The sequence below is a fragment of the Medicago truncatula genome, chromosome 3, assembly GCF_003473485.1.
Source record: "Medicago truncatula cultivar Jemalong A17 chromosome 3, MtrunA17r5.0-ANR, whole genome shotgun sequence".
NCBI classification, from domain to species: Eukaryota; Viridiplantae; Streptophyta; class Magnoliopsida; order Fabales; family Fabaceae; genus Medicago; species Medicago truncatula.
In genome coordinates, this window is record NC_053044.1 from 17,055,140 (window position 1) to 17,127,228 (window position 72,089).

At 38.7% G+C, this 72,089-nt stretch overlaps 2 protein-coding genes and 1 non-coding gene across 3 annotated transcripts; all 3 read right to left on the reverse strand.

Annotated features, from left to right (window-relative positions):
- Positions 1-10,295: 10,295 nt before the first annotated feature.
- On the reverse strand, positions 10,296-38,317 carry LOC120579526 (uncharacterized). Its single transcript, XM_039831943.1, has 6 exons — positions 38,010-38,317; positions 37,767-37,925; positions 35,601-37,476; positions 34,628-35,513; positions 34,094-34,456; positions 10,296-10,393 (listed from the first exon to the last, which is right to left on the reverse strand). The coding sequence occupies exons 1-6, from the start codon at positions 38,315-38,317 to the stop codon at positions 10,296-10,298; spliced, it is 3,690 nt and encodes a 1,229-aa protein (XP_039687877.1).
- A 3-nt stretch (positions 38,318-38,320) lies between these two features.
- On the reverse strand, positions 38,321-41,371 carry LOC120579527 (uncharacterized). Its single transcript, XM_039831944.1, has 2 exons — positions 41,279-41,371; positions 38,321-41,194 (listed from the first exon to the last, which is right to left on the reverse strand). Exons 1-2 carry the CDS (start codon positions 41,369-41,371, stop codon positions 38,321-38,323), a joined length of 2,967 nt encoding a protein of 988 aa, XP_039687878.1.
- Positions 41,372-55,677: 14,306 nt separating this feature from the next.
- LOC120579780 (small nucleolar RNA R71) lies at positions 55,678-55,784 on the reverse strand. The gene has a single exon (XR_005645525.1). It is a non-coding gene; the product is annotated as a small nucleolar RNA R71 (small nucleolar RNA).
- Between the last annotated feature and the right edge of the window lie 16,305 nt (positions 55,785-72,089).

The window sequence follows — 72,089 nt, forward strand, 5'->3', positions numbered from 1 at the left end:
ACACACAATCATACACTATCTCAACACTCCCCCTCAAGGTGGTGCATATACATCATAGGCATCCATCTTGTCACATATGTAAGTTATCTGAGGACTTCGTAGAGATTCAGTAAAGATATCAGCAAGTTGATCCTTGGAATTGACAAAGGAGGTTCTAATGATTCCGGTGATAATCTTCTCTATAAGAACGTGACAATCAACTTCTATATGCTTTGTCCTCTCATGAAAGACTGGATTGGATAAAAGGTGTAAAACTGACTGGTTATCACACACAAGTTCCATTGGACCAATTTCACAAAAATGAAGTTCTTGAAGTAAATGCTTCAACCACAACAGCTCACATGTGGCATGAGCCATGGCTCGATACTCAACCTCCGTACTTGAACGACCAACAACAGTTTGCTTTTTGCTATTCCATGTGATCAAATTTCCACCAATGAAAACACAATAACCTGATGTAGATCATCTATCACTAGTATCTCCTGCTCAATCAGAGTCTGAATATCCAATGATATTACTGTTGCCTCTATTAGTAAAAACAAGCCCCTTTCCAGGTGATCCTTTGATGTACTTAATAATTCGAATCACTACATTCGAATCCTTTGAGATTTTTAAGAAGTGTGATATCCCGTTTCATGATGTTTTACTCTGATTATTGTTGAAATTTTTATGTTGGGAAAACGGGGTGTTACAACTGGTACCAGAGCAGGTCGGTCCGTCTGTCCGGCCAATTAGAAGAGTCGTGTCGAGTTTTAGTAATAGTTATATTACTATCTTATGTTGTTGTTACTTGATGTGTAGAAACTAAGAGATGGCCAGAAGAGATGATGCTGCGTTAGCTGCTGCACTACAAGTCGTAGCTTAAGCTGTGGGACAACAGCCTAATGCAAATGCTGGTGCGAATGCTGAGACGAGGATGCTAGAGACTTTTCTGAGGAATCATCCTCTTACTTTTAAGGGAAGATATGACCCCGATGGAGCCCAGACGTGGCTCAAGGAGATTGAGAGAGTGTTCCTCGTGATGCAGTGTTCAGAGGTTCAGAAGGTGCATTTTGGTATGCATATGCTAGCTGAGGAAGCTGATGATTGGTGGCTGAGTCTTCTACCTACCTTAGAGCAAGATGGTGATGTGGTTGCTTGGACTGTGTTTAGGAGGGAGTTCCTAAGCAAATACTTTCTGGAAGATGTTCGCGGGAAGAAAGAGATTGAATTCCTTTAGCTGAAGCAAGGAAACATGTCTGTGACTAAGTATGCTGCCAAGTTTGTGGAATTGGAAAAGTTTTATCCGCACTACACTCCAGAGACTCCTGAGTTTTCAAAGTGCATCAAATTTGAGAACGGGTTACGTGCTGAGATTAAGAGGGCAATTGGTTACCAAAAGATCCGAGTTTTCTCCGAGCTGGTGAGTAGTTGCAGGATCTATGAGAAGGATACCAAGACTCATTACAAGATTGTGAATGAGCGGAAAGCTAAGGGTCAACAGAGTCGCCCTAAGCCTTACAGTGCCCCTGCTGATAAGGGAAAACAGAGGATGGTCGAAGATAGACGACCTAAGAAGAAGGATACTCCTACTGAGATTGTTTGTTTTTCTTGTGGTGAGAAGGGCCACAAGAGTAATGCTTGTCCTAGGGATACCAAGAGATGTTTTCGCTGTGGAAAGAAGGGTCATGCTCTAGCTGAGTGCAAACATGATGATATTGTATGCTTTAACTGCAATGAAGAGGGTCACATTGGTTCACAGTGCAAGAAAGCCTAAGAAGGCGCCGACTACTGGTAGAGTGTTTGCTTTGACTGGTACACAGACAGAGAACGAGGATTGCTTGATCAGAGGTACTTGCTATATTAATAATACACCTTTAGTTGCTATTATTGATACTGGTGCTACGCATTGTTTTATTGCTTATGATTGTGCTACTAAGTTGGGTCTTGTCATGTCTGATATGAATGGAGAAATGGTTGTCGAAACTCCAGTTAAGGGTTCGGTGACTACTTCTCTTGTGTGTTTGAGATGTCCTTTGTCTATGTTTGATCGTGATTTTGAGATGGATTTGGTTTGTTTACCTTTGAGTGGTATGGATGTGATTCTTGGTATGAACTGGTTGGAATACAACCATGTTCACATTAATTGTTATAGTAAGTCGGTGTATTTCTCTTCTGCTGAAGAGGAAAGTGGCGCAGAGTTTTTGTCTACTAAGCAGTTGAAGCAGTTGGAACGTGATGGCATTTTGATGTTTTCTTTGATGGCTTCCTTATCTATTGAGAATCAAGCGGTGATTGATAAACTACAGGTGGTATGTGATTTTCCAGAAGTTTTTCCTGATGAAATTCCTGATGTGCCTCCAGAGAGGGAAGTTGAGTTTTCGATTGATCTTGTTCCTGGAACGAAGCCTGTATCTATGACACCTTATCGTATGTCAGCTTCTGAGTTGACCGAGTTGAAGAAACAATTAGAGGATTTGCTCGAGAAAAAGTTTGTTAGACCAAGTGTTTCACCTTGTGGAGCGCCGGTTTTGCTAGTGAATAAGAAAGATGGTAGTATGAGATTGTGTATTGACTATCGACAGTTGAACAAGGTGACAATAAAGAATAGGTATCCACTTCCGAGGATTGATGATTTGATGGATCAGTTAGTGGGTGCAAAAGTTTTTAGCAAGATAGATTTGAGATCAGGTTATCACCAGATTAAAGTAAAACATGAAGATATGCAGAAGACAGCTTTTAGAACGCGGTATGGTCACTATGAGTACAAAGTTATGCCTTTCGGTGTTACAAATGCACCTGGAGTATTTATGGAGTACATGAATCGCATCTTTCATGCATTTTTGGATCGGTTCGTGGTTGTTTTTATCGATGATATTTTGATTTACTCCAAGTCTGAAGAAGAACATGAAGGTGAGAAAAACACAAGAAGGGGGGGTTGAATTGTGTTTTCTTTTTCTCTAAAAATACTTCTTCTGATGATACTTCAGAAGCAGTTTGGGAATGCTTCTGATGTAATAACCAGAATCAGATATGCGGCGGAAAAGATCAAAGCAGAGAAAAGAAAAGCGAGACACAAGCAATTATCCTGGTTCCTTCCACAAATCGGAAGTAGTCCAGTCCCCCTTGCACTTCCAAGGATATTTCACTATAATCACAAAGATTACAAATGCTCAATACTCTCTAAGTATGAGACTTCTCAAAAATGCTCAAGCACGCAGGAAAGAGTCTTCCAATGCTCAAGCACTAAGCAAGAGGCTTCTATTCAAACAACAATACAGAGAAAAATGTTTGACTTTGAACACTTGATATACAATCAGTGGTGTTCACAAATACAATGTAATAAAGACTCTAGACTTGTGAATTTCTAAGATATATCAAATCAGTACAGAAATTCAATGTGCTTTTTAGAATCAAATTGACAGAGTTTTCGCGTTTTTTAACTTGTATATCTCTATCTACAATCTTCAAGTCTTTACTCCTTTATATAGAGGTGTGAAAGAGACGTTGAGATGATTAGCACGTCTAAAGAGTCGTTGAGTTCCTTTGATCATCCACTAGTAATTCTTTGCTTGATATGGGTGTAGTCCTTTGAAGAATTAGCTTTAAATTCATTCCCATCTTGAAGGAACATTTCTGCAGGCATGGCTGTTTTCTTGTCTTGTAGCGTAGACAAAAACAGAGTAATGGAGGTAGTGGTTGTACACCTGTACTTTTGTCAACTCTGTTAAAGAAGGACAAGTACTCAGTGCTCTTCAAATGATCGTTGATACCTCCCTTTCAAATCTTCGTTCTTGTTAGACGAGGTTAAAACGAGAAACAGCTACTTTGAATCTCCAGTTTAAATTCACTGATTAATTGTAGCTTCTGGTGATGATTTCGCTTCTGATGAAACCTTGCTTCGGATGGGCTTCTAATGAGCTTCTTGCTTCTGATGACGTCATTTACTTCAGAAGCACTCCAGCTTCAGAAGCACTTTAGCTTCAGACGTAATTTTCTTCAGATGCTTCGGATTCCTTTGCTTTCCATTGTTCTTCCAAGACCTATTGAAATTGATTGACTTGCCTATGGTCCTGTACACTTGAACAATTATTAGCAAAAACCAATTGACAATTTTTAATACCTTGTTATCATCAAAACTCATTAAGGTTTATTATGAAACACATTTTGTTCCAACAATCTCCCCCTTTTTGATGATGACAAACAATAGTATTTAAAATGTTCAATTGTTGTTGATCTAATTAACAAGTTGACTTCTGGGATAGAGGTTTGTAAGCTCCCCCTGAGTCTAATAGATCTTTAAGGTGAGGTTTGTAAGCTCCCCCTGAGTTCTATACTCGTTAATTAAATTTCAATAAATGCGCACAAGATAATGAAATTTCAGAAGTATTAAAAAAAATACAAAGTGTAGAGAAATGGTTCAGAGCAAAAAGTTAACTTAATCAAGTTAATTTAGTGGGGCTCAGAGCCTAAAAATACTATACAACTACTCCCCCTTTTGTCATCAACAAAAAGTAAATAAAACAAAAGAAAGAGTTTGTGTAAACCAATGAGAAAAACTGTAATTAACATACGTATCAGAGCAAAATTAAAATACAGTAATTATAATCAGATTCAAAAAAAACTTGTAATTAGCATAAGTAATTATCAGCAATTGTTTCAGAAGCAATGAAAGATACATGATAAGCAAGTTAAAATACATAGTCAGAGCAATTTAATACTTAAAATAAAATCTAAACAAGCAAAATTTGGTGTGCAACTATGGTTTGGCTAGTTTAGATACTTGTTCCATCAAGTACTTGATCTGCTCAGACTGATTCTTGAGTTCTTCTGCTTGCTTGTTTACCACTTCTTCCAAAGTATTCACCTTTTGATCCTTAGCTCTCAGTCTTCTTTTTAACCCTTGACGAATTCTGTCAGCTCTTGAAATATAATCACTTTCTGGAAAGAAAGGAGTATTGGCTAATAATAGCACAAATTCTTGCTCTTTCTCCTCTTCAGCAGAGTGAAGTTCTTCCAACTTCTTCTTCAGCATATCATCATGAGTTGTGATGCATTTTGCACAAAGTAGTTCCAGCAACTCATTAAATTCACTCTTCAACCCAGCTTTTAGATTCATCCATTGATCAATGTAGTGAATTGAAGGTGAAGGAACTTTTCTGAGAAGAACAAGTTCTTGAATTTCCTCACTCATCCTTTGAAGCTCTTCATCAATATATTCAGATTCAAGGATGGTATCTGGGATGGGTATATGTTCTGGAATGGTTGTATGAGATGAAGAAGGTTGGTCAGAAGCAGTTTGTTGCTCAAGAATAGGTTGATGGTGAGTTGGTGAAAGGTTAAGATTTTCTGGTTGTTGTTCTAAGTTAGGTTGGGGTAGGTCAGAGGCAGTTTGTTGGTGGTCAGAAACAATGTTTTCAGGAACAGGTTGTTCAGGAACACTTTGCTCTTGGTCAGAAGCAACTTGTTCAGGAACAGTAGGTTCAGGAACAATTTGCTCAGGGACGGTTTGAGTTTCAGTTTGAGAATTTGTTTCTTGGTTTTCCAAAACAGTCTTTTCAGGGACTGTTTTAGAGGCCTTTGTGGGGGTTGGTTGCATTTCTCCTCCTAAATGTTTTTCTAAGTTTTGGAGTGTTGAGGTTTCATGTTGTAGGGGGTCTTCTGAAGTAGTTGCTTCTGGAGCTACTTCAGAGGATTTTTGTGGAGTTTGGTTATTTTGTGGGTTGGTTTCTGGATATTGTACACTAACAGGTTCGATTATGGGTGGTTGAAAGAAATGATCAGCAGGAAAATTCAACTTTTCACAGATTTTTATCCTCTGTTCAGAGAAATTGATTTGTGTCTGCTCATAATCTATGGTATCAAAAACTGTTGATTTAGTGGGTTTGAAACCTGTAAGGAATTTGTTGAGGTGCTGACTCAGAGGAACATTATCTGAGTCAGTAGAGGATGATGAGGGTGAAGATGGAAGCTCAGGAATCTGAATATTGACTTTAGCCTTTGGATTTGAAGGAATACCTGAAGGCTGAGCATCTGATCCATCAGCTTCTGAAGTTGGTTCTGAAGGTGCTGCTTCTGAAGCATTCTTACCTTTCAGTGCTTGTCTTAACAGAGCTGCTCCTTCCTTAACAGTATCCTCTGCAATCTCAGCAGCCAAAGAAGCAATTACTGCAGCTTGTTTAGCATCTAGCTCATACCCTGCTGCTTTAAGCTGTTCATCTCTGTTCTTCTTGTAGATTTCAGCCATTTGCCTTCTTTTGGCTAACTCATTTGCAGTAATTTCTCTGGTCCTTTCTTCTTGCTCAGGAGTGAGTCTGAAGCAAGGTGATTCCAAGGAAACAGGCTTCTGAGCCTTCTTCAAACTAGGATCAGCTTCTTCTTTTCTTAGCTGTTCAGCAGCTTCCTTGATACGCTCCTGAATGCTTCTCTCTCCCTTTGCTCTTTTGATTCTGATTGCATCAAGAGCAGCTTCCCTTCTGGTAGCATCTTCACGAGGAGCAGCTTCCTCAGCAGCAACTTGAACATCTGGCTCTCTGTTTCTCTTCTTCTGAATAACTTTCTCAGAAGCAGAAACTGTTGAACCTTCTGTCTTGACATTTTTAGCCTTTTTGGGTTTTGGTGCTGCAACCTCAATCTGAACAGATTTCTTAGACCTCTTGGAAGGTTTTCTTTGAGTTTCTTCTACCAAGTATTCTTCTTTTGACAGGGCTTTGCTTTTTGTCTTCCTGCTCTTGGCAACAGGAAGAACTCCTCCACACATCTCCTCAGGCACTTCCTTTAAGCTGATTTTGACCTTAGTCCTCTCAAAGTGCTCTCTGATGAAGTTCATCTGAACCTCTAGAAGGTCTTGCTTGCAGATAGGAGGAAAATCAGTCATCAGGGCTGATTTAACATCAGATTCTGTCAAATCTATGCTCAGCTTCTTAAGATCCTTTACATCAATCAGACGCATGGACCTCAGAGTTTCTCCATTGATGATTTTCCCTCTAACAGTTCCCAACTGTTCATCAGTGAAGAAGTCCACCTCCTTTAGAAGTTTGAGAATACCTCCTTGGTGAAAGATTTCAAAGAGAAGCCTCCCATAGGGCACCCAACACCTATTCTTCTGCTGGCTCTCTCTGAGCTGTTGAACCATGTGCCTGAAAATGTATCTGGGCACATTTGCTTCTACACCAGTGATGAAGTAATGAAGGAGGATCTTGTGCTCCAGTGAAGGCTGATCACTACCACCTCCTTTTGGTAGCAGATTTTCGTTCTGAATCTTCAGCATCACTTTGGTGTGAGGTGACATAGCAAAATAAGTAAAGTTTTTAACTTTGTTGTAGAGAGTTTGATTTACAACATCATTGCAAGGGCTATCCTTGACTTTTGTAATGCCAGCTTTATATTCCCCTCCAACTGGCCTTCTGAGAACGAAAGCAATAACATCCTCAGTAATGCATACTGGAACCCCCATAATACTTGACCTAATCTCTATCTGAGAGAATGGTTCCAATCCCATTTCCTTTATGGATTTTCCTTCCAGTTCAGGATTGAGAAGTATTTTCTCAGCTTCTTCAACTTTTGAAGCTTCTCTATCATGAATGCTGGCCCTGACCCAAAAGTGTCGTACTAGTGCCTCATAAGTTGGACCATTTAGAAGGTTGAAGTAGCTTCCCAAGCCTTGAGCGTCGTAGTATTTTCCAATGTCACAGTTGTGAGCAGCCAAAGAGATGAAATCTACTGGACATTCAGACTGAATTTTTAAGTCCCATTCCTCCAAGGACATGGTTCTTCCCTTAATTTCATAAGCAGGAGCTTCTTGTTGTTGCTTGTTCGATGATGATCCAGGAGCAGAACTAGATGAAGCCATTTGATTGATTGAAGAAGAAATGGGTTTCTAGGGTTTTAGGATTTCTTTGCAGAGAAGGTTGAAGACGAAAAAGAAAGTGTGAGTTGTGAAGTGAGTAGTGTGTGTTTGTTTAAGTGTTTTTAGTAAAAACGTTTGCAATTCAAAAGAGACAAACAAACATAGCATTAAAGACAAATTGGGGGCGCGTGTTAGTATGTTTAAAAGCATATAAAACATCATTGCCCTTTTTTGTTATACTCCAATACAAATAGACCACGTCAGAAACTTTTTAGACTAATAAACTTGGTTAATGGGACAGGTGTTACTAAAAAGTAACTGCCAACGATCCCACTAACCCTACTATTCAGAAGTAAAGAATACAACTTCTGAAGTTTTAGTGCTGACGTCATCTTCAGAAGGACATTTTCCTCAGAACATCAGTTAAGAGCTTCTGATGGATCAATGCTTCTGAATAGTCTTTAGAACTAAACTTCTTACTCAGAGACAAGCAAATCTTAATCAGACACAAAGTGCATGTTCAAATTTTTCTTTATAAAATCAAATCTTTCAACAGATAAAGGCTTTGTAAATATATCAGCCCATTGATGCTCAGTATCAATGAATTGTATATCTAAAATTCCTTTTTGAACATAGTCTCTGATAAAGTGATGTTTGATCTCAATATGTTTGGCTCTAGAGTGTAGAATTGGATTCTTTGACAAACAAATAGCAGCAGTATTATCACAAAAGATGGGAATACTGTTAGCATTAATCTGATAATCCTCCAACTAATGTTTCATCCAAAGTAGTTGCGTACAACAACTTCCAGCTGAAATGTATTCTGCTTCTGCTGTAGACATAGCAATAGTTGCTTGTCTTTTGCTTGCCCAGGATATCAGATTCTCTCCCAGGAATTGACAATTTCCACTGGTTGATTTTCTTTCAATCCTGTCACCAGCATAATCAGCATCACAGAAACCAACCAACTTATAATCTAGGGATTTCCTATACAGGAGTCCAAGATTAGTTGATCCTTTCACATACCTGAAGATTCTCTTAACAGCAATTAAATGAGATTCTCTAGGATCTGATTGAAATCTTGCACACAAGCATACACTGAATAAAGGCTGAAAAATGAAGGTTACTCGCCCCCAACTCGCCATGGCCAGTAGAAGGCGAGCAATTCCAGTAGCCAACAGAGATTACACGCCACCAACTCGCAATGGCGAGTAGAAGGCGAGCCCACTCGCCATGGCGAATGATTTTACTCGCGAGGCGAGTTAGGTCGGTTTAGCCTCTCACAGCTGACGTGGCACAAACCCAATGGCGAAGGAACCTCAAATCGCCATGGCGAATGAAGGAGCTCGCGAGGCGAGTAGATGCAGAATCAGAATTCTATAAATAGCCCACTCAACCATCTCATTGATATACTTAGTTTTTCTTAGTTTTTCATAGTTTTCATTTTACAATATTTCTAGAGAGAGAGATAGGGCTTGTTCTTCATAGAGTGAGAGTGATAGAGAGTGGATTCTTCATCCTTTGTTGAGAAATCACAAGTTGTAAATGAATCTTTCTCCTTCAATTCATTCTTGCAAGGCTTCCATGACAATGAGTAGCTAAATCTCCTTTGTTGGGATTAGAGGTACTTGATCTTAGCTTAACATGTAATCTTTTGATCTATAAATATATGGTTCTAGCATTTGATTTGATATTGATGTTATTCTTGCACTTTAATGCTTATGTTTGATTTAATTGTGATTGAGAAATACTTTTGAATCTAGGTTTAGAATAATCATATCTCAAAACATAGGTTCTAGACATGGAATCGATGTTTTGATAATCACCTTTTGTATCCAAACTTAAAGCTTTCTTATCATTCAATAGATTGAGAAATCATTGATTGAACGATAAGATCGACTCTTGAATCATTCAATAGTTTGAGACATCGACGATTGAATGATACAATTGATTTCACAATATTGTTTGGACACGAATAGTATTGTTGAGGGATACGTGATAATATCAAAGAAAAGCTAGAATCCATGTATGATCATTAAGTTACGTGTGACGCTTGATCAAGGAACTCTAATCCTAACAAGTTTCACGCCCTATTAATCTCAATTTTATCGTTTGCAATTGAGTTACTAAAACAAACAACCAATTATCTTTTTAACTTAGAATGGTATTTGGTGTCGAACGGTCCGCGATATCGCACTAGTCCCTGAGGAGACGATATAAATACTTACAATTGTTTGATGCAAAAATACTACAACAAAATTGCGCCGCTTCCAGGGACTGGCGTTAAGATATTGTAGACATTGCAACTATTTTTTCATTTTAAGCATCAGTATATACTCTGTAAATATATTTTCTTTTGTATAGTTATTGGTACTAACCCCTCTTTGCATACAAAGAAAAATTTCTTCTTAGTTATATCCGTTTCAGATTCTCTACATAAATGAAATCATGGTTGATCATGATGGTTTCAACCTCTACAATCAAGTTGAGTATGAATCATATCAACAGTATCAACAATATCCTCCTGAAGACGAACGAATATCAAAGATGGAAAATATTCTGAATCTGTTCATGTAGCAATCCATGATAAACATGCAAGATACTAACCAAAGATTGAACAATTTATCATGCCAAATGTGCTCGTGATTTTCGGATATCAAACCATTAATTGATTTGAATCGTCAATCTTTGAACTCTCAATTTTTATTCGTGGGAGGGAAAAAATGAGTAAAAACCCTTAAGACTTTGGATTCGGGGGTTGGTTACGCGAAGGGAAGGTGTTAGCACCCTAAGCGTCTACGGTACTCCGTAGGAACCTTTTACCTAATTCATCTTGTGCTAAATTGCTTTGCTTATTTGAAGAGATGAAAATAAAATTGGATGATGAGTTAAAACGAAAAAGAAAATTGATTTTAGTTGAAAAGAAAAAAAAAGAAAATTGTTTTTAGTTGATAAGAAAAAAGAAATTTGTTTTTAGTTGAAAAGAAAAAAAAGAAAATTGTTTTTTAATTGATTTGGAAGGACAAGGTCCTCTGCCTACGTACCCGTGAGGGATCAAAACCTCGTAGTTCGGGGTAGAAATTGACGTTTGATTTGTTGAGTGTTTTTTATTAGTTTTGAAAAAGGTTTTGAAATAAAAAAGCCAAGTGGCAAATGAGAATTGATTTGTGTTTTTTATATTGAAAGAAATAGACTTGAAGTAAAATTAGAATTGATTTGAAATTTGATTAAGAAAGAAAATAAAAATAACGATCACTTGATTTGAGAATCAAGGTTTGTTATGAAAATATTTTTTTGTAATTTTTTTGATATTTGAATGCTTTTTGCTGTTTTTTAATAATGAAATTAAACTAAAAAAGCAATAAAATAAAAGTGCGTTAGTTCAATAATATAAATAGCATTTAATATATATATGTATATAGGACCAGAACACTCTGGAGAACAAAAATATAATATTAAAAATTAATTTAGGACCAGAGCACTCTGGATTAATTTAATTAACAAGGACCAGAGCACTCTGGATTAATTTAATTAAGAAGGACCAGAGCACTCTGGATTAATTTAAATTAAAAGAAATAATATTAACAATTAATATAGGACCAGAGCACTCTGGATTAATAGAGAGAAAATTAAAATGCATGAAAAAGAAATTAAAAATGCGGGGGACCAGAGCACTCTGGATGAATAGAGAGAAAATTAAAATGCATGAAAAAGAAATTAAAAAAAAAAAAGGAGATGCTGGGGGGTAAGCAAGAAATAAAAGGGGGTGCAGGAATTAGAAAAGAGAATTGGGCTTAAGAAAACTGAACCGGGTCGGTTTCTATGGGTCGGTCCATGGGTTGAACCAGTGAACACGTATATAAGGGTTGTGGGTCACAAAAATTGTCATTTTTCATTGTTTTTCTCTCTCTTCTCTTATTTCTAGAGAGAGAAGCTCTGCCTTCTCTCTAGAATTTCTTCATCTTCTCCGGTGGAGAGATGGTGGTCGGAGGTGATTCCGGCGCGGTGGCCGGCGAGTTTTCGCGGCGGCGCCACCGCGCCGGAGTTAAAAACTTCTCCCTTTTTTATTTTTTTTCGTCCTCTCTCCTTCTTTTCACTCACTCTTTCTGATTTTAAACTCAAAAATTATTTTTACTAAGCGGTTTGACCTAGATCTAAAGAGAAAAAATATACTACCTTTTGGTAGATCTGGTTTGGATTTGATGATCTGTTGCGCTAGGGTTATGATTTATGATGGTTTGTGTGATGATATTGTTTGGATTGGGATCGGTTTTGATGGGAACCGATTTGGGGTTATTGTGACTGGAAAATACTGGAAAGATGAGTTATGTTGTTAATGTTTTGATTTATGTTCTTTTGGTGTATTTTCGGCCTGCTTGTGTTGGCTGGAAAACTGTTTTCTTTTTGTGTTTTTGCAAGTTGGAAAATTGTTTTTTCTTCTCGTGTGTGTGGGGCCAAGTCGTTCTTTTTGGCTGGTTTGGTGTGTTGTATATATATAGCTGGATTGAGATGTGGAGTTTCTTAAAGCAGCAACAAAAATTACCTTGGTTTGGATATAGGGAACACGACAGGCTGTGAATGAGCTGTGTGTGAGCTGTGTGTTTGGATATTATCAGACAAAATTTTGGCATTAAAAATAAAATAAAAGGACTAAAAATAAATAAGATAAAATAAAGGTTAAAAATGAATTTAAGGTTAATAAAAGATGGAAACTAAATAAAAATGAGAATTGAGAGAAAATGGCCCGATTCGGAACCAAATATGAGGTATTTTAAAATACCTTTCTGTCGAAATTTCGTCTAAAATAACGAAAATTCTGGTTTTAAAAATACGAATAAAATTTGATAAAAATAGAAAAAGTGGTCAAAATTTGGGGTATGACAGATGCCCCTATTTAAGTTTCTTCGTCACGGAGATTTAAAAAGAAACTTTTAAATCAACAGGTCGAAGAGACTTAAATATTAAGTACACCAATTTTGACCGGTTGGAATGCTAAGAATGCAACGCTCATGAGCATAATGATATGAATGCATGCGATGCAATTATGAATGCAACACCGACAAAAATAGAATGACTGAGGACCAAAATGACCAGTATCACTGGGGAGAAAGAAAAAACTGCATATTACCTTTAAATTGGTAAAGACGACATTACAAGAAAGTAAACACATGTCCATTACCTCTAGAATTGATAAAGATGACATCACAAGAAAGATAAACATATGTCTATTACCTTTAGAATTGGTAAAGATGACATCACAAGAAAGATAAACATATGTCTATTACCTTTAGAATTGGTAAAGACGACCCTGGAGGAAATAATCATGCCTATTACCGTGAATTAGGTAAAGACGAATACACAAAAGAAATCATGCCTATTACCGTGAATTAGGTAAAGACGAATATGCAAAAGAAATCATGCTTAATACCGTGAATTAGGTAAAGACGAATATGCAAAAGAAATCATGCCTAATACCGTGAATTAGGTAAAGACGAATATGCAAGAAAGTAAATCATGCCTATTACCGTGAATTAGGTAAAGACGAATATGCAACAAAGTAAATCAAGCCTATTACCGTGAATTAGGTAAAGACGAATATACAAGGAAAGAAGTCATGCCTATTACCGTGAATTAGGTAAAGACGAATATGCAACAAAGTAAATCATGCCTATTACCGTGAATTAGGTAAAGACGAATATGCAAGAAAGTAAATCATGCCTATTACCGTGAATTAGGTAAAGACGAATATGCAAGGAAAAGATCATGCCTAATACCGTGAATTAGGTAAAGACGAATATGCAACAAAGTAAATCATGCCTATTACCGTGAATTAGGTAAAGACGAATATACAAGGAAAGAAGTCATGCCTATTACCGTGAATTAGGTAAAGACGAATGTTATCGCGATTTTCGGGTGTCAAGTCATTAATTAGGCTTGAACCTTTCAATCTTTGATATTCTCTATTTTTTCTTGGGAAGGGCAAAATTGAGAAAAAACCCTTAGAGTCTAAGTTCGGGGGTCGTTTTCGCTACGGGAAAGTGTTAGGCACCCGGAACGATTATGGTATTCCATAAGAACCGTTCTCCTAAGTTTATTTCTACGCTTTATTTTTTTTATTGCCTACTTATAAAAAAAGGTTTTATTTGAGTGAAGAATGGGGAAAGAAGATGATTGAGATTTTATTTTACTTGGCTTGGAGGAGTTTTAACTCATTGCCTACGTACCCTTTTAAGGGATCAAAACCAAACGTAGTTCATTCTCGAAAATTATTTTTGTTTTTTGTTGGTTGATTTTAAGTTTGAAAAAGGAATTTTGATGAATGGAAATGAGAGGCCTCAAGGGCATGAGATTTGGAAAATGTGAGGTGGAAGTAGTTATTTTGCAAAATAAAGTCTAAGTATGATTAAAATTTATGGCTTAATTGCACTTTTCCCCCCTATCTTTTGTTAATTGTGCGATTTTGCACCCCCTCTTTTTTTTTGAGCGATTTTGCACCCTATCTTTTGCCAACTGTGTTTTGTTCAAAATCATCATTAAAAGAGGGGAAAAGGGGCAAAAGATAGGGTGCAAAATCGCTCAAAAAATATAAGTGAGGGTGCAAAATCGCACAATTAACAAAAAGATAAGGGGCAAAAGTGCAATTGAACACAAAGATGGGGTGAAAAATCAGAAAGGGGGCAAAAAGATGGGGTGCAAAATCGCTCAAAAAAAAAGAGGGGGTGCAAAATCGCACAATTGGCAAAAGATAGGGGGGAAAAGTGCAATTAAGCCAAAATTTATTAGGTTTTTTACTTAAGAAAACAAAAGGAAAATGAGGAGTTTTGACTCCTATTTTAGAAAAAAGGTTTTCAAGTGAGGTTATTCACATTTTTTTTGGAAAAGGATTTTTGTCTAAGCGTTGTAAAACCTAAGCATACATCTAAACATACATTCCCTAATCATGCATCTAGAATATCCATGTGGGGTGTGTGCATGTGTCGGTGCTCGTGTCGGCGTACATGACTTATAGTGTCCATAGTCCTTTACATTGAGTCCTAAATACATGCTATGGTCTTGCAAGGAATTAAAAGGAAACTAATCTACCTAAAATTATTACAAACCCATTTGATATAGAAATGAATAGAAAAAATAATGCCTAAACTATGAGATGGATGAAATGTGAAATGAAATGGTTAGTATCATCAGGCATAAAAACGGTAAAAAGGTAAACAAAATTGAATAGAATAGCAAGAAAAAAAAAAAGAGCAATGAAATGAAATAAAATGGCAAAACATACCTAAAATTGGTTATAACACTTAGACATGCACATGACCTATAATCCTCCCATCATAGCAATGTTAAAGGGGTTTGATTTTGAACTATAATGTGAGAACAAATAGGACACATTCAAGCCAAGAATTATGACACATTTTTAAAGATACTTTGTACTTTATTTCTTGATAAAAACACACATTACTTGCAAAACAAGAAAGAAATGAAAATCTACATCCACAATCAGCAAAACACACATATGATCAGTAACACATTCACCATGAAATTGCACACCAATCATCCACATCACATGCCAACATTTTATGAGAAATATACCACAAAAAATGCACAAACTTATATCCAAAACACAAATTGATCAAGAAAAATATCACACACATTTTTATCATTTTTAAACCCTTAAAAAAAAAAAAATCACAAATGTATCAAGAAACATATAACAATTTTTTAGGAATTTTTAGAAAAAAAAATTGAGCACACCGAGGTTCAATTAGCAAAAAAGCAGGGTGCAGATAGCAAGAAAATAGCAAAAACGAAAAAAGAAAGGCCCGAACCAAAACCAAGGGATCCGGATTCACAGGGAGCGTTGGATTGATCCAGGGAGGGAAACCCTAGATCCAACGGCCAGGAATGAAGGGGATTGGACCGGTCTTGGACCGGTCCGGTTCACTGGCTTATATATACATGCTTACACCGGTTTTTTTTATTTTTCTTTGTTCTCTCTCTCTCTAACCTAAACCTAGTGAGAGAAGCTCTCATCTCTCTCCTCTCTTCCTCGCCGGATTCCTGGAAATGAAGATGATCTTCATCTTCTCCGGGGAAACTTGTTCCTCCGGCGTGGTGGCCGGCCGCCCCAAGGGTGGCGGCGCCGCCGCCGGAAGTTGAACAACCTTCTCCGTTTTCAAATTTTTTTACACTTTTGGAAATCCTTTTTCGTTCTAAACACGAATCCGGCACTGATTTTTTCGTACAAGGCTTAAATCTTTGTAGATCTACACTTTTATTCACGGTTTTGAAAAAGATTTTTCTTGATTCTTTTTAGTTTTTTTTGTTGAATGAAAGCTTTGGAACTTTGCAGATCTATATTTGATTCGTGTTTGTTGATATTTTCAAGCAAGAAAGGTTCGGTTTTAGTGTTACCTGAGATTTTGCTTGGAGATTTTGTTGAATTTCTTCGGAAACACTTGATTCTTCGTTTTCTGTGTTGTTGATTTGGTTGCTGGACCGGAAATAAACCGGTGCTGTTCCTTCTTCTTCTTCACCGGTTCAGATTCTGCTTCTTTTTCTCTTCTTCTCAAGCTTTCGAATCCTTCGTGATCGTGCTTGAATTCGTCGCCAATGGTGATGAATTCGCACTGGAATTGCGAAGGATTTGATTCGATGATGATGATTCGTATAGAATCTCTGAGAATCACAGGAAAAAAAGATGAATTTGATGAATTTGGAAATCTAGGGTTTATGTGATTGTTCTTGTGATTTTTTCTGTTTTGATCTGTAACTGCCAAGAGAGAGAAAGTGTTCTCTGTTTGTTGAGGTGGCGTGTGATTAATGGAACCCTTCTGGAAATTCTGACACTGTGTTGTATTTATAGCTGACATGTGTACTTGAGACCCAATGGGGTGATGACACCTGGACTTGCACTGTGTTTGATTCAAGGACCTTCCTGCAAAATATAAAACTTGCGGACCGGACTGCAATTAAAAAAGATCTAAATGCAATTAAAAAAAAGTTTTGGACTAAAATGCAAATTAAAATAAAATTGGATTAAAATTGGTAATTTGAGAAAAACGTAAAGTGAAACAAAAAATAAAATCAACAAAAGGACTAAAACGAACCAATTACTGACATGAGGTATTTTACAATACCTCCCTGCCGAAATTTTGACAGGAAAAGACCAAAATGCCCCTAGGGACTAAACTGACCCAAACTGACTCAAATGCAATTTTTGAAATGATTTTTAAACAAAGACTCAACAATGATTTGTACAGACCAGTTGGAAAGACTCAGAGGCAAACACAGGGACTAAAATGGGTTCCACTGCAGGAAATGACCAAAATACACTTTCGTATGATTTTTTTGAAATAAAGCGCAAGAAAAGTAATGCGATGTTTCTGAGACTTCTTAAATGACTTGTAATGCAAGAAAAGACATTTTGAATAATTTTATGGAAGAAAATCGAGCTTGAACGTACTTTGAGACAGAGATAGTAAAATATGCAGATGAAAAGAGAGCAAAGATTCAGAGTAAAACAACAGCGAATTGACAAGTATCAGTGTTAGAAAAGAAATTTGAACGAGTATTTTTAGGTCCAAAATCAGGGTACAACAGCTGCCCCTATTTAAGTTTCTTTGTCCGGAGGGTCAAGAGACGGAGTCTTTGGCTTGACGGGACGAAGATACTTAAATATTAACATTTGCACTGTGTTTGGACGTAAAAATACGCTCGTTCATTTTCAAATATCATGAATGCCATGCAACATTTGGATTATGAATGCGAGACAAACGAGAGCTGGAACTAACAAAAGATGTCATATCCATTGCGGGACTGATAGACATTGACAAGATAACAGATAACAGGGTAGACAGGAAACTAGAAGCAAATTGACGGGTACAAGCTGCTCTTGGATTGAGCTGGGCACTTGACCGGGAATAAAAGCGGACAAACAGGTGCGAGTTGTTCTTGGATTCGAACTGGTCACTCGACCGGGGACATAGAGAAGGTAGACAGGTACGAGTTGTTCTTGATTCGAACTGGTCACTCGACTGAAAGCAAAGGCAAATAGACAGGTGCGAGCTTGTTCTTGGATGCGAACTGGTTACTCCACCGGAGACAAAGACAAATAGACAGGCGCAAGCTGCTCTTGGATTGAGCTAGCCACTTGACCGAACAGAAACAGATAGACGGGTACAAGCTGTTCTTGGACTTGAACTAGCCACTTGACCAAAATCATAGAAACATAGACAGGTACGAGCTGTTCTTGGATTCGAACTGGTAACTCGACCGATAACATTGAAAAGTAAACGGGTGCAAGTCATTCTTGGAGGCGAACTGGTTACTTGACCAAACAGAAACATATTCACTGGGGATTTCTTTTCTTATTTTGACAAGATATAGATTGAGATTGACTTGACGTCGATTTGATTTGAAAGGTAGAAATTGACCAATATTATTGGCTCACAAGGTTTTGACAGAGAACCTGACATGAGTATTGAATTGAGACTGATGTTGACATTGGAAATGCAACATGCATGAATGATATGACAGTTTCATTAAATGCATGGGCACGTAATATGCATGATTATGCATGTATGAATGTTTGTAATGCATGACTATTGGCGATTTGTAGGCACAATTCAGCAGAGACAAACAAGACACTAGAGTATTGGGCACGCAGTGGCTCGTGCTATATTACACATTCCTGGAAATCCTCTTTGGAGATGACGTCGTTGGGAGACGTATCGGAACCATGGCTGAGGGCAGGTAGTTATGCAACTTGCTGGGGATAGAATCTCGGAAGACTCTACTGGGGATAGTGCCGTCATTGCTGGGCATTTCAGTGCCGGATGTATCGTGGATGTCGCATCTGTGGTCAATGCTTCTTGCATGTTATTTTTTCAATTTTCATTCACTTTTTTTTTTTTTTTTGCATCCCATTTTTTCCTGGATCGCCCTTTTGGGTTTTCGATCCACCGGGGAAATAAATTCTTTTCATTGCCCCATTTTTTCCTGAACTGCCCTTTCGGGTTGTCAATCCAGCGGGGTGCTTATTTTTGCCTAAGCCGCCCTTCCGGGTTTTCAACTTAGCGAGCCTATTCATTTGCATGCGTTTTCATTCTGTTTTTTCATTCTTGCCATTGACCACAGACTATCCTGGAGGAGAACCTGTTTGTAACATATATTGAAATAGACACCAACACACACTCGCTCATGCATGTTTCGTTTGAATGTACCCTGTTGCTCAGGTTTGCTTTCAAAAAAACTTTTCAATTTTCAAGATGTTTGTTTCAAGCATTTGTCATTATTAAAAAATAGAAGGAAAATGTTTTTGAACATAACTTTGAAAGTAAAAAGAAAGTAGAGTTTCAAACAAAAGCACAGGCTCAAATTGACGTATAAGAGTGGTGGTCAGCCGAAGGCGTGACTCCACGGATTTACAAAGCTTGGAAAATGGTAATTTTATTGGTTGGTGGTACATTGAACACAGCAATCATTACATTTCCTAGAAACTTTGAATTCGCAAGCATAGGAGCTTTTGATGAAGATGGTCATTAACAGCTGCAGATGCCCCAAGGGGGACGGTGGTTGGCCAGATATAGTTACTTGCCTTTTGTTTCAATCTCATTTTTGCATGAACCGCCCTTCCGGGTTTTCGGCTCATCGAGACGCTCATTCTTGCCTGAGTTGCGTTCAATCTCAGCGAGCTTTTATATATATACTTTTTGTCCCTTATTTTTGCCTGGACCGCCCTTTCGGGTTTTCGATCCACCGGGAAGCGCATTTTTGCCTAGGCCGCCCTTTCGGGTTTTCGACCTACCACGCTGTTCTTTTCATATTTCTAGGCAAAGTATTTCTTGACTATATCGGCATTCACTGGATTTGGAAGTTCTACACCATCCATGTGTGTAAGGATTAAAGCACCACCGGAGAAGGCCTTCTTGACAACATAAGGACCTTCATAGTTAGGCGTCCACTTGCCCTTTGGATCGGGTTGCTGGCTTATCCTCCTTTTCAATACAAGTTCCCCTATCTTGAATTCTCGAGGATGGACTTTCTTGTCAAAGGCAGTCTTCATTCTTGCTTGATATGACTGTCCACGAGCCATGGCATCCATACGCTTTTCCTCCACCAGATTCAACTGATCATACCGGCTTTGGCACCATTCAGCCTCGGATAACTCTGCTTCCATGATCACACGGAGAGATGGGATCTCCACTTCCAAAGGAAGAACTGCTTCCATACCATATACAAGAGAGAAAGGGGTTGCCCCGGTTGAACTGCGCACGGTAGTACGGTAGCCATGCAAAGCATAGGGTAACATCTCATGCCAGTCCTTGTAAGTGGTTACCATCTTCTGGACAATCCTCTTGATATTCTTGTTGGCGGCCTCAACAGCACCATTCATCTAAGGTCTATAGGGAGAAGAGTTATGATGCTCAATTTTGAATTCTTCACAAAGAGCTTGCACCACATTGTTATTCAGGTTGGTACCATTGTTGGTAATAATCTTGCTGGGAACACCATATCGACAGATGATGTTGTTCCTGATGAACTTAGCTACCACTTGCTTGGTCACATTGGTATAAGATGCTGCTTCAACCCACTTGGTGAAGTAGTCAATTGCCACTAAGATGAAACGATGACCATTTGAAGCCTTCGGTTCAATTCTTCCAATCATGTCGATGCCCCACATTGAAAATGGCCATGGGGAGGAGATAGCATTGAGAGCGTGCGGAGGCACATGAATCTTATCAGCATAGATTTGACATTTGTGGCACTTTCTGGCGTGCTGGTAGCAATCATGCTCCATGGTCATCCAGTAGTAACCTGCTCGTAACAACTTTCTTGACATAGTATGCCCTGTAGCATGGGTCCCGAAGGTACCGTCATGTACATCATGCATTAACTGCTCCGCTTCGTGTTCATCAACACATCTTAACAATACCATGTCATAATTTCTCTTGTACAGAATATCTCCATCTAACAGGAATCTACTGGCCAATCTTCTCAAGGTCTTCTTATCTTGGTTGGAAGCACCTGGCGGATACTCACGGCTCAGCAAGAACTGTTTGATGTCGTAGTACCAGGGTTTATTGTCAACCACATTTTCACCAGCCTGATCGATCACATCCCCAATAGCGAACACATGTGAAGGTCTTTCAAGGCGTTGCACTTTGATTATTGGCACATCATTCCAATGGTTTACTCGAAACATGGAGGATAGAGTAGCAAGAGCATCAGCCATTTGGTTCTCATCACGAGGAATATGGTGCAGCTCAACCTTTGTAAAATATGTCAGCAAACGTCTCGCATAATCACGATAAGGAATCAACTTAGCATGGTGGGTCTCCCATTCACCCTTTATCTGGTTGATGACGAGTGCAGAATCTCCATAGATGTCGAGGTGTTTGATTCTCATGTCAATTGCTTCCTCGATCCCAAAGATACATGCTTCATACTCAGCCATATTGTTTGTACATTCGAACAGAATCCGGGCGGTAAAAGGAATGTGATGCCCCTGCGGGGATACAATGATTGCCCCAATTCCTTTACCATAAGCATTGACAGCACCATCAAAGACTAAACCCCACTTGCTATTGGGATCTGGACCTTCATCAATCAACGGTTCTTCGCAGTCTTTTGATTTCAAATACATGATCTCTTCATCGGGGAAATCGAACTCAATTGGTTGATAATCATCAAGAGGTTGGTAAGCAAGATGATCGGCAAGAATGCTACCTTTGATTGCCTTTTGAGTTTTGAACACAATATCATATTCAGACAAAAGCATCTGCCAGCGTGCAATCTTCCCGGTAACAGCAGCTTTCTCAAAGATATACTTTATCGGATCCATTCTGGATATCAACCAAGTTGTATGATTCACCAAATAATGACGCAGGCGCTTAGCGGCCCAGGCCAGAGCACAACAAGTCTTCTCAAGCATTGTATACCGAGTTTCACAATCGGTGAACTTCTTGCTTAGATAGTAGATAGCATGTTCTTTCTTTCCAGTCTCATCTTGTTGACCAAGTACGCATCCCATGGATTCATCAAATACTGTCAAATACATAATCAGAGGCCTTCCTTCCACGGGTGGGAAAAGGATAGGTGGTTCCAGTAGGTAATTTTTGATGCTATCAAAAGCTTCTTGGCATTCATCATTCCATACAATAGGCTGATTCTTTCTGAGTAGCTTGAAGATCGGCCCGCAGGTTGCGGTCATATGAGATATGAATCGGGAGATGTAATTCAAACGTCCGAGGAAACCTCTGACTTGCTTCTCGGTCTGTGGAGCTGGCATTTCTCGGATGGCCCGGACTTTATCAGGATCGACTTCAATGCCCTTTTGGCTGACAATGAAGCCTAATAACTTTCCGGATCTGACGCCGAATGTACATTTATTAGGATTCAATCGAAGCTTGTACTTTCTCAACCTTTCGAACATCTTTGTCAGATATTCAACATGTTGCTCCTCATCTGTTGACTTTACAATCATGTCGTCCACATACACCTCGACTTCTTTGTGAATCATGTCATGAAACAGAGTAGTCATCCCTCTTTGGTAGGTAGCACCAGCGTTCACTAAGCCGAATGGCATCACTTTGTAGCAGAAAGTACCCCACGGAGTGATAAAAGACGTCTTTTCTCTATCTTCAGGGGACATTTTGATCTGATTGTAACCGGAGAAACCATCCATGAAGGAGAACACCTTGGACTGAGCAGTATTGTCAACAAGCACATCAATATGAGGTAATGGGAAGTTGTCTTTTGGACTGGCTTTGTTCAGGTCTCTGAAGTAAACACACATCCGGACTTTACCATCCTTCTTTGGCACAGGTACAATATTGGCAACCCATTCAGGGTACTCAACTGTCATGAGGAAACCCGCATCAATCTGTTTTTGAACCTCGCTCTTAATCTTGAGAGCCATATCTGGATGAGTCCTTCTCAATTTCTGCCTAACGGGAGGACATTCAAGCTTTGTGGGGATCCGATGCTCTACAATCTTAGGATCTAGACCTGGCATATCTTCATACGACCATGCAAAAATATCCGGATATTCCCGGAGGAGCTGGATGATCTTCTTTTTAACCCCTTCCTCTAGAGCAGCACCGATCTTGATTTCTCGCTTGTTCTCCTCGGTACCTATGTTGATAAGCTCAATCTCTTCCTGGTGAGGCTGAATGGCTTTCTTTTCTTGCTCAAGTAGCCGAGTGATATCATATGGTATGTCATCACCTTCCTCATCTTCGGCCTTATACACTGGGAATTCAAAATTCAGAGGGAATGCAGGGTTACTGTGCCCAACGGGTTCATTATAGTTCAATCTGCGTAAAATGGTTGGATGATTTTAGAAAGAGGTTTTTTTATGCAGATTTTTGAAATTAATAAGAAAATACAGATGTTTTGGTTTTTTCTGGCATTACCATTATTTCCAAGGAAAAAAAGCACTAAAAATAGCAGTCGTGAAAGAAACGACAATTTTTTTTATTAATCAACGGCAATGCCGAAACAAACATGCCCTTACAGAAAATATCACTCTCGCTTTGGGCAGAGCGAGAGGATTGTTATTTTGAAAAAACAAGATACTTAAGCAACAAGGTATATTACTCGGAAACATGCATGATTAAGGGAATGTCAATGGCATCCCAATCTCTCGCAATGCCTCCTGGTGTAACAAATACAGGCCTCGGGCCAAATCCAGTTGCTTCTTCTGTGATTGCGTTGACAAACCCAGCACTATAGAATGCCCCGGTGGAAACTCCTGAAGTTGGGGAAAAGCCAAGACCTTCCTTATGCTTGTTCTCACGGAGTTGTATTAACCTGCCCCAGCCGGCAGCTTGACCCTCTTGGACGGCTCTCTGTGCATCCTTCAAAGAAGCCATGGCAGTTCCATCCCTTTTAGGCTCCGTACCTTCGACAGTTAATCCTTGAAAAGCGGTCCCCTCTGCAGACCCTGCTTCTATGCAAGAGAAAGATGATAGCTGGCTAACCAGGTATGCTTCCTCTCCAGGAATTGTAACAAGCTTTCCGCTTTTTGCAAATTTCAACTTCTGGTGCAAAGTAGAGGTCACCGCCCCAGCGTCATGTATCCACGGTCTTCCCAAGAGACAGCTGTAAGAGGCATTAATATCCATGACCTGGAACGTGATTATAAAGGTTTCGGGGCCAATAGTTATTGGCAAGTCTATCTCCCCGAGAACGCTCTTGCGGGTTCCATCAAAGGCTTTGACCAGAAAAGTGCTCCTCCTCAAAGGAGTTCCCCGGTAACTCAGCTGATCCAGCGTTGACTTGGGCATCACGTTCAAAGATGAGCCAGTGTCTACTAACACATTTGATAGCATGTCGGACTTGCAATTCACAGAGATATGCAAGGCCAGATTATGATGCTTTCCTGCTTCGGGCAATTCATCTTCACTGAACCACAGGTTGCTGCAGGCGGTAATGTTCCCCACTATGCTACCAAAGTGATCCACAGTGACTTCATGATCCACATAAGCCTGCTCCAATACTTTCAAAAGGGTATCTCTGTGAGCAGCGGATCTCAGGAGTAGAGACAAAATGGATATCTTCGACGGAGTTTGCAGCAGCTGATCCACAATCTTATAATCACTTCTTTTGATCAACTTCACAATCTCGTCCAGATTAGAATCCTCTATAGACCGGCCTGGTTGGCTCGCGTCTCTGTTAACGGGAGAAACATCAGTCGGGGTTGTCTTGTCAATGGGTGGCACGATAGGCGTAGCTGCCTTCTTTTGAAACAACGGTGGACGGACTCTTCCGCTTCTTAGGGCTGCTGAAGTTCCTTCGGCGGTGTTGTTCATCACAGCCAAGGACACCAGAGGCACTTCTACTCCGTTTTCGATTATGGTAGCATTGTATTTGTACGGGATAGCCCTATCTGAAGTATAAGGTACCGGTCCGGGCAACCTTATCACCAGAGGCTCAGCATTCTCCTTCAAAGGCATACTCTTGACAGGCGGATCGTGAAAAACTGGCACAATCACGCAGACATCACTAACAGTCAAAAAATTATCATTCATCAAGCTTTGGATGTCATTTTGAACAATAAAGCAACCCAAAGGATTACGAAGGCATCCTAGGCACTTGGCATGATCATGGCCGAACAGAGAAGCTTTGCACAGCTTGATGTGTAGAGGCACCAGAGGAGTTGCGACGTTACGGACATCAAGTCTAGGAGCTTCCTCACATACTTCGATCATATTTACAGCGGCATGATTTGGAAGAGGATTGTCGAGGACATGCGGGACCAAAGTCAGCTTTCCTTGATCAATGAGCTTCTTCACGATATACTTCAAAGCATAGCACCCCTCGACATCATGACCCAGGGCGCCTTGATGGAAATCACATTTGAGATCGGACCTGAACCTTGGAGGCAACGGATCAGGTGGGGGCTTGCCCTGTCTGGTTGTACAATGCCCTCTATGGAGTAAAGTCGGAAGCAACTCAGCATACAACATCGGTATCGGAGGGAAAGTAGGTCTAGCTTGTTGATGTTGTTGTTGTTGTTGAACCGGCAACTGCTGTTTCATCTGTTGAGCAATTGCATTAACGGGTACCTGAGGTTGACCTGGTGGCAAAGGGTACTGATGATAGAATGGCGGAAAGAAAGGATGCTGACAGTACGGCGCATATGGGTACGACGGAGGCATTTGGGCAGCATTAATAGGAGCAACAGTAGCCATGGATTGACCGGCTCTGGCAGACACCATCCCTACCTCTGTTTCTTTCTTCTTGTGGTGTCCGTCTTCTTGAACAGCTTTCTCGAATACAATGATTCCTTCTCTGACGGCTTCTTCCAGACGAGTTCCCATGGTGACCATCTCCGAGAAGTTATTCGGGGCAGCGATGATCATTCTCTCAACATAATCCTTTTTCAAGGTATTTAGGAATGTCTGGGTCATTTCTTCTTCATCAAGAGCGGGAGTAATGCGGGCAGCTGCCCCCCTCCATCTCTGTGCGTATTCACGGAAGCTTTCCTCCTTCTTTTGGGAGAGAGATCTGAGGAATTCCCTGTTTGGCTTCAATCTGGTATTAAACCCATAGTGGCTCTTGAAAGCAGCGGCTAATTCATCAAAGGTATGGACGTCATTTTTGCTCAAGCTAGTATACCACTCTGCAGCATCTTCCATTAAGCTATCTTGGAAGCAGTGAATCATGAGTGAATCATTGTCTTTGTAGTTACCCATCTTTCGGACATACTTGATGATGTGGTTATGGGGACAAGTCAGCCCATTGTATCGGTCGAAATCCGGGATCTTGAACTTCTTAGGGACATCCACCTTTGGTACCAAGCAGAGATCATGAGTCTTGAAAGAGTCCCCGTTCCCTCGGTTAGCTTTGATTTCATGACGGAGTTCTTTAGCAAGTTCCTCCATCCTTTCTTCCATGGTTTTGATCACGGGGATGTTTCCGTGATGTGTGTTGATGTTAACACCTTGAGGTATGGCATGCACAAGAGGCTCAGTGACAGTTGCCGTTGTCTGAGGCAAAGTAGCATTGATGGAGACAGCGTTTGTTGCAGGAATCGGACCATTGTTAGCAGTACCATAAGTGCCCGCTGCAGTACTAGGAGTAAAAAACGGTGGAAGCCCATACGGAAACCCAGTTGGCATAGCGAAGCGAGCGTCAGTAGATGCAGTTGGGATCACACTTGTAGTTATAGGGGTAGCTGTGGCGGATTGTTCCTGAGCGGCTAGCAGAGCAGTCATGGTATCATTGGCCTTAGCCAATTCTTCCCTCAGAGTAGCTAACTCGGTACGGAGCTGAGCATTTTCTTCTTCCATAGCTACCGAATTCTTCTTTCTGTATAGAGTCTAGTCCGATGTATTCTGTCAGGTTCGTAGACTTTCCGAGCACGAGCCACCTTTCAATCTGAGGCAGAAGAACCAGGAGGCAGTGAGCACTCGGAAACCTTTTGTGACTTGATGAATGATGCACATGATGCATGATATGTACAAATGCAAAAAAAAGTTTTTTTTTTTGGACATCGAAGGATTTTTAGACAAATTAGGAGCTTTGTAAACAATATCTAAACAAGCAAAGCAAAACGAAGTGTTTACAAGATGAATCCCTTCGAAATACTAAGCCAAGGGAAGACTTTGAAATATAAACAAATAAAACTCTCAAGCATAGGAAGTAGTGGGATGATCTTCAGACCCAGACTCCGAATCCGAACCACAGTATCTATCATAGAAGTTGCGTCGTCCTCTAGCTCTCTTGGAGTCCCGCATAAGTAACTCATCTTTTTCTTCAAGTTCCCTTCGGACCTTAACCAATTCCTTCTTCAACATCAGGTTCTCATGAGTGTTCTGCTCATCCTTACCATCCAAAGTCATGATTAGATTCTCAGCTTCATTGTATCGGGCTTTCCACATCTGTTTCTCACGACTCTCCATAGCTAGATGCTCCTGATACATTCCCTGAGTTGTGGGAGGTAGAGGTAAAGGTATAGATGGAGCAGATGCAGACACATATCTCATAGCAGGGTAAGGCATACCAATCTCTTCAGCTCGGTTTATTACCCACTGAGTATAGGCCTCATGAGCAATACCGGATCTCACACCCAAATGCTTCACACTCTTCCTACGGACCTTAGACCAAGCCTCTATGAAAGCCTCCCTTTGCCCGGTGGGAGCGTTCGAATAGTAGAAGAACTCTGGAGATGTAGCAAGATTGATGGGCTTTGCCTTCATTGGGAACCCAAACTGTCTCATAACAAGCTCAGGATTATAGTTGATTCCCCCACGGGTACCAAGAAGAGGTACATTGAGAAAATCTCCACAACCAGTAATAATTTCCTTAACCTGAGCGGCGGGAGTGATCCAGACCACCTCGTTAGGAGAGAGAGCCATAATCCGCTGTGAGTAGGACCAATTTTCCGAGTTGTCATGGAAAGAGCTCGGAAGGTGAGAAATAAACCACCTATATAGGAGAGGCACGTAGCAAAGGATATACCCACGACCTTTGAGAGTCCGGTCATGGATAGCATGGTATGTGTCAGCTAGCAAGGTAGGAACCGGATTCTTGGAATGGAAGATCTCAATAGCATTCATGTCCACAAAGTTGTCGAGATTCGGAAAGAGAATGAGCCCATAGATAAGCAATGCAAGAATAGCCTCGAGTGTGTCCTGACAAGTAGTTTTGAGATTAGCCTGTTCAAGTAGATACTTTGAAGTGAACCCTCGGATGTGAGACTTGGTAGTAAGATGATTGGAGACATCGGAAGTCTTGAGATAGAGATCCTTAGCAATAACCAAAGGAGTAAGAGAAGTCCCGGGACCGGTGAAAGGCGTCTTCTCAGCTATAGGTGAATCTAACAAGTGGGAATAAGCCTCAAGAGTAGGGACCAACTGGAAATCCGGGAAAGTGAAGCAACGGAAACTCGGGTCATAGAATTGCACTAGAGTGTGCACTAGTTTCTCTTCAACATTGGTCCGGAGAATAGTAAGCATACCACCATATCGGAGTCGGAAACCTATTTGATTCTTAACCTTGAGTGCCAATTCTCTCAAACTAACCAAATCAACCTCCTTGAACTTGTAGGATTTAGTCTTCTTCATACCTGTAATGTTTACAAAGTTTTTAATTTGTCCAATCCTTCGATGAATGTATGAGAAAAATTTATGCATGAATGCATGTATGCATGATTGTTTTTTCAATTACAGAGAAAACATGGAGGGTTGAGATTAAAGTCGAGGAGCCACGGGCGGACACGGTGCCCGGTGAACTAAGGCTTAGGATAATAGTAACCAAGGTTCTAATCAAGTTCCCAAACTGCAACCTCTCTTACGTATATCATGGTAGCACGGGACAACGTCCGTTCCATGTTTATTCGCAAGAAGGTCTAACTTGAGTGTAGTATCGCGTGACGACTAAAACTCGAGACAACACTCGGTTTAGCCACCGCACTACGTCCTAAAAAAGGCCAGGGATGGGTTTGGTAACTACGGTCCATAGCATCGTCGAACAATTGAAAGCAAAGTGCCTAAGCATGACAACACACGCCGACAATATTACTTCCAAAATGCCTCAGCTATGTGAGATTGATCGAATAACCCAATACACGAGGCAACCCTCGGATCGAATTGTCGATTATATCTCTACCTATTCATAAGTTCACTCAGCCCGGGTATAGGACTTTTGATATTCTCACCCCACACGTCAAATGAAAATAAACAAGTATTCACATATGTAAGCAATAAAACAAAGCGTAAATATAAACTAAGGAAAACTAGGCGTGACCCGCTTAAAATTTCCCCAGTGAAGTCGCCATTTCTGTTATCGTGATTTTCGGGTGTCAAGTCATTAATTAGGCTTGAACCTTTCAATCTTTGATATTCTCTATTTTTTCTTGGGAAGGGCAAAATTGAGAAAAAACCCTTAGAGTCTAAGTTCGGGGGTCGTTTTCGCTACGGGAAGGTGTTAGGCACCCGGAACGATTACGGTATTCCATAAGAACCGTTCTCCTAAGTTTATTTCTACGCTTTATTTTTTTTATTGCCTACTTATAAAAAAAAGGTTTTATTTGAGTGAAGAATGGGGAAAGAAGATGATTGAGATTTTATTTTACTTGGCTTGGAGGAGTTTTAACTCATTGCCTACGTACCCTTTTAAGGGATCAAAACCAAACGTAGTTCATTCTCGAAAATTATTTTTGTTTTTTGTTGGTTGATTTTAAGTTTGAAAAAGGAATTTTGAAGAATGGAAATGAGAGGCCTCAAGGGCATGAGATTTGGAAAATGTGAGGTGGAAGTAGTTATTTTGCAAAATAAAGTCTAAGTATGATTAAAATTTATTAGGTTTTTTACTTAAGAAAACAAAAGGAAAATGAGGAGTTTTGACTCCCATTTTAGAAAAAAGGTTTTCAAGTGAGGTTATTCACATTTTTTTTGGAAAATGATTTTTGTCTAAGCGTTGTAAAACCTAAGCATACATCTAAACATACATTCCCTAATCATGCATCTAGAATATCCATGTGGGGTGTGTGCATGTGTCGGTGCTCGTGTCGGTGTACATCACTTATAGTGTCCATAGTCCTTTACATTGAGTCCTAAATACATGCTATGGTCTTGCAAGGAATTAAAAGGAAACTAATCTACCTAAAATTATTACAAACCCATTTGATATAGAAATGAATAGAAAAAATAATGCCTAAACTATGAGATGGATGAAATGTGAAATGAAATGGTTAGTATCATAAGGCATAAAAACGGTAAAAAGGTAAACAAAATTGAATAGAATAGCAAGAAAAAAAAAAAGAGCAATGAAATGAAATAAAATGGCAAAACATACCTAAAATTGGTTATAACACTTAGACATGCACATGACCTATAATCCTCCCATCATAGCAATGTTAAAGGGGTTTGATTTTGAACTATAATGTGAGAACAAATAGGACACATTCAAGCCAAGAATTATGACACATTTTTAAAGATACTTTGTACTTTATTTCTTGATAAAAACACACATTACTTGCAAAACAAGAATAAAATGAAAATCTACATCCACAATCAGCAAAACACACATATGATCAGCAACACATTCACCATGAAATTGCACACCAATCATCCACATCACATGCCAACATTTTATGAGAAATATACCACAAAAAATGCACAAACTTATATCCAAAACACAAATTGATCAAGAAAAATATCACACACATTTTTATCATTTTTAAACCCTTAAAAAAAAAATCACAAATGTATCAAGAAACATATAACAATTTTTTAGGAATTTTTAGAAAAAAAAATTGAGCACACAGAGGTTCAATTAGCAAAAAAGCAGGGTGCAGATAGCAAGAAAATAGCAAAAACGAAAAAAGAAAGGCCCGAACCAAAACCAAGGGATCCGGATTCACAGGGAGCGTTGGATTGATCCAGGGAGGGAAACCCTAGATCCAACGGCCAGGAATGAAGGGGATTGGACCGGTCTTGGACCGGTCCGGTTCACTGGCTTATATATACATGCTTACACCGGTTTTTTTTTATTTTTCTTTGTTCTCTCTCTCTCTAACCTAAACCTAGTGAGAGAAGCTCTCATCTCTCTCCTCTCTTCCTCGCCGATTTCCTGGAAATGAAGATGATCTTCATCTTCTCCGGGGAAACTTGTTCCTCCGGCGTGGTGGCCGGCCGCCCCAAGGGTGGCGGCGCCGCCGCCGGAAGTTGAACAACCTTCTCCGTTTTCAAATTTTTTTACACTTTTGGAAATCCTTTTTCGTTCTAAACACGAATCCGGCACTGATTTTTTCGTACAAGGCTTAAATCTTTGTAGATCTACACTTTTATTCACGGTTTTGAAAAAGATTTTTCTTGATTCTTTTTAGTTTTTTTTGTTGAATGAAAGCTTTGGAACTTTGCAGATCTATATTTGATTCGTGTTTGTTGATATTTTCAAGCAAGAAAGGTTCGGTTTTAGTGTTACCTGAGATTTTGCTTGGAGATTTTGTTGAATTTCTTCGGAAACACTTGATTCTTCGTTTTCTGTGTTGTTGATTTGGTTGCTGGACCGGAAAAAAACCGGTGCTGTTCCTTCTTCTTCTTCACCGGTTCAGATTCTGCTTCTTTTTCTCTTCTTCTCAAGCTTTCGGATCCTTCGTGATCGTGCTTGAATTCATCGCCAATGGTGATGAATTCGCACTGGAATTGCGAAGGATTTGATTCGATGATGATGATTCGTACAGAATCTCTGAGAATCACAGGAAAAAAAGATGAATTTGATGAATTTGGAAATCTAGGGTTTATGTGATTGTTCTTGTGATTTTTTCTGTTTTGATCTGTAACTGCCAAGAGAGAGAAAGTGTTCTCTGTTTGTTGAGGTGGCGTGTGATTAATGGAACCCTTCTGGAAATTCTGACACTGTGTTGTATTTATAGCTGACATGTGTACTTGAGACCCAATGGGGTGATGACACCTGGACTTGCACTGTGTTTGATTCAAGGACCTTCCTGCAAAATATAAAACTTGGGGACCGGACTGCAATTAAAAAAGATCTAAATGCAATTAAAAAAAAGTTTTGGACTAAAATGCAAATTAAAGTAAAATTGGATTAAAATTGGTAATTTGAGAAAAACGTAAAGTGAAACAAAAAATAAAATCAACAAAAGGACTAAAACGAACCAATTACTGACATGAGGTATTTTACAATACCTCCCTGCCGAAATTTTGACAGGAAAAGACCAAAATGCCCCTAGGGACTAAACTGACCCAAACTGACTCAAATGCAATTTTTGAAATGATTTTTAAACAAAGACTCAACAATGATTTGTACAGACCAGTTGGAAAGACTCAGAGGCAAACACAGGGACTAAAATGGGTTCCACTGCAGAAAATGACCAAAATACCCTTTCGTATGATTTTTTTGAAATAAAGCGCAAGAAAAGTAATGCAATGTTTCTGAGAGTTCTTAAATGACTTGTAATGCAAGAAAAGACATTTTGAATAATTTTATGCAAGAAAATCGAGCTTGAACGTACTTTGAGACAGAGATAGTAAAATATGCAGAAGAAAAGAGAGCAAAGATTCAGAGTAAAACAACAGCGAATTGACAAGTATCAGTGTTAGAAAAGAAATTTGAACGAGTATTTTTAGGTCCAAAATCAGGGTACAACAACGAATATGCAACAAAGTAAATCATGCCTATTACCGTGAATTAGGTAAAGACGAATATACAAGGAAAGAAGTCATGCCTATTACCGTGAATTAGGTAAAGACGAATATGCAACAAAGTAAATCATGCCTATTACCGTGAATTAGGTAAAGACGAATATGCAAGAAAGTAAATCATGCCTATTACCGTGAATTAGGTAAAGACGAATATGCAAGGAAAAGATCATGCCTAATACCGTGAATTAGGTAAAGACGAATATGCAACAAAGTAAATCATGCCTATTACCGTGAATTAGGTAAAGACGAATATACAAGGAAAGAAGTCATGCCTATTACCGTGAATTAGGTAAAGACGAATATACAAGGAAAGAAGTCATGCCTATTACCGTGAATTAGGGAAAGACGAATATTTAGCGAGACCTGCCCCTTGAAATTAACTAGTGGCAAAATTTGAACCAGACATATTGAGCATGATACTTTTATGAGACACAAGAGAAAAAAGACATTGGGTAATAATGCAACCATGTATGAATGACATTTATATACCTGCTATGTATGCATGAATGAATATGACTGAGACTCGAATGACGGTATAGTGTTAAGACTGTTGAGACAAGGTTGGGCAGGTCCAAAAAGAAGTGGCTCAACATCACAGCACAAACACCCATAAATCCTCAACGGGAATACCATTACTAGAGATGAGTCAAACATTGTCGGGGTAGAACCCTTCAAACAAACCACTGGTGGGATAAAGCCCAACGATCTTAACACTGATACGATTTAGCTCAAAAATCAAAACACTAGCCGAAGTCGCCATTCCAGAACTGAAACTGAGGTACTTTTGCAAGCTCATGCTTCGAATAGTCATTGCTTTTCCTTTGGTATACTTTTCTTCTTTTTTTTTTATTCCTTTTTTAGCAATGACTATGTCCATACAAATGAATCTACATGCTTTTGAATCGAATGTTGACACATGCTTCTATGATACATGAATTAAAGATAATATATTTGTCATCATTTTGTTCTTTTTCCAAAAGAAAACATAAAGATTTTAAAAGAATTTTCAAAGTTTTTACTTCAAGTTGTAACAGTAAGAATGGAAGAAAACTTGCACATAGAATAAATATGAATTTCAAATAAAGGGGCACAGGCTCGAATTGATTTAAAAGAAATGGTAACCAGCTAAAGCATGGCACCACAGATTACAAAATTTGGACAATGGTAATTAATATGGGGGAGGTACATTGAACATAATAACCGCTACATTCTCTAACAACTTTGAATTCCACTGCCCATAATGCTTTGATATCGGAGAACTTCTGACAGCTAAAGTGCCCCGAGTGAGTGATGTTTCATCTGATGCAGTTACTTTGTCATAATCCTTAACTTTTGCATAGATCGCCCTTGTGGGTTTCAACCTATCAGGATAATCCCTTTTTTTTATATGTCTCTAACTTTTGCATGGACCGCCCTTTCGGGTTTTCAGTCCATTGAGACGCTCTTTTTTTTGTTTAGGACGCCCTTTCGGGTTTTCGACCTACCGAGCTGTTCTTTTACATATATATCTAGACAAAGTATTTCTTGACTGCATCAGAATTCACAGGACGAGGTAACTCCTCTCCATCCATAGTTGTAAGAATTAAAGCACCACCAGAAAAAGCTCTTTTCACCACATAGGGACCTTCATAATTAGGTGTCCACTTTCCCCTAGGGTCTGGTTGGAAAGACTTGATATTCTTGACCACCAGGTCACCTTCTTTAAATTCACGGGGACGAACCTTTTTATCGAACGCTTGTTTCATCCTTGTCCGATATAGCTGTCCATGACATAAAGCAGCCATGCGTTTTTCCTCAATCAAATTCAACTGATCATACCTATTTTGACACCATTCAGCCTCTGACAGCTCAGCTTCTATCAAGACCCTCAATGACGGGATTTCAACTTCTACCGGAAGTATCGCTTCCGTCCCATATACCAAAGAAAAAGGGGTCGCCCCTGTTGAAGTACGCACTGAAGTACGATAACCATACAAAGCGTAGGGCAACATCTCATGCCAGTCTTTATAGGTAACCACCATCTTCTGCACGATCTTCTTAATATTCTTGTTTGCAGCTTCGACCGCACCATTCATCTGAGGTCTATAAGGAGAAGAGTTATGATGCTCGATCTTGAACCCATCACATAATTCCTTCATCATTTTATTGTTCAAATTCGTGCCATTATCCGTGATGATCTTGTTGGGAACGCCATAACGGCATATGATATCGTTCTTGATAAATCGGACTACTACTTGTTTGGTCACATTAGCATAAGATGCCGCTTCGACCCATTTGGTGAAGTAGTCAATAGCCACTAGTATGAAACGATGTCCATTGGAAGCTTTCGGTTCGATTCGACCAATCATATCAATGCCCCACATAGAGAACGGCCATGGAGAAGAGATAACATTGAGCATAGACGCTGGAACATGAATCTTATCAGCATAAATTTGGCACTTGTGGCACTTCTTGGCATAATGATGACAGTCAGCATGCATCGTTATCCAGTAGTAGCCTGCTCTCAATGCCTTCTTAGCCATTGAATATCCACTAGAATGAGTCCCGAACGAGCCTTCGTGTATCTCATGCATTAATAAATCTGCTTCACGTCGGTCCACACATCTGAGCAAAACTGAATCAAAGTTTCTTTTGTACAAGACGTCTCCACTCAGGAAGAAATTGCCAGACAGTCTTCTTAGAGTTCTCTTATCTTTACGGGATGCCCCAGGAGGGTACTCTTGAGTTTGAAGAAACACTTTAATATCATGAAACCACGGCTTATCATCGAAAACTGCTTCGGCTACAAACACATAAGCGGGCCTATCAAGGAACTTGACACTGATTAGAGGCACGTCGTTGCCTCGATTCACCTTGATCATTGAAGATAAAGTTGCTAGGGCATCTGCCATTCGATTCTCATCCCGAGGAATGTGGTGCAACTCCACCTTGTTGAAGAAAGTCAATAAACGTCTTGCATAGTCTCTGTAAGGTATCATTCCAGCATGGTGAGTTTCCCATTTTCCTTTGATCTGGTTAATCACAAGAGCTGAATCTCCATATATTTCAATATTTTTAATCCTTAAGTCAATGGCTTCTTCAATGCCCATGATGCAAGCTTCATATTCCGCAATATTGTTCGTGCAATCAAACCGGAGTCTTGCAGTGAAAGGGATGTGAGTACCTTTAGGAGTAAGGATAACTGCCCCTATTCCATTACCAAAGACATTGACGGCTCCATCAAAAATCAAACCCCACTTAGAGTCTGGATCAGGACCTTCACCAAACAACGGTTCATCACAATCTTTCATCTTTAAATACATGATCTCTTCATCTGGGAAATCAAACTTGATAGGCTGATAGTCTTCAATTGGTTGATGAGCCAAATGGTCGGCAAGAACACTACCCTTGATGGCTTTCTGAGTGCGATACACAATATCATATTCAGACAATAACATCTGCCAACGAGCAATTCTTCCTGTTAACGCGGGCTTCTCAAAAAGGTACTTGATCGGATCCATTTTGGATATCAACCAAGTAGTGTGGTAAACCATGTAGTGACGGAGACGCTTAGCGGCCCATGCCAAAGCGCAACAAGTTTTCTCAAGCATAGAATATCGGGACTCACAATCCGTAAACTTCTTACTCAAGTAGTAAATGGCATGCTTTTTCTTTCCAGTTTCGTCTTGTTGACCAAGCACGCAGCCCATAGAATCATCCAACATAGTCAAGTACATGATCAAAGGCCTTCCTTCAACTGGAGGGACAAGAATCGGAGGATCTAACAAATACCCTTTAATGCTATCAAAAGCTTTCTGGCAATCTTCCGTCCAAACGATCCCCTGATCTTTACGGAGTAACTTGAATATCGGTCCACATGTGGCAGTCATATGGGAGATGAATCTGGAGATGTAGTTCAATCTTCCCAAAAAACCTCTAACTTGTTTCTCTGTCTTTGGAGCCGGCATTTCCCTGATAGCTTTGACTTTGTCGGGATCTACTTCAATACCTTTCTGACTAACGATAAAACCCAAGAGCTTGCCAGATCTAACACCGAAGGTACATTTGTTAGGATTCAACCGGAGTTTGTACTTTCTCAACCGTTGAAACATCTTTAACAAATACTCAGCATGTTCTTCTTCAGTGCCTGACTTGACAATCATATCATCCACATATACTTCAATCTCTTTATGTATCATATCATGGAATATTTTAGTCATGCCTCTCTGGTAAGTGGCGCCAGCATTTATCAATCCAAATGGCATTACTAAGTAGCAGAAAGCGCCCCATGGCGTGATGAAAGACGTCTTTTCTCTATCTTCCGGAGCCATCTTGATCTGGTTATACCCGGAAAATCCATCCATGAAGGAGAACACCTTGCATCTAGCAGTACTATCAACCAATACATCAATGTGAGGTAAAGGGAAATCATCCTTCGGACTAGCTTTGTTCAAATCCCGATAGTCAACACACATTCTGACCTTACCATCTTTCTTCGGAACGGGCACTATGTTGGCCAACCATTGAGGATATTCAGAGGTAATCAAGAAACCTGCGTCAATTTGTTTTCGCACTTCCTCTTTGATCTTGAGAGCCATATCTGGATGAGATCTTCTTAACTTCTGCTTGACTGGAGGACACTCGGGCTTTAGAGGCAAACGATGTTCAACAACATCAGGGTCTAACCCTGGCATGTCTTTATAGGACCACGCAAATATATCATCATACTCTCTGAGAAGCTCAATTATCCTATTCTTGACAGATGCCTCTAATGATGCTCCAATCTTAATCTCTTTCTTATCTTCCTCAGTACCTAGGTTGATCGACTCTATTTCTTCCTTATGAGGCTGAATGGCTTTTCTTTCTTGCTCTAACATCCATCTGAGCTCATTAGGAATCTCTTCATCCTCCTCTACCCAAGCCTCATAAACAGGGAACTCCAAGTTGGGCGGAAGCATAGAGTCACTACGTTCAACGGGCTCACTTATGTTCAGTCTGCATATGATTCATGATTGATTTTTAGCAAAATAGTGGATGCAGACCTTTGAAATTGATTTTTTTTTTTTTTTAAAGAAGAAAAAAAACAAGTTTTTGGTTTTTTGTGTTACCATCTTTCCAGAAAAGCACTAAAATAAAATAAAATAACGGCCGTGACAGAAACGACAATTTTTTATTAATACTGAAAACAACTTAAAGTAAAAACAAAACCTGCAAGATTTCACTTTCGTCTAGGGCAGGATAAAAGGAGTTTTCTTAAAAAACAAAAACAAAGACAAACACATTACTTAGAAAAAGGTATCGCAGAAGGGATGTCAACAGCAATCCAGTTGCAGCAGTTTCCATCAGGAGTCACAAAGTCAGGTGCCACCTCTTCTGATTGATCTTCCAAAATTGCATTAGTCTCAGGTGGTGTATTAATGAATCCGGCACTGTGAAAAGTGCCCCTAGTTGGGTCGAACACCACTTGCTTATTGCCAGAGAAACCCAGACCTTCTTTGCGCTTGTTCTCGGGCAACTGTACTAATTACCCCCAGCCTTCCGCTTTTCCTTCTTGAATTACTCTCTGAGCATCCCTTAGAGAGGCCATGCATGTTTCACCTTTTGTAGTACCGCTTTCAACCGAGAACCCTTGGAATGACGTTCCATCCGAACTTTCACCACCAATGAAGGAAAAGGACGACAAATGGCTAACCAAAAGAGCTGACTCCCCACTCACTGTAACAAGCTTTCCAAGACTTACAAACTTTAGCTTTTGGTGAAGAGTGGATGTTACTGCCCCTGCTTCATGAATCCATGGTCTACCAAGTAAACAGCTGTAGGAAGCTTGAATATCCATTATCTAGAATGTAACTTTAAACTCTTGGGGCCCAATAGTGATAGGTAAATCTATTTCTCCCCACACCGTCTTCCTGGATCCATCAAATGCCCTTACCGACACGCAACTGGGCCTAATAAATCCGTCTGAATACGTCAATTTATCACAGGTTGTCTTCGCCATCACATTGAGGGAAGAACCAGTGTCTATCAAGACATTGGAAAGAGAATCTGTTTTGCACATAACAGAGATATGTAAGGCCATGTTATGATTTTTCCCCTCCACCGGGAGGTCTTCCTCACTGAAACTCAGATTGTTGCATGCCGTCACATTTCCAACAATGCTCCCAAATTGATCCAAAGTCACATCATGGTCTACGTAGGCCTGATTCAACACTTTCATCAAGGCCTCCCTATGAGCATCAGAACTTGTCAATAGTGACATGATAGAAATCTTGGATGGAGTTTGCAATAACTGATCCACTATCTTATAATCACTTTTCTTGATTAGTTTCAAAATTTCATCGTTTTCAGTTCCACTAGGTTGACACACACTTTTACCCTTGCTAGGATCTGGTATTGGCACTGATTCTATCGCCGGAGCTTTGTTCTTTGCTTGTACAACAGCCGGAAGAATACGTCCACTTCTCAGAATTTGACTACTCTCAGCAATGTTATCTACCGAAGTTGAAGGACTCAAAAGTACCCCTTTACCATCCTCTATGTCTGTAGATTCGTAGCTATATGGAATAGCCTTCTGGGAGAAAAACAGCTTGGGTTTTGGCACACAAATTGCCAAAGGATCGACAATTGTCTTGGCATTGTCTTTGAATATCGGAGTAACAACACCAATTGGTTTCGTCCTATCCTTAAACATAGGAATTACAACACAAATGTTCTTATCTTCTCTTGTGACAACCAGCTCTCCTTGATCCATTAACCCTTGTACATCATTTTGAACTTGAATGCACCCGTGGGGATCCGCAGAACACACCTCACAATTGATATGATCGTGGCTAAACATACCTATGTTACACATCTTCACATGCATTGGAACCAACGGGGTTCTGACATCTTGAGCGTTGGTGACGAGACCATCTTCCTGATAATTCTCAATCATGTTAACGGTCGGCCCATGGGGTGGCAGAGGGTTGTTTGGAGCAACAAGGTCAGGGTCATTGAAGGATAAGTCCTTGTTGTGAATCAATCTTTGGACTGCGTCTTTGAGAGGGTAGCAGTGCTCAATGTCGTGCCCTGGTGCCCCTTGATGGAATTCACAAGTAAGGTCTGGGCGATACCAATGAGGTAAAGGGTTCGGCACCGGGGGACGTGGTTTAACCTGAACAAGACCCCTAGCGAGTAGGGAGGGTAACAAGTCTCCATACAACATAGGGATAGGAGGGAATTGATTTCTCGGAGGGCGAGGCTGACGAGGCTGTTGTTGTTGTGGTGGAGGACAAGGCTGACGAGGCTGTTGTTGTTGTGGTGGAAGGGGATAGTATGGTTGTTGGTAAAACGGTTGCGGCTGATAAGGTTGTGATTGATATAGTGGTGGATAATATGGACGGTGGGCTTGAGGCCTTTGTGGTTGATAGTTTGGGTTTTGTGGAGCTGGGATGGGTGATGGAATATTAGCAACATAGGGGTAGTTGGGGTATACAGGTTGGGATCCGCCATGAGCCACCATGCCGACCTCTTGAGGATTCTTCTTTGGGTACCCATTTCCGAACTTCCTATTACCATTGGATGACCCACTTGTCAAACTTCCTGAATAACCACCTGAAGAGGCACCATCTTTACTCCCCCGTCCCTTACGGACCCATTCTTCAATACGAACACCCGCGTCTACCATGTCGGTAAACTTCTGTGAAGCACAAAGAAGCATCTTCTCTGAGTAGAAAGGGCTCAGAGTCTCATAGAACAGATCAGCCACTTCTCTTTCTTCCAAAGGCGGACGAATTTGAGCAGATTTCTGAATGAAGCGCTGAGCATACTCATTGAAAGATTCCTTATCACCCTGAGTCATAGCTTGCAGCTCTTTCCGGTTAGGGGTCAGATAAGAGTTATATTTATACTGCTGGATGAAGGCATTAGCCAATTCTTCAAAAGTAGTGATACCCTTCAAATTCATATACCATGTGAGTGCGGGACCAGCCAAACTGTCCTGAAAACAGTAGATGAGTAGAGGTTCATTCTTCCTATGAGCCGTCATCCTCCTGACATACATGATTAAGTGCATTTCAGGGCAAGTATTCCCCGTGTACTTCTCAAAGGTTGGCACTTTAAACTTAGGAGGTATAACCACATCCGCAACCAAGCAGAGGTCATTCAAATTATGGCTAAACACTTCCTTACCCCGGATACTCTTCAACTCTTTATGTACCACATCGTATTTCTCTTCTAAGTTACCCACTCTATCATCACCAGCCACACTATTGGAATGGTAAACTTGTTCCTTCTCTTGCTGAGCAGCATGCACGAGGGGTCCAGCATAAGTCATAGTAGCCTGAGGAAAAGGCTGGCCGGTCTGGTAGAATGGTGTTTGTTGCTGGCCAAGAGGGAACTGCATTTCCGGCGCATTATGACGAAAACCTTCATTAGTTGCGAGCGGCATGCCCCACGGGTAGCCTGGCGGCATACAGTACTGAGGAGGGAAAGAGAAACCGGAAGGTCCAACGGGATGGAAGCCTGAATTGTACATGTTTGACATATTACCAGAAAAAACTTCAGTCACCCAAGGTTGTGTAGTACCAACAGCTGCGGTGGAACCAGTAGGAATTGGTTGTGAAGTATCAACAGAAGTAGTAGGAATTGGCTGGATTGCAGGAGAACCAGCAGACTGAGAAGCTTCAACATGTGCCTGAGTGGTCTGAGCATTTTGCGCTTGAGAGGCTTGTGCCTAAGGTCATTGTTCTCTTGTTCAGCAGTTGCCATTTTCTTCTTGATGTATGCTCGAGTACGGTGAACACGGGTAGGTTTATACTGAATATGCCGGGCCACTTTGCTTCTCTGAGACAGAAATGAGGAGAGTATGAGACTTGGTTTTGACACTTTTTATGAATGCAATATGATGCATGATATGCTATATGCCAAAATATGCAAATTTTGATATATCTTTTTATCGAAGGACCTATAGAAGCAATTTTATAAACATATGACCCTAAACAAAACATTAAAACAGACATAGTCATTACAAGATAATTCCCTTTCTAACAACAAAACCAAGGGATAAACTTTCAAAATAAAACAAGATAATTCCCTTTAAACAAAGTGAGCCAAGGGATAGACTCCATAACTAAAAAAAAATCAAAAACAAATTGAAAAGACTCTCAAGCCTCTGAAGCGAACTAATCCTCAAACTCGGAATGTGGCCCATCAAAGAGATCCATACGCCTCTTCTTTCACCCAGGAATTCGATCAAGGGCGGCATCCTTCTCCTTGATTCTTTCATTTAGCTTGGCGATTATCACATCTTTCTGGCGGCTATCATAGGCTTCTTGCTCCAGCAGGCCCATTACGGCCTCATACTCCTGATCCTTCTTCTGATACTCCCTTTTCCACCTATGTATCTCACGTCCCGCTTCGGCTAAACGCTCTTGGTACTCCCCCTTGGTCTGTGGGAGTAGAGGTAAAGGTATTTCTGGAACGGTCGAGGATAGGAGTCTTGGCAAGGTATAAGGCATACCAAAAGCTGTAGCTCTATCAATCACCCACTATGTATATGATTCATGCGCAAAGCTCTGTTTTCTTCCCAATTGGATTCCATCAAACTTGCGAACAGAGTGCCAAGCTTGCACAAACCGCATTCTTAAACTTGCATGATCATTTTTCTCAAGATAGAACTCCTTGGACAGAGAAAGACTGTCAGGTCTCCCCTTCATAGGGTATCCGTACTGACGCATAGCAAGAGTGGGGTTGTAAGTAATTCCTCCATACGTACCGATAAGAGGCACATTTTCAAACTCTCCACAACTGCCAATAATTCCTTCGGTGTTAGTACCTGCATGGACCCACACAATGTCAGCCGGAGTGAGAGGCATGATCCTCTCAGACCAAGAAACTTTCCCGGTGTTCTCTTTGGAGAAGACAGATTTAGGTAAATGTGAAGCATACCATCTGTATAGCAGGGGTGCACAACAAACAATCAGCCCACCCTCTTGGATATTTCTATAGTGGATAGAATGGTAAGTGTTTGCAAGTAAAATGGGAACAGGATTCTTGGCTAGGAAAATCTTAATTGCGTTGAGGTCGACAAAATTGTCCATGTTGGGAAACAAGAAGAGGCCATATATGAGCAAGGTGAAAACAGATTCAAAGGCATTGGTCTTTTTGGCTTTCGCAAAGTCGGAGGCTTTTTGGTAGAGGAATTTGGCGGTTAAACCTTGGAGGTTGTTTTTAATGGTGAAGTGAGGACGGACCAAGTCAAAAGGTTTGAGGTGAAGGGCTTCTGCAATAGTTGCAGTTTTAGGGTCGGGTTCAAGGCCGTGGAAAGGTCTTCCCTCAAACACTGGTAAGCCAATCCAAAAGGAATATTCTTCAAGAGTGGGGACCAACTGGTAGTCGGGAAACGTGAAACAATGACAAATTGGGTCGTAAAACTGCACCAAAGTCTCTAAAATTCCATTTTCAACTTTCACTTTGAGGAGGTCAAGTAATCTCCCATGACGTTCCCGAAAATTTCTTGGATTAGTTACATGAGATGCTAACTCCCTTAGCCTTGTCAAATCTGGTTTCTTGAAAGTGTACTTCTTAATACTCCTCGTCTTAGAATCCATCTATAACATTTACAAAAATGCTTGTCTAAGTCCTTCGACAATTTAATGGATGAAAAAACATTTATGAATGAATGCATGTATGCATACTTATGCTAAAGTACATAGAATACATGATGAGGTTAAGTACACAATGTTGGAGTCAAAGGTAACAATGTCATTTGGTAAGGACTATGGTTTCAAATGTACCTGTATCACGGGTTCTACCAAGTTCCCAAATTACAACTTCCCTTATGAACATATCGGTGTATAGGACTGCTCCTAGTCCAATAACATCCATAAGTAAGTCTAGTTTGAGTGTAGTATCGCGTGTCGACCAAAGTCAAGACTGCTCTTGGTTTAGCCACCGCACTACGTCCTAAAAAAAAAGCCAAGATGGGTTAAGGGTGATCTAATGGTTCTCAACATTTAGCGGACTTCAAAAATAACAACGCCAATCACGACTGCTCATGACGACATATTATTACTTTTGAAAGACCTACGTCGAGTGGAGTTATATCACGTGTACACATATCGCAGGACCGCTCCTGGTATGGCACTATGATTGTACCCCGTCCTATCTTATGTTTTACTCAAGCCCGGGTGTAGGACTTATTTTCTCACCCCTCATGTAATAAGGTAAACATGTAAGCAAATACTTACAAAACATCAACAAATAATAAAGCACAAAATAAAGAAAGTAAAGTGGGTTTAACCTGCATGGAATTTAAGTCCCCAGTGAAGTCGCCATTTCTGTGCTCGTGATTTTCGGATATCAAACCATTAATTGATTTGAATCGTCAATCTTTGAACTCTCAATTTTTATTCGTGGGAGGGAAAAAATGAGTAAAAACCCTTAAGACTTTGGATTCGGGGGTTGGTTACGCGAAGGGAAGGTGTTAGCACCCTAAGCGTCTACGGTACTCCGTAGGAACCTTTTACCTAATTCATCTTGTGCTAAATTGCTTTGCTTATTTGAAGAGATGAAAATAAAATTGGATGATGAGTTAAAACGAAAAAGAAAATTGATTTTAGTTGAAAAGAAAAAAAAAGAAAATTGTTTTTAGTTGATAAGAAAAAAGAAATTTGTTTTTAGTTGAAAGTTGAAAAGAAAAAAAAGAAAATTGTTTTTTAATTGATTTGGAAGGACAAGGTCCTCTGCCTACGTACCCGTGAGGGATCAAAACCTCGTAGTTCGGGGTAGAAATTGACGTTTGATTTGTTGAGTGTTTTTTATTAGTTTTGAAAAAGGTTTTGAAATAAAAAAGCCAAGTGGCAAATGAGAATTGATTTGTGTTTTTTATATTGAAAGAAATAGACTTGAAGTAAAATTAGAATTGATTTGAAATTTGATTAAGAAAGAAAATAAAAATAACGATCACTTGATTTGAGAATCAAGGTTTGTTATGAAAATGTTTTTTTTGTAATTTTTTTGATATTTGAATGCTTTTTGCTTTTTTTTAATAATGAAATTAAACTAAAAAATCAATAAAATAAAAGTGCGTTAGTTCAATAATATAAATAGCATTTAATATATATATGTATATAGGACCAAAACACTCTGGAGAACAAAAATATAATATTAACAATTAATTTAGGACCAGAGCACTCTGGATTAATTTAATTAACAAGGACCAGAGCACTCTGGATTAATTTAAATTAAAAGAAATAATATTAACAATTAATATAGGACCAGAGCACTCTGGATTAATAGAGAGAAAATTAAAATGCATGAAAAAGAAATTAAAAATACGGGGGACCAGAGCACTCTGGTTACTAACCTCCTCCCTAAGGTCATTGTTCTCTTGTTCAGCAGTTGCCATTTTCTTCTTGATGTATGCTCGAGTACGGTGAACACGGGTAGGTTTATACTGAATATGCCGGGCCACTTTGCTTCTCTGAGACAGAAATGAGGAGAGTATGAGACTTGGTTTTGACACTTTTTATGAATGCAATATGATGCATGATATGCTATATGCCAAAATATGCAAATTTTGATATATCTTTTTATCGAAGGACCTATAGAAGCAATTTTATAAACATATGACCCTAAACAAAACATTAAAACAGACATAGTCATTACAAGATAATTCCCTTTCTAACAACAAAACCAAGGGATAAACTTTCAAAATAAAACAAGATAATTCCCTTTAAACAAAGTGAGCCAAGGGATAGACTCCATAACTAAAAAAAAATCAAAAACAAATTGAAAAGACTCTCAAGCCTCTGAAGCGAACTAATCCTCAAACTCGGAATGTGGCCCATCAAAGAGATCCATACGCCTCTTCTTTCACCCAGGAATTCGATCAAGGGCGGCATCCTTCTCCTTGATTCTTTCATTTAGCTTGGCGATTATCACATCTTTCTGGCGGCTATCATAGGCTTCTTGCTCCAGCAGGCCCATTACGGCCTCATACTCCTGATCCTTCTTCTGATACTCCCTTTTCCACCTATGTATCTCACGTCCCGCTTCGGCTAAACGCTCTTGGTACTCCCCCTTGGTCTGTGGGAGTAGAGGTAAAGGTATTTCTGGAACGGTCGAGGATAGGAGTCTTGGCAAGGTATAAGGCATACCAAAAGCTGTAGCTCTATCAATCACCCACTATGTATATGATTCATGCGCAAAGCTCTGTTTTCTTCCCAATTGGATTCCATCAAACTTGCGAACAGAGTGCCAAGCTTGCACAAACCGCATTCTTAAACTTGCATGATCATTTTTCTCAAGATAGAACTCCTTGGACAGAGAAAGACTGTCAGGTCTCCCCTTCATAGGGTATCCGTACTGACGCATAGCAAGAGTGGGGTTGTAAGTAATTCCTCCATACGTACCGATAAGAGGCACATTTTCAAACTCTCCACAACTGCCAATAATTCCTTCGGTGTTAGTACCTGCATGGACCCACACAATGTCAGCCGGAGTGAGAGGCATGATCCTCTCAGACCAAGAAACTTTCCCGGTGTTCTCTTTGGAGAAGACAGATTTAGGTAAATGTGAAGCATACCATCTGTATAGCAGGGGTGCACAACAAACAATCAGCCCACCCTCTTGGATATTTCTATAGTGGATAGAATGGTAAGTGTTTGCAAGTAAAATGGGAACAGGATTCTTGGCTAGGAAAATCTTAATTGCGTTGAGGTCGACAAAATTGTCCATGTTGGGAAACAAGAAGAGGCCATATATGAGCAAGGTGAAAACAGATTCAAAGGCATTGGTCTTTTTGGCTTTCGCAAAGTCGGAGGCTTTTTGGTAGAGGAATTTGGCGGTTAAACCTTGGAGGTTGTTTTTAATGGTGAAGTGAGGACGGACCAAGTCAGAAGGTTTGAGGTGAAGGGCTTCTGCAATAGTTGCAGTTTTAGGGTCGGGTTCAAGGCCGTGGAAAGGTCTTCCCTCAAACACTGGTAAGCCAATCCAAAAGGAATATTCTTCAAGAGTGGGGACCAACTGGTAGTCGGGAAACGTGAAACAATGACAAATTGGGTCGTAAAACTGCACCAAAGTCTCTAAAATTCCATTTTCAACTTTCACTTTGAGGAGGTCAAGTAATCTCCCATGACGTTCCCGAAAATTTCTTGGATTAGTTACATGAGATGCTAACTCCCTTAGCCTTGTCAAATCTGGTTTCTTGAAAGTGTACTTCTTAATACTCCTCGTCTTAGAATCCATCTATAACATTTACAAAAATGCTTGTCTAAGTCCTTCGACAATTTAATGGATGAAAAAACATTTATGAATGAATGCATGTATGCATACTTATGCTAAAGTACATAGAATACATGATGAGGTTAAGTACACAATGTTGGAGTCAAAGGTAACAATGTCATTTGGTAAGGACTATGGTTTCAAATGTACCTGTATCACGGGTTCTACCAAGTTCCCAAATTACAACTTCCCTTATGAACATATCGGTGTATAGGACTGCTCCTAGTCCAATAACATCCATAAGTAAGTCTAGTTTGAGTGTAGTATCGCGTGTCGACCAAAGTCAAGACTGCTCTTGGTTTAGCCACCGCACTACGTCCTAAAAAAAAAGCCAAGATGGGTTAAGGGTGATCTAATGGTTCTCAACATTTAGCGGACTTCAAAAATAACAACGCCAATCACGACTGCTCATGACGACATATTATTACTTTTGAAAGACCTACGTCGAGTGGAGTTATATCACGTGTACACATATCGCAGGACCGCTCCTGGTATGGCACTATGATTGTACCCCGTCCTATCTTATGTTTTACTCAAGCCCGGGTGTAGGACTTATTTTCTCACCCCTCATGTAATAAGGTAAACATGTAAGCAAATATTTACAAAACATCAACAAATAATAAAGCACAAAATAAAGAAAGTAAAGTGGGTTTAACCTGCATGGAATTTAAGTCCCCAGTGAAGTCGCCATTTCTGTGCTCGTGATTTTCGGATATCAAACCATTAATTGATTTGAATCGTCAATCTTTGAACTCTCAATTTTTATTCGTGGGAGGGAAAAAATGAGTAAAAACCCTTAAGACTTTGGATTCGGGGGTTGGTTACGCGAAGGGAAGGTGTTAGCACCCTAAGCGTCTACGGTACTCCGTAGGAACCTTTTACCTAATTCATCTTGTGCTAAATTGCTTTGCTTATTTGAAGAGATGAAAATAAAATTGGATGATGAGTTAAAACGAAAAAGAAAATTGATTTTAGTTGAAAAGAAAAAAAAAGAAAATTGTTTTTAGTTGATAAGAAAAAAGAAATTTGTTTTTAGTTGAAAGTTGAAAAGAAAAAAAAGAAAATTGTTTTTTAATTGATTTGGAAGGACAAGGTCCTCTGCCTACGTACCCGTGAGGGATCAAAACCTCGTAGTTCGGGGTAGAAATTGACGTTTGATTTGTTGAGTGTTTTTTATTAGTTTTGAAAAAGGTTTTGAAATAAAAAAGCCAAGTGGCAAATGAGAATTGATTTGTGTTTTTTATATTGAAAGAAATAGACTTGAAGTAAAATTAGAATTGATTTGAAATTTGATTAAGAAAGAAAATAAAAATAACGATCACTTGATTTGAGAATCAAGGTTTGTTATGAAAATGTTTTTTTTGTAATTTTTTTGATATTTGAATGCTTTTTGCTTTTTTTTAATAATGAAATTAAACTAAAAAATCAATAAAATAAAAGTGCGTTAGTTCAATAATATAAATAGCATTTAATATATATATGTATATAGGACCAAAACACTCTGGAGAACAAAAATATAATATTAACAATTAATTTAGGACCAGAGCACTCTGGATTAATTTAATTAACAAGGACCAGAGCACTCTGGATTAATTTAAATTAAAAGAAATAATATTAACAATTAATATAGGACCAGAGCACTCTGGATTAATAGAGAGAAAATTAAAATGCATGAAAAAGAAATTAAAAATACGGGGGACCAGAGCACTCTGGTTACTAACCTCCTCCCTAAGGTCATTGTTCTCTTGTTCAGCAGTTGCCATTTTCTTCTTGATGTATGCTCGAGTACGGTGAACACGGGTAGGTTTATACTGAATATGCCGGGCCACTTTGCTTCTCTGAGACAGAAATGAGGAGAGTATGAGACTTGGTTTTGACACTTTTTATGAATGCAATATGATGCATGATATGCTATATGCCAAAATATGCAAATTTTGATATATCTTTTTATCGAAGGACCTATAGAAGCAATTTTATAAACATATGACCCTAAACAAAACATTAAAACAGACATAGTCATTACAAGATAATTCCCTTTCTAACAACAAAACCAAGGGATAAACTTTCAAAATAAAACAAGATAATTCCCTTTAAACAAAGTGAGCCAAGGGATAGACTCCATAACTAAAAAAAAATCAAAAACAAATTGAAAAGACTCTCAAGCCTCTGAAGCGAACTAATCCTCAAACTCGGAATGTGGCCCATCAAAGAGATCCATACGCCTCTTCTTTCACCCAGGAATTCGATCAAGGGCGGCATCCTTCTCCTTGATTCTTTCATTTAGCTTGGCGATTATCACATCTTTCTGGCGGCTATCATAGGCTTCTTGCTCCAGCAGGCCCATTACGGCCTCATACTCCTGATCCTTCTTCTGATACTCCCTTTTCCACCTATGTATCTCACGTCCCGCTTCGGCTAAACGCTCTTGGTACTCCCCCTTGGTCTGTGGGAGTAGAGGTAAAGGTATTTCTGGAACGGTCGAGGATAGGAGTCTTGGCAAGGTATAAGGCATACCAAAAGCTGTAGCTCTATCAATCACCCACTATGTATATGATTCATGCGCAAAGCTCTGTTTTCTTCCCAATTGGATTCCATCAAACTTGCGAACAGAGTGCCAAGCTTGCACAAACCGCATTCTTAAACTTGCATGATCATTTTTCTCAAGATAGAACTCCTTGGACAGAGAAAGACTGTCAGGTCTCCCCTTCATAGGGTATCCGTACTGACGCATAGCAAGAGTGGGGTTGTAAGTAATTCCTCCATACGTACCGATAAGAGGCACATTTTCAAACTCTCCACAACTGCCAATAATTCCTTCGGTGTTAGTACCTGCATGGACCCACACAATGTCAGCCGGAGTGAGAGGCATGATCCTCTCAGACCAAGAAACTTTCCCGGTGTTCTCTTTGGAGAAGACAGATTTAGGTAAATGTGAAGCATACCATCTGTATAGCAGGGGTGCACAACAAACAATCAGCCCACCCTCTTGGATATTTCTATAGTGGATAGAATGGTAAGTGTTTGCAAGTAAAATGGGAACAGGATTCTTGGCTAGGAAAATCTTAATTGCGTTGAGGTCGACAAAATTGTCCATGTTGGGAAACAAGAAGAGGCCATATATGAGCAAGGTGAAAACAGATTCAAAGGCATTGGTCTTTTTGGCTTTCGCAAAGTCGGAGGCTTTTTGGTAGAGGAATTTGGCGGTTAAACCTTGGAGGTTGTTTTTAATGGTGAAGTGAGGACGGACCAAGTCAGAAGGTTTGAGGTGAAGGGCTTCTGCAATAGTTGCAGTTTTAGGGTCGGGTTCAAGGCCGTGGAAAGGTCTTCCCTCAAACACTGGTAAGCCAATCCAAAAGGAATATTCTTCAAGAGTGGGGACCAACTGGTAGTCGGGAAACGTGAAACAATGACAAATTGGGTCGTAAAACTGCACCAAAGTCTCTAAAATTCCATTTTCAACTTTCACTTTGAGGAGGTCAAGTAATCTCCCATGACGTTCCCGAAAATTTCTTGGATTAGTTACATGAGATGCTAACTCCCTTAGCCTTGTCAAATCTGGTTTCTTGAAAGTGTACTTCTTAATACTCCTCGTCTTAGAATCCATCTATAACATTTACAAAAATGCTTGTCTAAGTCCTTCGACAATTTAATGGATGAAAAAACATTTATGAATGAATGCATGTATGCATACTTATGCTAAAGTACATAGAATACATGATGAGGTTAAGTACACAATGTTGGAGTCAAAGGTAACAATGTCATTTGGTAAGGACTATGGTTTCAAATGTACCTGTATCACGGGTTCTACCAAGTTCCCAAATTACAACTTCCCTTATGAACATATCGGTGTATAGGACTGCTCCTAGTCCAATAACATCCATAAGTAAGTCTAGTTTGAGTGTAGTATCGCGTGTCGACCAAAGTCAAGACTGCTCTTGGTTTAGCCACCGCACTACGTCCTAAAAAAAAAGCCAAGATGGGTTAAGGGTGATCTAATGGTTCTCAACATTTAGCGGACTTCAAAAATAACAACGCCAATCACGACTGCTCATGACGACATATTATTACTTTTGAAAGACCTACGTCGAGTGGAGTTATATCACGTGTACACATATCGCAGGACCGCTCCTGGTATGGCACTATGATTGTACCCCGTCCTATCTTATGTTTTACTCAAGCCCGGGTGTAGGACTTATTTTCTCACCCCTCATGTAATAAGGTAAACATGTAAGCAAATATTTACAAAACATCAACAAATAATAAAGCACAAAATAAAGAAAGTAAAGTGGGTTTAACCTGCATGGAATTTAAGTCCCCAGTGAAGTCGCCATTTCTGTGCTCGTGATTTTCGGATATCAAACCATTAATTGATTTGAATCGTCAATCTTTGAACTCTCAATTTTTATTCGTGGGAGGGAAAAAATGAGTAAAAACCCTTAAGACTTTGGATTCGGGGGTTGGTTACGCGAAGGGAAGGTGTTAGCACCCTAAGCGTCTACGGTACTCCGTAGGAACCTTTTACCTAATTCATCTTGTGCTAAATTGCTTTGCTTATTTGAAGAGATGAAAATAAAATTGGATGATGAGTTAAAACGAAAAAGAAAATTGATTTTAGTTGAAAAGAAAAAAAAAGAAAATTGTTTTTAGTTGATAAGAAAAAAGAAATTTGTTTTTAGTTGAAAGTTGAAAAGAAAAAAAAGAAAATTGTTTTTTAATTGATTTGGAAGGACAAGGTCCTCTGCCTACGTACCCGTGAGGGATCAAAACCTCGTAGTTCGGGGTAGAAATTGACGTTTGATTTGTTGAGTGTTTTTTATTAGTTTTGAAAAAGGTTTTGAAATAAAAAAGCCAAGTGGCAAATGAGAATTGATTTGTGTTTTTTATATTGAAAGAAATAGACTTGAAGTAAAATTAGAATTGATTTGAAATTTGATTAAGAAAGAAAATAAAAATAACGATCACTTGATTTGAGAATCAAGGTTTGTTATGAAAATGTTTTTTTTGTAATTTTTTTGATATTTGAATGCTTTTTGCTTTTTTTTAATAATGAAATTAAACTAAAAAATCAATAAAATAATAGTGCGTTAGTTCAATAATATAAATAGCATTTAATATATATATGTATATAGGACCAAAACACTCTGGAGAACAAAAATATAATATTAACAATTAATTTAGGACCAGAGCACTCTGGATTAATTTAATTAACAAGGACCAGAGCACTCTGGATTAATTTAATTAAGAAGGACCAGAGCACTCTGGATTAATTTAAATTAAAAGAAATAATATTAACAATTAATATAGGACCAGAGCACTCTGGATTAATAGAGAGAAAATTAAAATGCATGAAAAAGAAATTAAAAATACGGGGGACCAGAGCACTCTGGATTAATAGAGAGAAAATTAAAATGCATGAAAAAGAAATTAAAAAAAAAAAAAGGAGATGCTGGGGGGTAAGCAAGAAATAAAAGGGGGTGCAGGAATTAGAAAAGAGAATCGGGCTTAAGAAAACTGAACCGGGTCGGTTTCTACGGGTCGGTCCATGGGTTGAACCAATGAACACGTATATAAGGGTTGTGGGTCACAAAAATTGTCATTTTTCATTGTTTTTCTCTCTCTTCTCTTATTTCTAGAGAGAGAAGCTCTGCCTTCTCTCTAGAATTTCTTCATCTTCTCCGGTGGAGAGATGGTGGTCGGAGGTGATTCCAGCGCGGTGGCCGGCGAGTTTTCGCGGCGGCGCCACCGCGACGGAGTTAAAAACTTCTCCCTTTTTTATTTTTTTTCGTCCTCTCTCCTTCTTTTCACTCACTCTTTCTGATTTTAAACTCAAAAATTATTTTTACTAAGCGGTTTGACCTAGATCTAAAGAGAAAAAATATACTACCTTTTGGTAGATCTGGTTTGGATTTGATGATCTGTTGCGCTAGGGTTATGATTTATGATGGTTTGTGTGATGATATTGTTTGGATTGGGATCGGTTTTGATGGGAACCGATTTGGGGTTATTGTGACTGGAAAATACTGGAAAGATGAGTTATGTTGTTAATGTTTTGATTTATGTTCTTTTGGTGTATTTTCGGCCTGCTTGTGTTGGCTGGAAAACTGTTTTCTTTTTGTGTTTCTGCAAGTTGGAAAATTGTTTTTTCTTCTCGTGTGTGTGGAGCCAAGTCGTTCTTTTTGGCTGGTTTGGTGTGTTGTATATATATATAGCTGGATTGAGATGTGGAGTTTCTTAAAGCAGCAACAAAAATTACCTTGGTTTGGATATAGGGAACACGACAGGCTGTGAATGAGCTGTGTGTGAGCTGTGTGTTTGGATATTATCAGACAAAATTTTGGCAGTAAAAATAAAATAAAAGGACTAAAAATAAATAAGATAAAATAAAGGTTAAAAATGAATTTAAGGTTAATAAAAGATGGAAACTAAATAAAAATGAGAATTGAGAGAAAATGGCCCGATTCGGAACCAAATATGAGGTATTTTAAAATACCTTTCTGTCGAAATTTCGTCTAAAATAACGAAAATTCTGGTTTTAAAAATACGAATAAAATTTGATAAAAATAGAAAAAGTGGTCAAAATTTGGGGTATGACACCAAATGGAGAAAATGCAGCTGCAACTTTCAGACATTGATATTCAACTCAGCAATCGAATCCTTCATGAAAAGCGCACAGATGTTTCAACTGAGAATGAGGAAGTCAGTGAGATTGGTGAGGAAGGAGTTGATCAAACTGAGGAAGGTGCAACATTAGACGGATGTGGTGAGATTGAAAATGCAAAAGAAATAGAAATGCCACACAAAGAAGAATTACCTCAAGAACGGCCATATACTGAAGAGGCCGAAACTGTTGAAAATGAAGAAGTGATGGAGGTGACAGAGAAAAAGGAACGGATACTAATCAAGGAAGAATCAATGGAAGGAAAGGGGAAGAAAGTGAACAAGGTGGAGATTGATCGGATCATAGATGAGATATGTGCCTTGTTCAATAAACCAAAGTTGGGGAAGATATGGACTCCACATCAGCTGTACCTAAAGTTCATGGAATTCCTCCCAAAGTGCAGGATTACAAAAGATGATGTGTTGTCCGTTTCATTTTGGCCACCCTAACGAAAAAGGCGTTGATGAGTCATTTATTGACTATTTTAATATGCTTTTTAGTTTAGTTTTATTTAGATTTTATTTGATTTTATATTAGTATTATTTCCTTTTTAGGATAGCTTACTTTAAATTGCATTTTATTATATTTCAGGAAAGAATATTCGATGGATTGAATCTTGGAGCAAAAGAAAGGGACTTTGAGCCGATTGGATGCAAAAATATGAAGATTGAGAGACAAAAATATGTCTCCCACAAGTCAGAAGCTTGGCACGGCCCGTGCTAGCCTTGGCACGGCCGTGCCACCCTCCAGAGTCACTTTTGCGGCTTTTGCTTAGATTTTAAGCTACTCTATTTTTAGCCCAAATGTAATAGCTTAGATTTTAAGTTGATCGAATGCTATAAATAGAGTAGCCATCCATCACAAATATTCATCTTTACTTGGAATTCAATAAGTGACAATTTCTTTTCTAATTAAAGTTCTTTTCTTTTCCTTTATTTTCTTGTCATTACTTTTATGCTTTCTCTCTTCTCCCCCATGTCTACGATGAACATGAGTGAGTAGACTTCTCCTTGTCTTGGGATTGTTGGATAAGTCTAAATGACATAATCCTAATCAAACCAAGCTCTAAGCCTTAATCTTATGTAACCCTAATTTCTTATCTGAATTCACCGTCTTAACATGGATCAACCATTATCAAACTGTGGAAACGAAAGTGGAGGGTTTGATAATTGTTTATCCATTATTCCAACTATCAATTCATAAAACGAAAGTGGAGCTTTGATATTCGAACAAGTGAATTCAGACAAGGATTGCAAAGTCAGCGAAATAGGCTTTGCAATCTTTGAGACATATAGTTTCGATCTTCAAGGGAACTAATAACAATCAAGTCAGCGAAATAGGCTTGGTTGTTAGAGGAACCAAAATCTAATAGTAATCAAGTCAGCGAAATAGGCTTGGTTGCTAGAGGAACATAAGAGAAACTGTCTTGAGAAATTAGGTCTAACATAACATTATAAGCTTATAGTTTTGGTTTGAGAAGGACTTGTCATTTAGAGGAAACCAACGATCCCAAGCCTCTTTTTATCATTATTATCTTTCAAACGCTTGAAAACCCCCAACTTACAATTCTCTTCTCTCTTCTAATCATCTCTAAAAAGTTAATTGAATTGAACTACTCCCTGTCGGAACGATACTCTTTTATACTACTTCGGTAAGACCGTGCACTTGCGGTTTTATCTCATCAAGTTTTTGGCGCCGCTGCCGGGGAGTAAACTAATTTGATTAACTCTTTCTTTGTGATTAGAATTCTCTTCTCTTCTTCTCTTTTCTTCTACTTCTTTCTTTTGTATTACCACTAACTTCTTGGGTTCTCGGTTTCTTATGCGAAGAAGTAAAAGTCTCGGAGAATTTATTCCTGAGATCGAAAGGTTTTTGCATAAGAAAAAGAGAGAGGCACAAAATAATACTGCTATGGCTGAACGCACTCTCAAAGAGTATGCTACTCCCTCAACGGAAGAGCCACAAGCTATTATCGTGTACCCAACGGTTGCGGGTAATAACTTCGAAATCAAGCCTGCACTACTCAATTTGGTGCAGCAAAGTCAGTTTTCTGGATCACCCACTGAAGATCCAAATCTCCATATTTCTTCCTTCCTAAGACTCAGTGGCACCATGAAAGAGAACCAAGAAGCCGTAAGACTTCATCTCTTTCCCTTTTCCTTAAGGGATAGAGCTAGTGCTTGGTTCCATTCCCTAGAAGTCGGTTCCATTACTTCATGGGACGATATGAGGCGAGCATTCCTCGCCTGATTTTCCCCCCATCTAAAACCGCTAAGCTTAGAGACCAAATCACGCGTGTCAATCAAAAAGATGGGGAATCTCTCTATGAGGCGTGGGAGCGTTTCAAGGAAATGCTTAGACTTTGTCCCCACCATGGCCTAGAGAAGTGGCTTATAGTCCACACATTTTATAATGGCTTGTCATATACCACTAAGATATCTGTTGATGCAGCTGCAGGTGGAGCTCTAATGAACAAAAACTATACGGAGGCTTATGCTTTGATTGAAGACATGGCTCAGAATCACTACCAATGGACCAACGAGAGAGCCGTCACCACTCCTACTCCCTCTAAGAAAGAGGCAGGTATACACGAAGTCTCTGAATATAACCACCTTGCTGCTAAGGTTGAGGCATTAACCCAAAAATTTGAAAAGCTTAATGTTAATGCTGTCACACCTTCTTCTGCATCCCCTCCTTGTGAAATTTGTGGTATATCCGGTCATATCGGTGTTGATTGTCAGTTAGGTAGTGCTGCCAATATTGAGCAACTGAATTACGCTCAATATAACCAAGGAATGAGGCCAAATCAAAAATTTTACAAAAATCCTCAAGGTTCCTATGGACAAGCAGCACCACCTGGCTATGCAAACAACCAGAGAGTGGCTCAGAAATCAAGTTTGGAGATTTTGTTGGAAAATTGCATAGCTAATCAAAATAAAAATCTTCAAGAATTGAAAAACCAAACAGGATTTCTGAACGACTCTCTCTCCAAACTCAATACCAAGGTTGATTTTATCGCCTCACACACCAAAATGCTTGAGACCCAAATCTCCAAGTGGCCCAACAAGTGGCCACCTCTTCTCAAACACCAGGAATCTTTCCTAGCCAACCTGAACCAAACCCCAAAGCCCATGTCAATGCTATTTCTCTTGGGGGCAGTAAATTAGAAGAGACCATTACTAAAGCTAAAAGTGTCAAGGGAGAGAGTATTAAGCTTCTAGGTAAGGAGAGTGCGATAAAGAAACCACTTGATAAGAACAAGGCCCTTAACCCATTAAGGCTTACTAAGCTCAACTTGGAGGCTCAATTCGCTAAATTCTTAAACATACTTAAAAAGATTTGCATTAAGATTCCCTTCGCTAAAGCTTTGTCTCGTATGCCTCTATACGCCAAGTTTTTAAAAGAAATTTTTTCAAAGAAAAAGGCTATAGATCACAAAGAGACAATAGCTTTAACTAGGGAAAGTAGTGCAATCGTCAAGAAGCAACCCCAAAAGCTTAGAGATCCAGGTAGTTTTGTCATCCCTTGTGTGATAGGGAAAGAGACCGTTGACAAAGCCTTGTGTGATTTAGGAGCCAGTGTTAGTTTGTTGCCTCTATCCCTCTTTAAAAAGATGGGAATAGGAGAGTTGAAACCCACTGAGATGATATTAAAGTTAGCCGACCGTTCTGTTATCCCAATAGCTGGATATGTTGAAGACATCCCCGTTCGGATAGAAGGGATATACATCCCAACTGACTTTGTGGTTGTTGACATCGAGGAAGACCATGATTGCCCTATGATCCTAGGAAGACCCTTCCTCGCTACTGCGGGTACTATAGTTGACGTTTAGAATGGTAGGATAGTTTTTCAAGTGAGTGAAGACATGGTAGGATTTGAGTTTGAAAACATTAAGGAAGGTCCCGCCCTTTATTATTGCAATATGGTCAAAGAACATAGTGTGAAAGAACGCTTTTTAGCGTCATCTACACAATACAACATCTTTGATCCTTTCTAATGGACACTTTCTTTTAACGTCAAGCTAATGACTATAAAGAAGCGCTTCGTGGGAGGCAACCCACGCATTTAACTGCTTTTGTTTTGTTTTTGTTATTCTAAATTATTTTGTAGGTCATTGTCCGAAAAGAATTCAAGAAAACAGAAAATTTTGAAGCCTCGCCCTCCAGAACCTTGGCACGGCCCATGCTCCCACTGGCACGGCCGTGCCAGACCTTGACACAGCAAAACCAGCCCATATTCCAGAATGTTGGTACGGCCCGTGCTAAGCTTGGCACGGCCGTGCCCGATCTCAGGTAGGTATAACCTTACCTTTTGGCCTTCTTCTTCCTTCACTCTCAAACACAAACATCTCTCTACCTTCAACCTTCTCTCTCAAACCTCCATAACCAAACAACCTCAAACCTCCACAACCCCCCCTCAAATCTCACCAATTCACAAAATTTCTCCACCCAATCAATCACAAACACCATTCCAATCATAACCCCCCATTCAAAAACCAATCTCACCCATCCAAACAACATCACCCAAATTCGTAACCCCCATAAACCTAACCCAAAAACCTGAAATTTTTCACCAATCTCCATAACCCAACCCCTCAAACTCACTTAAACCTTCACCACATCACTAAACCAACCTTTTTCCACCAAAACAACCCACACCCAAACCATCACCACCACCACACCAAAAGCAAGGTCAAGGCAATGGCTTCAAAGAGAAGTGGTAAAGAAGTTGCAAGCACATCCGGGGGACCTCCTCCAAAGAAGAAAACGCAAGCTAAGAATCATGGCATCACCTTCAAGGACAACAAGCAAAGGGATAGGTATAAAATTCTAATCTCTAAACCTTTACATCCTTGCCGATACCCTGATAACCATGACTTGAATAAGCTAGGAATCAAAGATAATGTGTTTAATCTGCTAGAAAGGTTAGGATGGGTTGATATGTTGAAACCTATGAGAGGGTATGAGAATTTCACCTATGAATTTTTAAGTTCTATTGTTTTTACGAAAGATAGGTTGAATTTCGATAACCCTAATCATAGAGTTTCTTTCCGGCTGATGAATATTGATTACGAGATGTCTCTTCAACACTTCTGTGATGAGATGGGCTTCGCCAATGCGGGATTCATCCACGACTCTTGGGATCAAAATTTGAAACCGGTTAACTATCAACCCGCCACCTTTTGAGAGCGAATTACAGGTCTTGACCAATTTAACACACGTGCCAACAAAGCTAGTAACATTCACAACCCCGTACTTAGGTACCTTCAAAGGGTAATGGCTTGCACTATTAGGGGAAGGACAGAACTACGGAACACTAGGAACGATGAACTCTTCATGCTTTGGGCTATGCTGCACAACCAACCCGTTAACACTTGTTTTACTTGCTTGACTACCTTTCCCTTATAGGAAATAGGTCCGGTAGTAGGGGAGAAATAGTAGTTGGTGGTATCATAACATACATAGCTGGACGGTTAGGCGTGAGTGAAGACCAAGGGATAAACAAGATTGAGGGTAACAATAGACTCAACATAGAAACCCTTATCTCTATGAATTTCATAAAACCCCGAATCCCCTTTGTTTATACACTCAAGCTCAATCTGCCCTGTAACACCCCGTTTTCCCAACGTGAAAATTTCATTTATTTAATCAGAGTAATTCACCTAAACGGAATGTCACATTCTTTTCTTAAAATCATAAACTGTATAAATAACTATTTATCCTTTAAAATTCAATAACTAAAAAGTCTTTAATACTTCGCAGCGGAAATTATTCAATAATCAAAACAGTCTTTGGCACTAAAGCCTCTTTACAATTATGTCATAAAAATCTATTCTAAAAACATAGTCATAACTCTTCAGAAACAATACGTAAGGAATAGAAAGCAATAACAAATTCCCATCCCGTTACGTATCAGAGCACCTAAAGACGCTTGAGCCACCACTTCTACTAATCATTAATACCTGCAAGTTACTCATACGAAGAGCAACATTTTCAAGCAGAAGGGGTGAGATTTCACAAAACAATAATATCAAGCATATAATTCAATAATTATATTTAACAACACAAATAACTTCATCTATTAGTAATAATAATTCTTCATGTAATAATTCTTAATAACTCAACCAACTTCTAATTATCATTTAACACATATTAACCAAATCGTAACAAACATAGATCATCATATCATAGTCATAGTTCATATATAGCATAACAACATCTTAATCCTAATTCATATACAACATAACAACATCATTAATTCATAATAATAATTATTCATCAAACATCTCATTATCAATTCATTAATAAAAAACAACTTATCAATTTAACATAAACATCATCAAGTACACTTAACAACTCATAGATATCATCATGTAATCATCATCACTAATAACTTTAAAACAACACAATATAATCATCTCTTATTAATAGTAATAATTATCTACATCATAACATAAACATCTTCTTATAATAATATAACAACAACGTAACATGATATTCACTTAATAATAATAATCATTATATATACATCATCTTGTCATAATATAATAATATAACAACAACATAACATGATATTCACTTAATAATAATAATAATTATATATACATCATCTCTTCATAATATAATAATATAACAACAACATATTCATCTTCTTGTATTAATATAACAACAACGTATTCATCATCTTATGAAAATATAATCAACACATACTAACACCAAAATCAACATCATAAATCTTCAACATAAACATCTTAAACAATATCATCTTAAACATCATAGCATCTTTGATAAACAATTACCAAGTAATCACAACATTCGATCATCATCAATAACATAACATAATATTCATTTAATAATATTAATCATATATAGAACAACATATTCATCACTTAATAGTAACAATTATACACAACATCATAACAACTTAACAATATCATAATCAGTATCTTAAACAACATAGCAACGTAACAGTATCATAATCAACATGTTAAACAACATAGCAACATAACAATATCATAATCAATATCTTAAACAACGTAGCAACATAACAGTATCATAATCAATATGTTAAACAACATAGCAACATAACAATATCATAATCAATATCTTAAACAACGTAGCAACATAACAGTATCATAATCAACATGTTAAACAACATAGCAATATTTTAGTCAACATCATATAATTCACATCGTATAATCTTCGTAGGTACTTCTTTAACAACACATGGGTAGAACATAACTCGACAAACTCATGAATGATAATTCATCGACAACTTAACAACTCATGGATGATAATTCATCAACAACGACCTTGACTCGACATATGCGACAATGCAACTTAGACACTTATATGCATGTGGTACCAATCGTCATCATAAGTATTAATATACTTTTATCGTGCGGAGGACAAAGCTCCTAAAACGTGCGGAGGACAAAGCTCCTAATCGTGGTGAGGACAAAGCTCAATGAAATGCTATGCATGGACTCTTAACAACAAAACACCGTAATCATCGTAATCAACATATCATCATGCATCCAATAATTTGGAGCTAAACGTCATCATTTCATAATATATATATAGACATCATGCACTTAGTTAAATAACAGCAGTAGCACAGTCAAATCACACAACAATAGAGAGATATCAATATATCAATTGCAATTCACAACATAACAATATTAATGTGAAGCATCAACAACTTAAACATCAAACATCTTCCACATAAGGCATATAAATATTTCACATAACCAACAACAGCAACATAGGCGACACATAAACATCTCAGGATATAACAATATCAAATGATAATCAACAACAACTCATGTAACTTAGTTAAATAACAATAGCAGCATAATCAGATTATATCAACAGCTTAATACCAATTCATTTTCAACAATTTCCTGATCATTCAATAATAATTCAAGTAATGCAATCAATCAATAAATCACATTATAAACACTTAGCATTTCAATATAGCTTCACAATTCACAATCATTATCTTTAATAGGTCACACTATGTACCTAAAGTTCATTTCTAACCAATCCAAGCAACTCAAGTCTCACAATGCACTAAAAACACTCAATTCTGGAAGTGCTCGCGAGGCGAGAGCATCTGCTCGCCGTGGCGAGTACAAGCCAACTTTCCAACTAAGGTTGTTCTAGGTTCAATCTCGTTCTAAATCATTCTCTAATCAATAGTAGGCACCTAAAGGTACTCAAAGGCATCTAAGGTTCAACTCAAAAGGTCGAAACACAAAATCTAACATGCTCTCTGCCTTAACTCGCTATGGCGAGTAAGGTTGCTCGCAATGGCGAGCAATACCAAAACACTCGCGAGGCGAAGGGGAAGGCTCGCGTGGCGAGCGATGAAGATCATCACTCGCGAGGCGAGGATCATAGCTCGCCGTGGCGAGCGATGAATCTAGGCTCGGACATGATGCACTTTCTACACGAAAATCATCATCTAACAAGGTTCTAAGCCTAATTTCAATTCCAGAATTCATCTAAATCATTATCTAAGGTCTAAGGACAGTTTCTACATCTTTTTAACAAGTTTCCATCGTTTAATCATCAATTCTATCAATTTGACCTAATTTCCGATTCTTCTTAAACTCATCCTAATTCATGTTAAACTTAACCATTGATTCACATACTTAATAGAATTGCAAAGTTAGTCTCACCCTTACCTTATAATCAGGAAATTGCAGCCCCTCTAGGTCTCTCCCTCTTCTCTTGGCTTTTCTCCCTTTTCTCCAAAAGCAGTCGTACGTACGCTATGTTTTTCTAAACTAGGTCTCTCCTATTTATATAAATCTTTAACCTACTTATTTTTCTCTTAAATCCAAATATTAATATTCTATCCCAATATATATATATATATATATATATATATATATATAATGTTTCTATAACAATAATAAATAACAATTATATCTCTATAACATATATATATATATATATATATATATTTCCATAACAAATCATACATATTTCTATAACAGATTATATATATTTCTACAACAAATCATACATATTTCTACAATAAATAACATTTATTTCTATAACAAATCACATTTATTTCTGCAACAAATCGTGTATATATTTCTATAACAAATGACATATATACATTCCTAAATCAAATAACATATATTATATTTTTAAATCAAATAGCATATATATATATATATATATATATATATATATCTAAATCAAATAACATATATATTTCTAAATCAAATAACATATATATTATATTAATAAATATATAACATATATCATAACAAAATATCACTCATCAAAATAAATCATATAAATCACACAAATCATATAAGTATATTCTAAACTCATTTAAAATAATCAAATAATTAGAGAGGGCGTTACATGCCCACTTTGATTTTATTGCCTAACCCATCTCGGACTAACACCGAGGTGGAAGAAAATTTGTTGTATGTTCATGATGACCCACAGGTGCACATAGACCAACATCATGAAGAAGCAGCAGGTTCACACTTGCACCAAGAAGAGGAAGGTGCACAATTGCACCATGATGAGGAGCACCATGACCCTGATGAAGGTGACACACATGAAAATGCAACATGGGCATGGATGACTACCGAGGTCGAAAGAATAAGCACCGAGCAACAAAGGCAAGGTGTTGAACTAATGGGCATAAGGAACGATGTCCAAAGGGGCAACCGCATATCCGAAGAAAACAACCAAATGCTTCGGAACATGATGCACCACTTTCACCTCCAAGGTCCTCCATATGGACCCCAATGATAGAAATGTGAGCTTTCCTCTTCCTCTCTTCCCTTCTTTCTCCCCCTCCTTCTTTTTCTTCTTCTTCTTCTTCTTCCTCTCCTTCTCTTTTATTTTTCTATCTTGAATCATTGAGGACAATGCTTCTCCTAAGTGTGGGGGGAGCCTAATAAAGTGTCTTTAGTCGTAGTGTTTCCAAACTCCTTTGAACTTTATTCTTTTGTTATGTTTTATTGTGAAAGGCATGATTAAGCAGCTCGTTTTTATTGTTTTATTATGACATAAATTTTTTGTTGTCTCTTCAATGGTCGTTTCTTGTACATGAAAGTGATTTCTTGTGTTATAAGTATTCTTGCTATACCCACATCAAGTTTTATTGTGAAATTAATTCTCCAATGAGAAAAACACCTGGTTGCAATCCTTGAGTAAGTGTATGAATAGGTATTTTAAGGAACACGTTCTAACTTTAATGGTAACTTGGACCCTTAAAAATCTTCAGAGTAAAAGTAGTATAAGTTTATGTGGGAATAATTCTAATGTGATGAAATGTGTAAACCGAAATGGGGCGGAAGGATATCACCACACGTGGAGGAAAGGATACCCTCTCACTAACTTCCTAAATGTGGTGATGACTTCTCAAATAAATTGTGCTTGAATTAAACCCTCTAAAAAGAGGAACTTCCTAAGTGAAGTAAACAAGTTGTAGCACTACTTAGGGTGATCATAGAAACTTGGAGGAAAGGATACCCCCTCACGGACTTCCAATGTGAAATGATAGCCCCTAGGCATCTACAAGCCCCCAAATGTATAAATTCATCAAGTCTATCTTAACTCTCCCACTTCTCTTATATGAAATGAAGAAAAGATTTTTCTCGGTCATTTTAGTGTTAAGGTTAGAACCTGTTCCTCATAATATCTATCTTATACAGGAGCAAGAAAAGGGTTGGACTACACACACACACTCACTTGAAATTTGTTGTCGGGTTGAAGTTGTGATTAGTGTACATTGAAATGAAACCTCGAGGGAGACATAAGCTTATTATTTAAAGTGTCATATATTAATCCTTTTGTTGCTGCCATGTCTATGCCTTTTGCTTGAGGACAAGCAAAGATTCAAGTGTGGGGGAGTTTGATGAGTCATTTATTGACTATTTTAATATGCTTTTTAGTTTAGTTTTATTTAGATTTTATTTGATTTTATATTAGTATTATTTCCTTTTTAGGATAGTTTACTTTAAATTGCATTTTATTATATTTCAGGAAAGAATATTCGATGGATTGAATCTTGGAGCAAAAGAAAGGGACTTGGAGCCGATTGGATGCAAAAATATGAAGATTGAGAGACAAAAATATGTCTCCCACAAGTCAGAAGCTTGGCACGGCCCGTGCTAGCCTTGGCACGGCCGTGCCACCCTCCAAAGTCACTTTTGCTGCTTTTGCTTAGATTTTAAGCTACTCTATTTTTAGCCCAAATGTAATAGCTTAGATTTTAAGTCGATCGAATGCTATGAATAGAGTAGCCATCCATCACAAATATTCATCTTTACTTGGAATTCAATAAGTGACAATTGCTTTTCTAATTAAAGTTCTTTTCTTTTCCTTTATTTTCTTGTCATTACTTTTATGCTTTCTCTCTTCTCCCCCATGTCTACGATGAACATGAGTGAGTAGACTTCTCCTTGTCTTGGGATTGTTGGATAAGTCTAAATGACATAATCCTAATCAAACCAAGCTCTAAACCTTAATCTTATGTAACCCTAATTTCTTATTTGAATTCACCGTCTTAACATGGATCAACCATTATCAAACTGTGGAAACGAAAGTGGAGGGTTTGATAATTGTTTATCCATTATTCCAAATATAATTCATAAAACGAAAGTGGAGCTTTGATATTCGAACAAGTGAATTCAGACAAGGATTGCAAAGTCAGTGAAATAGGCTTTGCAATCTTTGAGACATATAGTTTCGATCTTCAAGGGAACTAATAACAATCAAGTCAGCGAAATAGGCTTGGTTGTTAGAGGAACCAAAATCTAATAGTAATCAAGTCAGCGAAATAGGCTTGGTTGCTAGAGGAACATAAGAGAAACTGTCTTGAGAAATTAGGTCTAACATAACATTATAAGCTTATAGTTTTGGTTTAATAAGGACTTGTCATTTAGAGGAAACCAACGATCCCAAGGCTCTTTCTATTATTATTATCTTTCAAACGCTTGAAAACCCCCAACTTATAATTCTCTTCTTTCTTCTAATCATCTCTAAAAAGTTAATTGAATTGAACTACTCCCTGTCGGAACGATACTCTTTTATACTACTTCGGTAAGACCGTGCACTTGCGGTTTTATCTCATCAGGCGTCGAGCTAACGACGTTAAACAAGCGCTTGTTGGGAGGCAACCCAACTTTGTAAGTTATTTACTGTTTTAATGCATATTAGGTGTAGGAGTCATGTGCATACCAAAACCATCCAAAGATCAGAAGCCAAAAGAAAGCAAAGTCTAAACTGTCATTAGTCGCGAGGCGAGTAAAACAACTCGCCATGGCGAGTCAACATCAGTTGACTGCGTTGACTACCAACTTACTCGCCATTGCGAGTAATTCCGCTCGCGACGCAAGTAACATCAGTCCTGACAGTTACGGAGTCCAGGACCAATAACTCCCTCATTACTCCTCTTAACCACCCATTACCAACTTCAATCTATCATTTTCGTTTTTCTTTCTCTCTCATCAAACCATTCACAAAAAATTTCTCTCAAAAACAAACATTAACCCTAAGCATCAACACTACCCTTTTTCAATTTATCAAGTCAATCCAAGTCAAGCTTATTGCATACTCATTTCTGCACTTAGATTACTTCTGATTCAGGTTTGTATCCACTTTGTTTCCATTCATTTCAAATTTTGCATGAACAAACCCTAGGGTAGTGAATAGTGTAAAGGTTTAATACCCATTGTTGACTGAGATGAAACAGAATCATGCACAAATTCGTGGTGGTTCTTGTTCCAAACCACAACTTTTGTTAACCCTTTTGTAAAGATTAAAAATAAAATTAAAATTAGGGTTTTTGTGAAACAAATTTGAAATTCAATTCAAAAGCATGATTTAGTTCATCTCTATGTCATTACCAGGGTCGAAAATGTCATATATAGGGTTAGAAATCTTGAAACTGGAACAACTTTTGAAAAAGGGTCGATTTTTGCCAATTTTTGGGCAACTCGCCATGGCGAGCTCCATCACTCGCCTAGCGAGTGTTCATTTGAAAAACCCAGAAATTTCTCATTACTCGCCATGGCGAGTACAATAGCTCGCGAGGCGAGTTTCGTCAGAACCTGCAACATTTTCTCTGAAATGAAGTCTCTGAGCTTGAAATTGCTTCCTATAGTTCCATACTGATATGTAATTGGCTATTTTGTCTTGTGTATGGTATTTCCTGGTTGTTTTGCAGGTATGGCACCCAAGAAACCTACAAACACCGGTAAAAGAAAGAAAGGAGAAACATCCGCAACCCGACCCCCACCTAGAAACCAAGCCTTTGAGAGGGAGAGATTTAGGTCTCGCTACCATCAAGATAGATATATTGAACTGCTTGACCAATCCATGTGGTGTGAGAGGGTCTTTAACCTTAACCCCGAGGGACCCTATAAAGAAATTGCCAAACTTTCACTTGATCAAGGATGGGAACGACTCCTCCAACCCATAACAGATATTAATGCTGAGTTGGTGCGTGAGTTTTATGCCAATGCCCTACCTGAAAACCCACACACTGACCCATTCACCTTTGAAACTTTTGTGAGGGGTCGCACTATCCGGTTTGACCGTGAGGCAATAAACACCTAACTTGGCAACCCCTTTGAGTTAGACTACCCAGATGCCCCTGATGACTTTCATGAGAAGCAAAACCTTGGCCACTTTATCCTCCCGGGCCCCCATGAAGAAATCAAACGATTTCTCTTGTTGGGAGACTATAACTATGACATCAGTGAGGCAGGGAGAGAGTATCGGGCCCAATACAAATTCATGACCAATGAATTCATGACCAATGAGGCCAAAATTATCCAAAAATTCATTCTTTATAATGTCAGGCCCAATAGTCATCTGTCTGATTATGTTGTCGAGGTGTGTCCTTTAATCTACTACATCCTCAAGGGGATCAAGGTAGATATTGCCCAGACCATTGCTTGGGAACTCCGAATGGTCACCCTGCAAGGAAGAGGTGAAAGAGAAGCTCATCTCTTTTTTCCCGGTTTAATCATGGGACTCATTAAAGATACCAGCATGCGCCTACCCACCAGTGTCCATGAGAAGATCCGGAACCCGATCAATGATGCTTTCATCACCCGATACATTATGGGTGAAACCAAGAAGGATAAAGGCAAGCAAGCATCATCTTCTGGGGCACCTCCACAACAACCTCAACCACAATCTGAACCACAACCCCACTTTCCACCACATCTAGACCCACACGCTGCTGCTCTTGACTTTGCAAGCTTCGCTCAATGGCAATACCAATGCCATACTCACACTTGGAACATGTTGGATGCCACTAACCGAGCAAATACCTACTTCCAGCAATCCCAGTATTTGATGCAGCAGCATGCAAGGTACCCACCAGAGGTGATGTCACAATTTATGACACCAGAGGCCTATCAGGCTCATGTTTCTTGGCCTGAGAGCAGGCCAGATCCTTTCGGAGGGGGTGGATCATCGTTCGGGACGCTTTCTGACGATATATTGATGGGAGATTCTGACAGAGACGATCCAGACAGAGTCCCAAGTGCAACTGGTAGTTCAGATGATAATGACATGCAGGGTTGAGGAGGAAGAGAAGAGACGTGAAAGCTCACCTTTATTGAGTGACATTTTATAAGCTTTCAGTCGATTCTTTCCTTCTCTTTCATTTCCTTTATTTGCTTTCGATTCCAGCTACTTTGACAAATATTTGCTTCTGTTGTTTTATCTTGGCACTTATGACTCATAACTTTGTTTAATTATTACTTTGTTCACTTATTGTGGGATATTATGTTTAAAACAATTGCTTTAATTAGTATTGTGATGTTCACATTGTTCAAAGTTGTATTGTGTTGTTTTATATTAGCACTTTTGGTTTATATCAAGTACTTTGTTTTGAAAATTGTGGAAGTTTCTTTAGTTTATGACTCTTGTTGAAAAAAAAGAAAAATGCTCAAAGCTTCAGATTTCAAAGCGCTTGAAAGATAGCCAAAGCTTGAACAGAATCTCAGATGAATGGTAATGATAGATAGTGTGACAAAGCGCATAGCCAAGGTACAAAGTTTCCGATTTTTCTAGGTTCTTACTTGAATAGGAAACGAGTACTTTGCACAAATTTCAATTCATTTAGTTCTCCGCGATAATGTGTTTGTTTACGAACCACTTAGTACTAGCTAAAAAGTGAGGAAACCTCAGATATTTGTACTATATGCAAGGAGACCGGCATTCATTGTTTTAACTCGGTCATTTTATGTTAAATCTAATATTTGTTTTAAATTGTGTAAAGACATGGAAAGGATCAAGGCATATTTTGTTTAATGAGAGAAACATACTTGACCACAAATAGCCTACCTTGTAAGAAGAGCGAGTATTTGCTAACCCACTTGAGCCAAATGAATCAAGGTCCTCAATCATGAACTGTCAATTCATAAGCACAATGCTTGATGAATTCGCCTTAAATTTTTCAAAATCCAGTTCATTTTTGTTGCACTATCGGACCTTGATATGCTTTAATTATTGAACCCTAAACCTTCATTGTTATTTGTCCCTTTTTGCCATAGATTAAGGGAACATTCAAATAGGGTATGTTTTATTCAAGTTGGGGAGAAAAAAGGTAGATGTCATCATTTGTCAAGTAAATTGGTGTAATCAGAAATTTTGATCAAGACAACATTGTTTGTATATGCAAAAAGAAAAAGAAAAAGAAAAATGTGTACATGATAAAAATAAGAAAAGAAGAAAAAGAAAAAGAAAGAAAAATCCAAAAATAGAATAAGTTGTCAAGATCAAGGAGTATCATGTTTAAACACCAAGGGTTTGTTTAGGGAATTTTAGTGAACTTGTCTTTTGAATGTAAATAGAAGGAATGTTCCCTTATGCTTGGCCATTTGAATTCAATTGCCCCACAAATGTCAATTCTTTTGTAGCCTAGCCAAGTTACAACCCTCAAAGACCTTTTGATCCATATTTTTATGCTTTTTGAAATGATAATTGGATGGACATATAACTTGATGTGGACGTTAACTTGATTGCCGGATGTGTGTTCATAACCCTCACTCATTTGATTTCAATTGAATATCTACTTACAAAAACAAAAAAAAAAAGTGTGTTAGGTGTGGTTCGTGAATAAATGTTTTATTGACTTGAACTATTTGACATGAACTTTGTGCATAGGACTCATTTCATATTTGTGGTAGAATTCTAGATTAGTTGGAAACTCAGACTTGCCCGCGCATTCACTTTGAATCATTCATCTGAAAATGTTTTCAAACCTTTTGTACTTGTGTCTTGTTATATTAACTTGTTTGATTTTCCATCTTTTGTTTGAGGACAAACAAAGAGTTAAGCTGGGGAGAGTTTCATAAGTGCTAGAAAGTTGTATTTTAAGTGATATATTTTAGGCACTTTTATTACTTATTATGCAAGTTATTAAGGGAAAAGCCGAGAGATAAGTGATTATTGCCCTTTTACGCTTTATTTATCTTACTTCACCCATTTGTGCAGGATTTGAACTCAAGACATCAAGCAAAGAGCAAAAATGAAGAAAAGTACAAAAAGGCTGAAAAATGAAGGTTACTCGCCCCCAACTCGCCATGGCCAGTAGAAGGTGTAACACCCCATTTTCCCAATATACAAATTTCTTAAACATTTATCAGAGTAAAAGCCATAAACGGGATATCACATAGAAACGTAATCCAAAAACAGTTAAATAATAATTTAACCTTCACAAATATCTTTAACATAGCAGCGGAATATTAATTCAAAAATCATAATCAATTTGGCACGTAGGCCCCATCAAAATAGTTCAAATTCCATAACATAATAAAAATAACATATTATCCACGTAAGAGAATGAAGCATGATATAGCATATAACCCCATCCCGTTACGTATCAGAGCGACCTAGACGACACAGTGAAGGCAAGGCCACTCACGACGGCAACTGCACACTAAGCACGATCACCTGCAAGTTACCCATACGAAGGGCAACATTTTCAAGCAGAAGGGGTGAGATTTCATAATACAATAACATTAATCAATGTAATTGAGAATCATAAATTAACATCATAATCATTCCATTACTAACTTTGCATAATTGCTAAACAGTTATCACGTAATCGTATATCCAATAATTAGGAATAACATAACATATCAAATAACACTTATCACGTAATCACATATTCAATCATTATCAACAAGGCATCTTAATCATGACAATGTGACAATGCTCTTAGACTCCTTATATGCATGTGGTACCAATCGTCATCATAAGTATTAATATACTTTAATCGTGCGGAGGACAAAGCTCCTATAAAACGTGCGGAGGACAAAGCTCCTAATATTCGTGGTGAGGACTAAGCTCAATGATATGCTATGCATGGACACTTATGAACAAAACACGTAATCATCGTAATCAACATGCATCCAATAATTTGGAGCTAAACCTTATCATATACATATGCCCTTAGTTAAATAACGGAAGCAGCATAAACAAGTCACATATCAAGATGATATCATTATATCAATAGCACATAAATTGCATTATTATCAAACCTTCATATCTTGCATGAATATACAATACATTAGTTCATGCTCAATTAATATCAATATAATTTAAACAACTCTACAGGCTGCATTAAACGTCATCACTAGGTCTCAATACCACTTAGGGGTTCACTCCTGATCAACACATGCGACACAGATCGCACAAACACTCAAGCAACTACATTCTGGTTGTACTCGCGAGGCGAGAGTCCTTACTCGCCATGGCGAGTAACACTAATCTCCCAAACTGATGTTGTTCTGGGTTCAATCCTGTCCTAAAATCATTCCTAATCAATACTAGGTATGTTCAGGTACTCAAAGGCATACAAGGTTCAACTAAAAAGGTCGAAACACGAAATATGACATGCTCTCTGCCTAAGCTCGCGAGGCGAGGAAAGGTTGCTCGCCATGGCGAGTTGCACCAGACAACTCGCGAGGCGAAGGGGAAAGGCTCGCGTGGCGAGCGATGAATCTTCATCACTCGCGAGGCGAGGATCATAGCTCGCCGTGGCGAGCGATGAATGTCGCTACGGCCAGGTTTCCTAAAATCACAAAAATCCGACGTTTCACATGGTTCTAAGCTTGGTTTTGATTCCAGAATTCATCCTAAACATATTCTAAGGTTACAGGACAATTCTTACATCAATCTAAACAAGTTTTACCGTTTATTCTCAATTTTTAGGGTTTTGACCTAATTCCAAAACTTCTCTAAATCAATCCTAACTTTGTCAACTAATCATCAGAATTACAGAGGTTAATGCTACTGAGTTATTAGTCCCACCCTTACCTGGTTATGAAGAAAATCGCAGCCCTCTTGGTCTCTTGCTCCTCTCTAAGCTTTTTCTCCCTTTTCCAAAAGTTTTCACGTACAATCAGTTTTTCTAACAATTAGGTCTTCTCTATTTATATCTCTTCCTAATTACTTATCTTATCTCAATTTCACCCCCAAAACTATCTAAAATATCAAAACAGCCCTCAACTAAATATTTTATATTATTTTCAAATCTTTATTTTATTTAACAATAAAATAAATCTCATATCATAATCAAATCCTCCAAAACTCATAACTTATCACGTCATCAATCAAGTCATCAAAACATACCAAAATTATGCATATACTATATAATTATAATATAATTGCCTAAACTCAAT

What these genes read in the sequence shown, in the direction of transcription:
- LOC120579526 (XM_039831943.1), bottom strand. Translation starts at nt 38,317, where the DNA reads ATGGATATTCAAGCTTCCTACAGCTGTTTACTTGGTAGACCATGGATT. An exon ending in GGAAAAGCGGAAGGCTGGGG is followed by an intron (nt 37,926 to 38,009) that starts GTAATTAGTACA and finishes CGACCCAACTAG; the next exon opens with GGGCACTTTTCACAGTGCCG. An exon ending in TAAAATGATGAAGGAATTAT is followed by an intron (nt 34,457 to 34,627) that starts GTGATGGGTTCA and finishes ATCGTACTTCAG; the next exon opens with TGCGTACTTCAACAGGGGCG.
- LOC120579527 (XM_039831944.1), bottom strand. Translation starts at nt 41,371, where the DNA reads ATGCATCATATTGCATTCATAAAAAGTGTCAAAACCAAGTCTCATACT. An exon ending in AAAGTGGCCCGGCATATTCA is followed by an intron (nt 41,195 to 41,278) that starts GTATAAACCTAC and finishes CAATGACCTTAG; the next exon opens with GCACAAGCCTCTCAAGCGCA.